Below are 71,776 nucleotides of genomic sequence, written 5' to 3' on the forward strand. Positions count from 1 at the left end.
TAGCTAAATCAATAAAACAAGGTAATTGATCTTTTTCAGAGCATCTATTTCTTTATACATGATTGAGATCACTCTGTGCCCTGCCCTGAGTTCCACCGAAACACTGGGTTTTCAGCCTGATCGCTCCCAAAGACTTGACTTTCCAAGTAGCTTTTGACTCCATTTTGAGAATGGAGTATGATGACTGTGCTCCTAAGTGAGCACAGGAAGTACACCATCTGGTAGACCTCAACCCCTCCCAAAGCCTTTATTTTCATTTCCTTTAGTTTTCCAGTTTTGCCTCTTAGGTCCCTAGAAATTCCTTGCCACTGCAACCTACATATATATTCATACACTCAACACCCAAATGCATCTACTGTGTGGTGTATAACATGGGATCACAGAGCTAAGCTCAGTAATTGGGATGGCAATCAACAACGCCTGTTCGCCTCAGTCAGTGCTTGATACCAAGGCAGTCAGCAACGTCTAGCAAACTGCTGTACCACGTGAGCATATTATTATTCCATACATTCTGACATTGTGGGAAGATGCAAACATGTTCACCCACATCTCCGACATAGCATGCTCACAATGCACATAAAGGAAAACGGAAAAAAAAAACCTATGACAATGATAACTATAATATTATTATGATAATTATTCTTGCTAGAAAAATGATATTATCAAGTGTTTGAAACATGAAGGTTTGTAGCATGGGGAAGGTAAATATAAATTCTAGAAGAAACTCTTACACACGATGCTACTCTGCACAATTAAAAAGATTAGGGCATGTGGGGTGTGTGTGTGTGTGTGTGTGTGTGTGTGTGTAGAAAAAGGTTTCTTAATCATACATATTCTAATGTTTAACAGTATTGTGAAACATTGTATATATTGTACTTATTAGTTTAACTTAGGATAGGCTGCTGTGAGGAACACAGCCTTGTGCTTGGTAGGCACGTATCACACTACTGAACTCTGTCTTCAGTCTGGGATTCTGAATCCCAGGCTGTGTATGTCTTGTAATATATCTGGTGTCTGGAAGCAGTTTGATGATTTTGTCAATATTCGATGAGTTTTAAAACTTTTTTTGTTTTTGTTGTGTTTTGGATTTTAGCCCTGGCTGTCCTACTGACTATGTAGACCAGGCTGGCCTCTAAGACTTAGAGAACTGCCTGCTTCTGTCTCCCAAGTGCTGGGATAAAAGGTGTACACCACCACACGTGGCTTCTGAGACCTTTGTTTTACCTCAGGGGAAGAATCAGAGTAGGAGTTAGGAAAGGAATTGGTACTATATTGTAAAGAATGGATCTGTCTTTACATAGAGACAGGCCCTTGTCTGATCCTGTAAGAGCTAATATGCAGGGCACCCACAGGTGATGTGCTTTTCCTTTCCAGCATGCCTGACACATAATGCCATCCCCCCAACTCACCTGAGACTTGGAGTCTGCTCACCTCTCTGAGGGCAGCCTAAGAAGACCTGACTATTTCTCCTTTTTCTCTCAGATGCTGGTTATAGCCTAACTGTGCTCTTACACTCCATAATTTAATGCATCAGGTTTCCCTGTTCTTTGTTCTAAAGCACTCCTCCTCAACTTGTGGCCATCTGTGCGTAGGAGGCTGACGTCCGTACTGCCTCAGCACAAGCAACATGACATCCTTCTCTTCTCCCTTCCATCTTGCCTGACCTGGGCTTTCCCCTTTAGGCTCTAATAAACTGTCTTCACACCGCCATCTGATTCCATTCTTTGTCCCCAAGCTTGTCTGTGATTGCTCTTGAATTCTTTTCATTAATAAAACTAAAAAACATGAAGAGGGACCCTGATTTCTCTGTTATCACATGGTGGCTTTGCTGGGGCTCCCCATGATTTCTGGGAACACCATTCTGCTGCCTATTAATGTTCCAATTGGCAGAGAAGCTGAACCTAATCCTGCACACCCACAAGGCGTCGGTATCCCGCCCAGGTACCCACCTGGCTTCACGGTAGTCACACCTTGACCAATACTCTCCACAATTCCAGCTCCCTCGTGGCCCAGGATGACAGGAAATGGCGTTTCCATTTTCCCTTCTAGGATATGATTATCAGTGCCACAGATCCCGGAGGATATGATCTGAAAGATGATTAAGTAACTGCATATAAATTGCCTGGTGACAGAAAAACAAAGTCACTGTGTTCTCACTCATACTCGGATGCTGGGATCAAATCTTCAGTTTTGTGTGCTTAACTTGGACCACGAGTAGAGTCAGGTGTACGGGTCGGTTTTTAATCAACTGCGTGCAACCCAGATATAACAGGGAGAACATCTTAATTTAAAAGATGCTTTTCAACAGATTGTTGTCTTAATTAATAATTGAGGTGGGAGGGCCCTGCTCACAGTGGGGGTGCAGTCCTGGGCTATTGGTCCTGGGTCGTATAAGGAAGCAGGATGAGCAAATCATTAGTGGGTAAGTGAATAAGTAGCCATTCTCTATGGCCTCTGCTTCCGTTCCTGCCTTTAATTCCTGCCCTGATTTCCTTCAGTGATGCAGTGTGATCTGAGGGTGGTGAGAGAAAATGAAGCCATTCCTTCCCAGATTGCTTTTGAGTCTGGTGTTTTATCACTGCAATAGGAACCCTAGCTAACACACCAGGAAGGAGCCACTAGAGGGAGAGGGAGGAAATGCTTTAAAGGGAGAAGGAATAGTAGAACAGAGGCGGAAATGAAAAGGGAAGGAGAGGGGTGTTTAAGTGTAGAGGGAGACTCAAAGGTAGGGTGGAGCAAGGATAGTTAACTCTAAGGTTATTTTAAAAAGCCATAGAGAAACATACTATTTTCAAAGCTTGCTAAAAGTGTGTGTGTGTGTGTGTGTGTGTGTGTGTGTGTGTGTGTGTGTGCGCGTGCGCGCGCTCCCAGAAGCCATAGGTTGACAATTAAAAAGTCCAGTGCCAGGTCTGGGACCCCCTCAACCCAGAGTTGTTGGTCATGGGTGCCTCGGGGCCTCCTCAAGCAACATAAGCTTGAGACAGCTCTCAGTTGTTGGGAAGATCTTATTACTGAAAAACCCACAGTTTTTCTGAAAAAACGAAGCTGGTACTGGCTGGGATGCTTTCTCCCTGACGGCTCACTCTCCTAGCACTCCAAGGGTCTGTGTGAGGTACTGGGAGGGAAAAGTCACCAATAGTTTTACCTCTGCAAGCTGCAATAATGACAAGACTGGTAGCATGTGCCCATGGGTGTAGTAGTAACCTGCTATGGGTCGACCAACCACTTTCTGATTGTATTTATGTGTCTGGTACTATAAATCTGGCCAAAAAGCCATAACTGGGAGCACATAGGCTCCAGAGGTAAGCGTGTTACGATTATTTTATTGCTAACTAGACATCATATCAAACTGTCCTCAAAAGACATGCATTTACTCATAGATTAGTGCAACTCTCACATCTCTTACTGCTGTGAGTGACAGCTAATGAAGAAAGTCACAACTGGTCAAGGTGCTGATCATGTGTGTCGCATGCCCTCCTGTAACTGGGACATCAGTGTCACACAGCTCCCCAGGGCTGGGGTGATATTGTGGAAAAGGGGTTGGAAAGATTGTGAGAACCCAGAGGTTGAGGAAGACCAGGGAGAAACAGTGACCTCTGGACACTGGAAACACTGTACTCACAGCAACTGTGGCTACGTGCACAAAATCAAACCATTTAGCTTTTTTTTTTTTTTTTTTTTTTTTTTTTACCCACCTGACTGTCTTAATATGGCAAAAATCATTAAGTTGTGTCTGGTGCTTTGCTACAAACAGTTAAACATTCTATGGGATGCTGGTAAAGTACACAACAGAAACTTGAGAGTCTTTTGATACAAAGCCTGGGTGATATCGCAATGCTCTCCCTGCCTCCCAGAGCAGGCGAACAGTCTCAACCCCAAGGCTGTTTGCACACGCTCCTCACGCTGCTTGCTGTTTCCTGACACAAAGGAACACGCGGAAGGGAAATGGAAAGACCTTCAAACGAATCTTCAAAGACTCCTCTACAGTGTACAATTTTCTTGCTTTTTCTTCGTGCCATTGTTTCTTTTTTCTAGCTATTCCAATTTCAAAAGGTCAGTTAGTTTTCTTCCAGGGTAGCGAGATTCCACAGCTGGATTGGGTTGGAGGCAAGTCAGATCAGTTTCAAATCGTGTATTTCACTTGGAACATGTTGCCAGCACCAACAAGTTTTATCTAGACATTCTGTTTATTTTCACTGGCTAGAAGAAATTGATCCGTGGAGCTGTCCAGATTCTTTGTCAAATTGCTCTTCTCTTTTGGCAATCTGACCGCTCGCATGGATGTCTATTTCCTTTATTCCTCTGGGCTCTTTGTGGGATGGGAGATATTTATCTGTTTTCTTGGTCCGTTTGTTCAGGCCTTTGGTTCAAATAGCTGACCTACAATCCCATTTCTCTGGATACTTTTGTTTATTTGTTTGCCGCTCTCGAATGCCCTCTCTGGCTGGTCTTCAGGGAAATCAGCCTAGTCTGGTTCACAGCATTTCCCGAGATTCAAGTGCTCTTAGCATGGACTATTGTTTCTTTGCTTGGTTCTCTGTGTCGAGCTTGCTGCTGCATTGCTCACGGAGTTTCCAGACCTCTCTTAATTGCTTATCCCCAAGTTCTCTGATATGGGTTTGGTGTGATTTGCCCCTCAAGAGATTCATATTCTAGACTCTTGGTCCCCAACAGTATTGACAGCTAGCAATGCTTTTGATTGATGGGGTCTAGTACAATACCCTCACGAATGGCTTAATGTCTTTCTCAAGAGGTTAGATGGAAAGGCTTGTTAGGATGGTCCATCAGTTAAGAATGCTTTATGCTCCGGTAGGGAACCTGCATTTCCTTCTTAGCACCCAAGTTAGGAAGCTCGCAACAGTCTACAATTCTAGCTTCAGTGTATCTGATGTCCTTTTGTGCTCTCTAGGGGCACACAAGTATACATAGATACATAGACACACAGAGACAGACAGATATGCACGTGTGTGTGCGTGCACACACACATACACACACACCCACTTTAAAAATGAAATACGTCTTTTAAAAAGAGACTAGAGGATTGAGGATTTGGCTCAGTGGTAGAGCACTTGCCTATCAAGCCCAAGGCCCTGGGTTCAGTCCTCAGCTCCGGGGGGCGGGGTGGGGGGCGGCGGTAGGGTGGGAAGAGACTAGATTAAGTTTTAGAAATAAATTAGTCTAGCAGGACTGGTTTAGTTACCAAGAGAGTTGAATACTCCTTCCCTGCCTCCTTGTAAGAGAACATGAGCGGCTTACTGAAAACTTGTTACAAATTAACAACACACTCTTAACAGAAAACAGACCGAAACCGGTCTTTTTTGGGTTACTTCTCAAGATATGACTCTTCCCACACTCTTTTCCAAATAAAGTTTGCCCAACTAACAGAGAGGTGCAATGCTGAGACCTCTAACTTGTCTCTTTCCATGGCTAGAACATTTATGTAGTATAGAGTTGTGGTGAAGACAAATATCTCCCTAAAGTAGCAAGTCTACTCCATGAGCAGGGAAATGGGACCATAGGCTTTTTCTAGATAGTGTACCTTTTACATATGAAGACCCCAACCAGCACCTAATATAATAGCATTTGGAGGTGGAGCCTAATTTCAAAGCTTCCTGGTGAGGTTGCTGTCTTTATGAAGAGAGAGACCCAGAGCTTCCTTCTTTCCTCTCTCTCTCTCTCTCTCTCTCTCTCTCTCTCTCTCTCTCTCTCTCTCTCTCTCTCTCTCATAAAGGCACAGCAAGAAGATGACATCTATCTAAACCAGGATGAGAGCTTTCACCAGAACTCAGCCCTGCTGGTGCCCTCATCTGGGAGACTTCCAGACTCTGGAACTGTGAGAAAACGAATCTTGTTTAAAGAACACGGATGAGAGGATTCTGATGGCTGCTGGAGCAGGCTCAGCCCTCATTTGGCCCTGACTGCTACAAACTTTTTCCAACGACTGAGAATGGGAAAGGAGAGTGGCCCATCCATCCCTGGTATCATCTATCTGTCCTACCCAGAGTGGACAGTCCCTCGGAGGACAGTGCAGGAGAGTGAGGCCAGACCTCTTAGGCCCCGTTCCCACGGGGAAGAGCATGTATTATGGTCTAGGCTGTTTCCTAGTGATGTAATGGAGTACCACGGATTGTGTCAGTCTTGCACTATCAGTTTCTTTGGCTCACAACTGGAATCTGGTGAATCTGAGAGCGTGCTGTCTCTCTCATCCAACAAGGGCCTCCCCGTTGTTACAGTAGGGCAAACTGCAGGTGAATGTGTGTGAGAGTCGGGCGGGTGCAGAATCGTGTTTTTATTAGGGGCCTATAAGTAATCTCTTCCTACAGTCGCAGCTTTAATCCATTTATGAGGGTGACGGCCCTTTAATCTACACACTCATTCTTCAGAGGCGCTGCTGTAGAACCACTGTGTTGGCAACTACACTTCAGCACAAGTTTTGGAGGACACCTATAGCTTTCAAGTGGCTACACGCCAGCATAGCTCTATAGCTATCAAATGGCTATACATCCAAATAGCTCAGGAACTGTGGGAGAAGGAGGTTTCAGAAGCAATAATTGTGTTGACTTTCACTAATTTTAATTTTATGTGGGTACATGTATACATGAGCTTTCGTGTGTGTGTGTGTGTGTGTGTGTGTGTGTGTGTGTGTGAGAGAGAGAGAGAGAGAGAGAGAGAGAGAGAGAGAGAACTTCCTGAGTGTGTATGTGTTTATGGTACCTTCGTGTGTGTGTGTGTGTGTGTGTGTGTGTGTGTGTGCGTGCATGCACTTGTATGTACACACACACACACACACACACACACACGCGCCAGAGGCAGAAGTCCAAATATCTTTTCTCATTTGTTTCTCTGGTTTTTGTTTTGTTCTGTTCTGTTTTTGAGACAAAACTTCCCACTGGAACAGAAGCTCATCAGTTTGGTTACCCTGGTTGGCCATGAAGTTCTGGGGATTCTCCTGTCGTGAGCTCCTGGCTACCAATGTGTACCTCATGCTTGCATGACGAGTACTGTACTCACAGAACCAACTCCCCAGTTTGATGTTTAAGTCCAAAAAGCAATAGAATTTTTAAAATATCACTGACTACCTGGTATTCACATATATCAAGTTTGTGACATTTCAACAAAATGCAGCCACCCACTTGACTATTACTATATGCTAGTATCAATCTATCAATAATGATAGGAAGTCTTAGCTCTAGTATAGACTACCATTTTTTCCTAAATTATAAAACCATTGCAATATACATATACACAGTCCACGCCTACTCCACACACTGTCGTTTGCACTCACCTTAACTCGAACCTCACAAGCCTTTGGTGGATCAACTGTAACCTCCTCGACAGACAGTGGGGCATTAGTGGTCCAGGCGACAGCTGCCCGGCATGTGATGACCTATATGCATACACGAATGAAGTCATAAGCTCACCTTACTGCTAATTAGCTACAAACAGGTGAGATGTGGCGTCAAATTCACATCCCCTGTCCAAGCAACCATCCTGCCTATGTCCTTTTGAGGTAAAATAACCTACTTACTCATCGGAGACAATTGCATGTATATTTTATGTCTAACTGGTTTAGATAAAAATTGAAATAAAATGTTATAGTGGGAGATATATATATATGTGTGTATGTATATTTTACTGTGCACATATACAGGGGTATTACACATTCTTTTAGCTCCAGAGAGCCGATCAGAATTCTTAGCTGGTTTCTCTATGTTTAAAATGTCACAACGTGTTAATGCTGGCTCATGAAATCCAAGTCTGCCCTGTGAATTAAGTTTCTGCATTTAATTAATACAATTTCTAATGTTAATCACTTACTTAGAGATTATAATCTGTCATGCAAAGGACGTTGTTAGAGACTGTAAGCACCACCTTGGAAGTAAAGCAAGAATCGTCATCCATTTCATTTTCCTAACCAAAGTCCGTCCTAGTGAGATACGACCTGGATCATTTACTTTGCCATCATAACTTACCTCCTCTGCCCTACAGCGTTTATCCATTTTAGCCTGAAACTCTCCACACAGTTCAGCTTTCTGGATTGATATTCCTTTATAGTACGCATTTCAAAGATACACATTGAAGCATTATATTTTATTTTTTTAACTTTTCAGAATTGTCTACGCTGTTTGTTTCTTCAGTGTTTTGACACAAAAATAAGGGGGGAGGTGGGAACACAGCCTTCCACTACCACCAATTATGCCGTTTTCCTAATTTAGGGCAATCATAAGGGTCAGCACATGTGGAGTGCAGTGGAGAAGCCTCACCCCAGGAAAAACACCTGGGTGAGGTGTTTGGGCAAGTTTTTATGTTATTTTTTTAATTAATAACAGCTATCTTATTATGATTTTGACAGAAATGCTCTAAAATTGATTTGTAAATTATAGGAGTTCTTCATCATGTAAAGTGTGTTCTCAGCACAGCCTTAAATAGTAAAGTGCATGTACATTACTAATTACGACCATTCAGGAATATATTCCAAGAACAAACCCTGACTTACATTGCCAGATGTTTTCGTGGTGAGGCTGTCTGGTTCCATCGTTGCTTCTGGAAGGTTCAGACCGGAGAGCGCTCTGTCTCTAGCTGTTTACCTGCTGAACCGAGCACAAATGTTCTCTTCTACTCCAGAGTGACTCAGAGGAAATTATACACTAATCCGGGAGAGAGTGGAAGGGGAAGAGAGAGATGGAAAATCCGAAGAGAGAAGGATAACGGGAGGAAGAAACCATCGAGGAATGGTGAGGAGGAAAGATGGGTGAAGCAGAAGCAAACAAGGAAAGGAAGTGGTTGTTTTAGAAGAAAAGAGATGAAGGAAAAGTAACAACTTATTCTGCACCGAATCATGTGCACATCCTGTCTTCTGATCCTGCACACCACTTCTAGATTACATGCTCCTTTCTGGAGGAACCCACCAAACTTCCTAAAGATCTATAGGTTTAATTTGTCCCAGAGTTCAAGTAAGAATTCCTGTTTCAGATGCTCTGAGATTGTGGATGGGCTGGGGGGATTATGAAGAGGGACAGACTAAACTGTGAGGAAAGAGAAAAAAATGAGAAAGAAAAGTACCGACTGATGAAGGGTGCTCGGGGAGGAGCGAGTGTAAGAAAGAGTGAAATTAAACAGGTTGTAGATCTACCTGCCTTGACCTGCCGAGTGCCGGGAGTACAGGAATGTGCTACCAAGCTTCGCAGATTTAACACTTTGAAAGAAAAACACATCAAGCATGAATACAAGCGGGAAAACAAGAATCATCGAAAACACATACATTACATTTTAAACTGCACAATCAATGGGAAGCAATTTTTCTTTGACAAATATTCCCTAGGGAAGTATAAAGCACACATCGACTCACCCCAGAAAGCGAATGCAGGGCAGACTGAAGTAACGATTGCACCAGAGTCCAACTTGTTGAACCACTGAGTTTTTATTGGGGTTACTAACAGGGGAGAAGCATCGTTTGCAGAAACAAGGATGGCTCAAAAGCAGTTGCATCAGCATCCCCAGGTTCCATCCCTGGAACTCTCTGCATGGCTGGCACAGGAGCTCCACAGTCGCAGAGACCGCTCTGCACCTTGCTGGTCAGTCTCTCTTGAGCAGTTGCTTACTGCTTTCCACGACCCTTGGGAAAGGTCATGGAGAACCCTGTAGGCTTCAGTTTCCCAGCCGTGTGAAGCTTCCTCCATCCTGACTTTAGCCAGCTCCTTCTCTGTCTCTCTCCCGCAGTGTTTCAGGTCACAGGAAGATGCTGTACCATGGAGACACGTCGCATTTCAATGCCTGTAATGCACTCGGAGTTTACTTTGGATATTTCCCGCAGCTGTCACGTCTTCGTCATCCTCGCTCCTTTCACGTCCTCTTTCTGATTAACCGTACGATGAATCTCATGTGGTCTCCATTAGTGTTGTTGGCCATTCTTCACCTTGGGCTTCCGAACCACTTATGTCCCTCCTTGAGAGTCTGTCTTTCTCTCCCCAACAAGTACCACTTTGACAGTAATCTTTTTCCTTCTCTCCTGGCACACGTGTGGCATTACCCATCCACATTTGAATCAATTTAACTTGAAAAGAAAAGCTAGTCTCCAAGAGCAGCAAGTGACCATTGCTTCCCGGAAGCATGGGTTTCAGCAGTGGTCAACACACTTGAGGTCTTACCTTACTCTGCCGACTGCTCCCGAACTTCTGTCTTGAGCTGCTACCTTCTGGCTAACATCTTGGAGCTGGTTTGCCATCTGAAGGCTGGCCTGCCTCTGGAACTAGGTGGCTTATGGTTGCATTTGCTGTGTCTTATGAAGCGTTTTTTACTGATTCTAGAAGCAAGAAATGCAACTCGGTATGAATACATAGATATGGTAGTTAAAATAAGGAATGCCTTCCAGGCTCATGAATTCGAACCTTTGCTCCCCAGCTGGCGGGGATATTTGGGGGAAGCAATGGAGCTTTTAGGAGGTTGATCCTTGCTGGAGGAAATACATCACCAGGATCTTCTTTTTTGAAGGTTTATAATCCCACTCTGCTTCTTATTCTCCTCTGAGTCTCTGTGTGTCTGTGTCTGTCTGTCTGTCTGTCTGTCTGTCTGTCTCTCAGCTTTCTGAATGTATCTGCCACCCTGACTTGTCTTCCTCACCATGATGAATCATGTACTAAAATAAACACTTTTTTCCTTAAACTGCTGTTGGTCCTGCATCTTCAAGTCATTAGTCTGATTCGTCTGTAGTGGAGGTTACCAAATATGAAACAGGAGAATGTGGTGTTTTTGCTTTAGCCGTCAAAACAGTTGCCTTGCATAAATTCCCCAGGACTTCAACCCTAAACTATCTCCTCTTTAGGTTAAAGGTTGAGCACATACAATTCCTTTTCAGTCTAGTTAAAGTGGTAAACATAGCACAATTAGAATTAAAACAATTCCTTTAATTATCCATTGTACAAAAGCTCCTTAGGGAGGGAATAGTTAGATGTATTGTTTCTCCTTCATTTCCTGACTGTGATTTTTGACACAGTAAAATGTACACATTCAGTTCTCTGTTTCTGGCTCCGGACATAGCACTCCTGACTTTCAGGAATTTTTTAATGAAGAACATGACTTGCATAGAACTCCTCAGGCCTTGAATATGCTAGGGTATAGGAGAATAGGGTATAGAAGAATAAGGTATAGGAGAATAGGGTATAGGAGAATAGAGTATAAAAGAATAGGGTATAGGAGGAAAATAGGGTATAGAAGAATAGGGTATAGGAAAAGAATAGGGTATAGGAGGAGAATAGGGTATGGGAGGAGAATAGGGTATAGGAGAATAGGGTATAGAAGAATAGGGTATAGGAGAATAGGGTATAGAAGAATAGGGTATAGGAGAATAGGAAATAGAAGAATAGGGTATAGGAGAATAGAGTATAGGAGAATAGGGTATAGGAGGAGAATAGGGTATGGGAGAATAGGGTATGGGAGAACTAGTCCTAACAAGGCAGCTCAGTAGGACTCCTCATAGTCTCAGCAGGACAACTGGTCACCAGAAACCATGCCATGACTAGGGACTTGAAATGCTCAGTTTCACCTACTATCTTTTAGGGAGACAAGAGGGCTGAAGAATCAGTTAATGTTCCCTTCATGCTTATGCCATGACGATTCCTGTTGGTCTGGACACCTTGCAGGTTGGTGAGCACACCCATGTGCTGGGAGGGTGCGCTTTAATTTAACAAGGTCAGGGTTCCCTGTTTCCAGGAGCTATTTGGACCTTGTTCTACATCTTTTAGTTTATTTTCATATCTTTTAAATATCCTTTCTAACTAACCTGAAGTTGTTCTCTGAGTCCTGTGAGCCAGTATGGCAAATTATTAGAACTGAGGAAAGGTCATTGAAACAGCTGATTTCACAATGTCAAGGACATGAGTAACTTGGCCATCCACCGCCCTTGATCGGCATCTGACATGGGAGGCAGTCTCAGGGAACTGAGCTGTGGACTTTGTGTTCAACTTTAGGTAGTTTGTATCAGAACTGAATTAGATTGTAAGAGTCCAAGGTGGAGTCTATGGGGAGTTGGAGAATTGTCCAGTATAGAAACCTGATGTGTTAGATGTGAGAAAAACTATGCTGACAGGGGATTACTATTTGCAAAATATAAAGGACTAAAAAATGAAATGCCCAAATAATCAATACATAAATGGGCAGATGAATTATGCAATTCTCAGAAGAAAAGTCATTCAAACAATCAATCAATACATGAGTAAGTGCTCACTATCTTTAGTTATCGAGGAATGCAAATCAAAATTCTATCAAGAGTCCATCTTACCTCAGTCAGAGTGGCTCTCACTGAGAAGACCACTCCCAAGCTAACTGCAGCAAGGACACTCTGGGTTAGAACCACCACACACGGTTGGTGGGGATGTAAATCGATGTACTCACTATGGAAATCATTATGAAGGGACTTAAAAAAAAAACAAAAACCAACTAGAACAAGAGCTGGCAAGTGATCTGGCTATTCTGCTCCTGGATGTATACTCGAGGGACTGCAAGTACAGCACACCATGTTTACAGAGACTCTGTGCACAGTACTCAAGCTTTGGAGCCAGCCAAGAGGCCCACCATAGATGGATGGACAAAGAAAATGTGACATCTATCCTCTATCTATGCTTCTGCCTCTCTGTCTGTCTGACTGACTGACTGTATCTATCTAGCTATCTGTCATAACCTACTTATCTAATATCTATTTATCCATCATCTGCTTGTCTATTATACTCATCTATTTACCTATTCTCTCTTATCTACGATATGCTATCTGTCATCTTCTATGTATCTATTATACCATCTAATCTATCTACTATCTGTCATCTAGTAAATACATATTCATTTACTATTTGTCTACTATCTATCTATTATCTATCATCTATCTATCTATCTATCTATCTATCTATCATTTACCTATCTTTTATTATGGGATTAAGAAGAATGAAATTGTCATTTGTAGGAAAATGTATAGAATTGGAGATCATCATATTAAGTGAAATAATCAAGACCCCGAAAGACAAGTGTTGTGTCCTTTCTCTCATTACAGAAGAATCTCGGCCACAAGAAAGAGTATTAAAAGCAAGTGGAAGAGGAAGACAGCCAGTAGGTGTGGGAAGGGGGTCAGGGGAGGGTAATGAGAGTGAATCATGTTAAAACATGTTATATATATGTGCCTGAGAATGTCACAGTGAAACTCATAATTGTATACAATGAACAACCCCTAATAAAAAGAAGCAACATTAAACTAAAGGGTTCTTAACGAAGCTTTTCCTGTACAGATTCACTACCTCATTTCCCTAGATATTCCGTGGCTATTCCCCCTTTATTTTCTGGTATAAAAAACATGCTTACTTGAAAGGACAATTCTCACCTTGATGTGGAGAAACAAAAAAGCCCAGGATTGCTGAAACAATCCTAAGCAATAAAATGACTGTTGGAAGTGTCACCATGCCTGATTTCAACTTGTACCACAGTGCAAATATAGTACTTGTATAGTATCAAAACCAGCATGGTATTGGCTATTGGCATAAAAAGAGATACCTTGATTAGTGGAATCAAACTGAAGACCCAGACATAAATCCACACACCTATAGATCTATATGTTTTTTTTATATAAAGAAGTCAGAAATACACACTGGAAAAAAAGACATCATCTTCAACAAATGGTGCTGGTCAAACTGGATCTCTGCATGTGCAAGAATATAAGTAGAACCATATTTAATACCCAAGTTAATCAAAGACCTCAACATAACACCAGATACTCCGAAGTTAATAGAAAAGAAAGTGAGAAACAGTCTTGAATTCTCTGGCACAGGAAAAGACTTTCTGAAGTGTCAGCACTAAGATCAAGAGTTAATGGCACCTCATGAAACTTGAAAAGCTTATGAAAGGCAAGGACACTGTCATTAGGACAAAGCAACACCCTTCAGAATGGGAAGAGATTTTTATCAATTCCACAGCTAGTAGATACATAAGAATTTATTATCAAGAAATTTGATCATCAAGTAATTTTTATCAAGAATTTAATACCAAGAAACTAGATATTAAAAACCCAATAATCCAATTTTAAAATGGGGTGCAGATCTAAACAGAATTCTCAATAAAGGGATCGCAAATGTCTGAGAAACACTTGAAGAAATATTCAGCACCGCAGCTATTAGGAAGATGCAAATTGAAACTATTTGAGATTCCTTCTTACACCCGTCAGAACGGCTGAGATTAATAATACAAGTGACAGCTCAGGCCGCCGAGAATGTGGAGGTAGGGAACACTCCTCCATTGCTGATAAGATTGCAAATCTGTACAGCCACTGTGGGAATCTATATGTCGCTTCTTCAGAAACTTGGGAATCTCTCTACCTCAAGACTCAGCTACAGCACTCTTGGGCATGTGCCAAAAGATATATCTATCCTACCACAAGGACACTGGCTCAATTGTGCTCACTGTGGATGTATTCATGATAACTAGAAACTGGAAACAGACAAAATGACATCATGGAATTTTCAGGCAAATGGTTGGAACTAGGGAAAAAAATTATCCCCAGTGAGGTAACCTGGAGCCATAAAGACAAATGTATGTATTCACTTATCCCTGGACATTAGCTATTAAGTGAGTGATGACCAAGCTATGGTCCACAGAGCCCTGAGATGTTAGGTAAAGAAGAGTGCTCTAGCTGGAGCACAGGGATCTCCTGGGGAAAGGGAAATAGAATAGGTTTTATGTGGGTGGACTGGGGGTGGGAGGATGGGTGCAGGGCGAACTAGGTAGTGGTGGGGGATGGGATAAAGAAGAGAGTGTGGGGAGAGAAGACTGGAACTGGGGCCATGTAGAGGGCAGTGTGGAAATCTAATGAAGTGGAAACTTCCTGGACTCTATGAGGATGACCCTGGTGAGGACTCCTAGTAGTGGGGGGTACGGTGCCTGAACTAGCCATCTCTTGTAACCAGACTCCTAGTGGCAGGACTGGGCTGCATTCAGTTTAGTTTGTTGGCAAGGGAGGGTCCCTTGGAGATCACTAGGCTGATGTGAGGACAGGGAGTTGCTCTCCACAAACTGACAGCAGGGCCCCACTGCTGAGGGCCACATCCACATAGCTCATTGAACATGGAGAGGTTGAACTGGTGTCTGACTGGAGCCTTCACCTGTATGCTCTAGTCTTTTGCTGGGAGAAGGCATTTTCCAGGCGACCAAAAGAGAAACGTTGACACCAGCCCAGACACAAAACCCTTGACCTTCGATCTGTTCTGCTTGCAAGATGTGCCCACTGGTGCAATGGTGGCACAGAACTTGTCAGAATGGCCGACCAATGTCTGACTTAACTTGAGGCCCACACCATGAGAGGGAGCCCATGCCCGACACTGATTGGATATCCAGGAACTGGAGACAGGGTAGCCGTAGCATAGAACCAAACATGACTGCTCTTAAAAAACGAAAAATCAATGAAATGATTCCTAATGATATTCTGCTAAACTTGTAGATCAGTTCCTTGTCCATTCACCATCAGGGAAGCTTTCTCTGGCAGCAGATTGGAGTCAAATGCAGAGACTCACAGACGCGTTATTTGGAGAGGAGAGTCTAAATTAGAGGTCTCTATTTGACCCTTCGCCTTGGAGCTCAGGAACCCCTCAGAAGGGTTGGAGAGATGGCTCAACGGTTAAGAGCACTGACTGCTCTTCCAGAGGTCCAGAGTTCAATTCCCAGCAACCACATGGTGGCTCACAGCCATCTGTAATGGGATCCGATGCCCTCTTCTGGTGTGTCAGCAAGAGTGTACCCAGATAAGTAAAATAATAAATAATTCTTAAAAATAAAAGGAACCCCTCAGAAGAGGGAGAGGAAAGACTGTAGGAGTCAGAGGGGATGGAAGATATCAGGAGAGCATGTCCACGGAGGAATCAATTAAACAGGACCCGTACGGGCTCCTGGGGACTGAAGTGGCACTCGTCCTCTGCGTTTGTGTTGTGGCTGTTACCTTGGTGTGGTGAGACTCCTAACTGTGGGAGTGGGTGTGTCTCTGACTCTTTTTCCTACTCTTCAGACTCTTTTTCTCCTGTTGGGAGAAATGGACTCTGCACGTTTTTCCACACAGTGCAGTGCTCCACAAGTTGCAAGCACCTGCAAACATGTTTCTTTTTTCCCCTTTTCCTCTTTTTATTGAAAATAGATTCTTCTCTCACAGGATACCTACAGACCTCAGTTTCGCCTCCGTCCACTCCTTCCAACTCCCCTTCACTCTGACCTTTCCTTCCCTTCGAAAAAAAGCAGTCCTCCAAGAGATGACAGCCAACACAACAAAGGAAAATCAACTAAGGCAAGGCTACAACTCTCACACTTCTCACGCAGTGATAATGGATTTCACCACAATTTTTATTGCAACTTTTATGAGCCAGTAAAATAATTATCTATTAATATTATAGGAAGTTGTGTCAAGAGAGGTTTCTCTTTGCAAGTTCAAAGTTTGGCCCTGAAGGAAGTTGGGGGTGGATTGTCACTTCACAGTCTAGTAATGAGAGGCTAAGAAGGATCCGATACCAGGCCCTGTGAGGACATTGCCTTTCCACAGACTGTCAGGTGATTCTGCGGGGTTTCCTCCTAATGGAGGGGCTAATTAGGAGTCACTTGTTCCTCACACTTGACCCAATTCCATTAGATAAGAAATTCCACCTTTCTTTTCTGCTTAAAAGCATGTAAATTCACTCTAATATGGTGCTAAATATGAACTTTGTAGTGCAATATATAAAATAGGATTTTAAAAAATTTAAATTGCATTTAGCAAAAAGAAAAAAAGAAACTTATATCTGCACATCCTTGAGATGTAAGGAAGGCCCCAGTGAGAGCAGTATCTATGCTTTCTGTGTGTTTATCCAGAGGCAAAGCTTGCTATTCAGACTCTCATCTTTCTCTGTTTAAGAGCTAAATGCCCAAGTGCTACCAGCTGAGATAACCTTAAAATTTTAATGCCCTTAACTAACCTGTTGAGAAATCGGGCAGGGTTTCTCTCCCTGTCTTGTGTAACCTCTTTGATCTTATCTCTGAAGGTGGCTCTCGATCAAGCACACTGTATCATTGGTTCCTATTGGGGTGTTGTAACCCCAAGCTCCTATTCTAAAAGGGTCTGTGCTCTCAGCAAATTATGGGGTTCTGAATAAATTATCCATTTGCACGTCTCCTAGCTTCTTCCCATAGCCCGAGTTTCCTTAGGGTAATGAGTAGGTGAGACCAAATATTGGTTCTTCCATCCTTTGACCAAACTCTCACCTCCCAGGCTCCTGGCAGGATGGAGTCACAGTATCACCACTCTCTTCTCAGGGATGGAACATAGTCTACTTCTTGAGGTTACACTGTAGCAGAGAGCCAGGGGTTGAATTTCCTTGGGGATTGACAAGAACCTGTGGGCTGCTGGAGTGCAGAAGACGGCCCTCTCATCTATGTACAGAGGCCCCAGAAGACCTGGTGTGTTGGGACAACCCCCAAATCCATCACATCACAAATGTCTCTGAAGAACTGAGTGCACCCGACAGGAGGGTGGGACATACTGGTCGTTTCTCTAGGCACTATGTCCCGTGATAACATTTTGAGACTGAGAAACAAATCCGTGCTGTGGGCATCTTCTGAGACCATTTCCTAGTCATCTCAGAAGAGCCTCCCATGAGACTCAAAAAAATAAATAAATAAAACAACCCCCCACAAACAAACAAACAAACAAACAAAAAACTGTCGTGAATGAATGGGGCTCTGTTCATTTCCCAGCTGCCCCAAAGAACAAATTAGAAGAACAAGTGAACAAGTGATCGGGTTATTTTATTTTTCTTGAACCTCATGTTGGAAGGAATGTCTTGCTAACTGCTAGACTGATGATATTCCCAGGAATGGACCGTCTACGAAATGAGCAGTAATGATAGCGACGAGACACAAAACGGTGAGGGAGTCGCCAGCAAAGTCAAGGAGGCGGGCTGAGAACGCGCAGCCGTGAGTGAATCTCCACAGTCAGGGGAGCCCTGGGTGAAGGCAGTGCTTGGCCAAGCCAGCAGACGCAACTGCCCTAGATAGGGGACCACTGCTGAGACCCGGTCATCCCGATCACCTCTTGGCACCCGGTTCTCCTGGCACTGTGCCACCCATAGGCTGATTGAACCCTGACAGCTCCCTTCCTTCTTTGTGCCCAAGCCTGCCATGGGTAAAAGAGGAAAAGGAAAAAAGGGAAGGGAGGGGCTGCGAGGAAGGCATGCGCATTAGGACAGAGAGCGCAAAAGAAAGCATTCCTTGCTGTTTTGAGGTTGGTAGTCTTTGAGGACTGCTGGCATGTGGGCAGGTGTGATTTTACAGTGTGCTTTTGTATGCATAAGTGTTTTCTGTATCTGGGGCATCACTTGATCTTGACTCACGCCCAGATTTGTCACCAGAGTCCTCAAGGGCCGTCCCACTAACAGTGTATAGTCTGACCTTGTTCACAATTTGGAGTGGCTACTCCCAAGTACCCCAGAATGAACTGAAAGTTTAAGAGATGAGAAAACAAAAACCTAACCTCCTGTCTGGTTCACCAACTGACATGGGCGGCTCTCGGGGTTCTTCTGTGGGCACCTCGGAAGGGGTTTCACGATCTTGTGTTCCAGGGTAAGGAAGTGAGCAGAGACCTGTGGATACAAGTAGAAAAGGAAACTTATTAGGAAAACATACATTTCCAGTGGATTAAGAGTGAAAAACGGCACCCACACAATGCTACACAAATGTAGGGGCTTTCCCGTCTGACTCGCAGCTCGGACTTTCAGCTTGTTAGCATAAATGAAGTTTCATCAGCATGTCCTACGTGTTGTAGCTGTCATGTCTACTTAGTTCTATATGTGATGTCTTGTTCCTCATTAGCATTTTAAATCTCCTCCCAAATATGGATTTTAATGTAACAAGCCAGGTCAACACAATGGAGCGCTTTTGCACCTGCCCCGGTGGCTCCAGCCAAGTCCTGTCAGCCTTAGCTTGCGATTTCCAGCCTTCCTCTTTGCAAAGAAGCATTTCTCCTGGGCTAATTTCGCAGCCCTTGTGTGCAAGGCTTTCTGGACCTCACTCTCTGCCCCGTTCTCTTCCTTTAATTACTCCCTCCCTTAATTTTATGCAATTAATTATTATCATCCACTGAGTACTGAATTCATGCTCATTACTTGCATTTGAATGGCAAATAAGATAGGTGAATTTACTAATCACGAAAGTGACTTCAGTAGGTTTTTGGTTGCAGGCTGAAGGCAGAGGAACAGACTTAGAAAAGACAGCAACACTTTCAGTGTAATTATTTGGAAGCGAAAACAAAACAAAACCAAGGAGAGATGGCAGTACCCGCAGACTGAAGTAAGATAAAGAATGTGGGTTATTCTACAACTCTCTTTTTGAGTCAGAAGGCATTAGAAGTGTACATAAAACACCATATTTTAGCATCTCAGTTACATTGTGCAAAACAGGCTTTTGTGAATTAAGTTCCTTTCCCCCTTATAATGTTTTCTAGTGACTACTAGTTAATTCTGAAGTTCAGATGATGAGAAAGACAACCATACAATCTGCATAGCTTCAAATATCCTAACAGCAGCCTAGGAGACATTTGTACTGTCCTCAAACTGGAATGTTGGTTTTACACACACACACACACACACACACACACACACACACACACCTGGTAATTTTGCTAATGTCTTATCTGCTTTACAAGATCCATGGAACCTTTCTGTCCATGGCAGACACCATGCTAGTGGTGAGCAGCTCTGGGAATAAGCTGGGTCTTTGTGGTGGAAGGGGGTCTATTATAATCTTAATAATCTGTTAATCTTTGGACCTTGCGTACTTGCTTAACTGCTGTTTTAACTTCATCTCCTCTTATTCACGGTCAGTCCATAATCAGATGGACCTGTCACCTTCTGACTCCTCCTCTGTGGATTTCCTTAGTCATCCCCTAATTCCTAAAAATCTAAAAGAGTGGGGACCATAAGAACCACTCAGCATCCTCACACTCACTCAGTGTCCCCACACTCAGCATCCTCATGCTCCAAGCACTATATTGTTTTTCCCAACATCTATCCAGGAGCCAAAGACTTTCTGCATCCTTTTCCTGACAGTTATACAAATGACACTGTGGAAGCATTCTGGGGACTTTCAGAGAGGCCCACCAGAGAGGTGGGCTGACACACACACCCAACAACCCCACCTGACTTGTAGAAACCAATTTGATTTTCTCCTAATTTCCTAATAGCAGTTAGGATCATCTCTTCAGTGTGGGAGCTGATGAAAGCAGGAGACAGATAGAAATTGGACAGGCAGTTTTAGGGTAATAGAAATAGAAATACCAAATCAGGGTAATAGAAAAAAGTGGACCATTTTCTTTCCTGGCTAATTCGAAAATGTTCCAGGATGTAGCATCTGGTCCTTGGAAGAAAGCAGAGATGTTTCATCCCGAATGTCTCTGGTTCTGCCATGGCTAGGAGCTGGGGATGTCAGAAAGAGGTGTTCTGTTTGTTCCATATCTCTTTCCCCTGAAGCACCATTTCATGGAAATCACAGTGAAGACAGAGCTGAAACTGAGGCAACCGGACCCCTTGAATCAGCTCCCCCACCCCCCATATTCCATCCTCCATCCAGAAAAGCCTCATTAATTTCAAGGCCATGGCCGTCAATGGTGTCCCACTCCCAGGAAGCCCCTGCCCACCATGTTCAGGAGCTCTGCTTGCTTTCAACTTTCTGTAATGAAATACCTTCTTCCTCTAAAACTTACCTTCCGCCATCCATTGATTTTATTCTTTGTATTGGAGAGACAAGAATCTAAAAGCCACCAGGTTGGGGTGGCTTTGGTGGTCATTGACTTTTCAGGGTCCCTAGACCTTCCAAGCAAAGCACAGGAATAGAGAAAGGCTCCCTTGCTCTCAAAGACACCCCAATGTTTTTGTGTCACTGTCTGGAGGTATCTTCTGGATATTAAGATACTTGAGAGGTTGGGATCCACCCAATGAGAACCTCTAGGGAGTGAGAAGATATACACCTGGCTTGCAGAGTGTTGTTGGGTAGAAAATTGGCAGAGATCGCATGGGAAAACTGGCACAGGACTCCACGGCAAAGCTTGTAGCTCTCCTGGAGAGTTCATCAGATGAGGCTGGTTTCAAAGGCAGAATGTTCTCACTGACCTCTTAGCTAACTGCCAGCTGATTGGTTTGCCCCCTCCCACCAATGTGCAAATCCTTTTCATTGTTCCCAAATTTTATTCTCTTCAGATTTTTTTCTCTTCCCTTTCTCATTTTTTAAAACGTTTTTTTAACCTCTGACCAACTAAGTCTCATAAGAAATGAAATGTTCTGTTTATAAAATCACCCGATGTGTCAGAGTCAGTCCTTAACAGTTTTTGTCTGGATGGTCTAAGGTGTATTGATAAGGGGTCAGTGTGACAAAGGTATAACTGGAATGGACCAGCATCTGTAACTATTCCAATGAAGGTGTCTGAAAACACCTCAAGGGGTGTGAAGATACCCTTTGTCACGAACATAATCTTACCACTCAGGATTATTCATTTCAACACAAAGAAGTCTAGATTTATTTGCTTGTTTACTTATGTACACCAGAACAAAAGAGGCATGCTCATCTTCAAACTACCTTGGTACTCTGGTTTGTTTTTAAACTTAGTAATATATTTCAGCCTTTGGAAAAGTTGTATAATACACCATGATTTAGGGGAAAATATTATTCCATCAGTAACAATTACTGGACACTTGGTTGTTTCCAATGTTAACTGTGACAGTGTGGGCTTATACAAGTCTCCTTGAAGAAAAGTACCTGAAGGCCATCCTATCTGCTTCCTTATTTCTCTGGTCTCATCAACAGACACTCTACGTGTTCTCAGCGTGCTGCGGTGAGTTTGAACACACTGTTTCCTGTCCCATAGCATTTGCAAATGTCATTCCACTCCTACAGAATGCTCTCAGCGACTCATTGCTAGGCCAGTTTCTGCTCTCCTCAGAGCTTGTGGAGTTTTTAGGCTACATCATGGTGTGGTGGCATGGTCCATGAGCATCTTGACCTACCCAGCTCTATTGTGACTGTGTGCTTAGCTCAGTCGCTCCTGACCTGCCCTCCATGAGAGCTGAGGTGGGAGAGCGTGACATTTTGCTCACTGCTAAGCCCTCACACACACCAGGCTCGAAACAGTAATGAACTAAATTACTTGGGTGTATGTCTAGGATAAGTTACCAGAAGAAAAATTGCTGGGTTGGAGGACGCTTAAGACTTTTGTTATATTATGCTAACTTGTTTCTCAATAAAGATACAAGTGTTCTCATACTTTTCTACACTTTGACATATACAAGTGTTATTTGTTTGGTGTTTTGCCAACCTGATGATTCAAATAATCATGTCTTTATTTTCTTGAGTATTCCTTTTTCTTCTATAAAATGATTGTTTTTGTGCATGTGTGTAGGAGCACTCATGATGTGTGCTGTCACGATGTGTGTTCATGCATTTGCTATTGCATGGGACAACTTGATGGACTCAGATATCTTCTACCTTTACATGGATCCCAGAGACTGAACTCAGGTCACCAGACTTTTAGAAACCACATTTACCCACTGAGCCATATCATTGGCCCATTACTTAGTATTTTTTTTATTTGCAAGATACTTGTTTCTGACATAGTTAATTTTCTACTGAGGTATTTATCATGTATTTATTAATTTATACACATTTTATACATTAAGGTATTTACCTAGCACCACCTTATAGATGATATGAATGTCTTCTCTATATATTTTATATTACCAATATTTCCCCCCACTGTTTTTATATCATATTTGTTACCAACTTTAAAAAAAATTGGTTACAGAAACACAGACACAAAGTTAGGGATACATTTAGATGTCTCTTTTAAAAGAACTTTTTAGTATTTTTAAAACTGAATTTAAAGACATAAAAAGTGCAATTTGGAAACACTTTTTTGAAAACTTAAAGGTGCAACCCTACACATAGTTCCCTTTATCTACAAAATGGTGGAGTCCAATCGAAAACTATCAGGATTACAGCAGAGTGAAGGAAAAATGTGAGAGGATTTTTCCTCATGGTCTTGTGTTTCAAAATCCAAAGGACTGGATGACTGACTGCTAATGAGTGAAGATAAAGGTCGACAATATGAGGGGAAAGTCATGAATAAGAAGAGTAAGCACCCGCTGGGGCAGCATAGTGGAGCTGGCCCTGGTGGAGAGAGCATGGGTGAGCGGCTGAGGGCATGAGCATGGGAGAGCTAGTCCCACCACTTGTCTGCTGTGAGCTAGAGTTGGTGCAGGGATGATGCATTCCTTACCTGCCCCTCGACACCATGGCCCTAAGGTCGTGAGAGCAGGAGAGCTAGCCCTGCCCCTCACTGGTTATATCACCTGGGAGAGCAGGACCTGCAACTCGCTGGAGCAACACAGTGGAACTGGTCCTCACGGCAGAGGCATGAGTGAGCCAGTCCTGAGGGTGTGGGAGCTGGAGAATTGTCCGAGCCTCTCCACAGAGGCAGCACCTGGGAGAGTGGCTTTAAACCTTATACCTTGACTGGGCAGCACAGTGAAGCTGCCTCTGGAGGCATGGGTGTCATGGGTGTAGGTGAGCAGGTCCCCAGGGCATGAGAGCAGGAGAGCTGACCCTGCGTCCTGCCCAATGGTGGCTTTGGGTGACCTAGCCAGAGAAGTGTTGGAGAATTTGCCCTGGTGGTGCAAGTAAGGAGAGCTGTCGCATTGAGCAGCTCAGCTCCCACCCAGGCCCAGGTCTAGGGCTCTGGGTTGGCTCACCCCAAAAAGCCATATTATCTGTAAATGGCTGGGATTCTTAAAAGGGGCAGTCTTGCTGATCTAAAGTTGCAGGACCTCCATGTCACAGTCCTGGATCCAATATTGATGGTGTCATAGAAGCCAGACCAATGACTCACTGCAGTGAACATTTGCAAGTAAAGACGTGTGGACAGAGGGATAGACTGTGGGGTACACTGTGACTACAACTTCCACAATGAGATGTGAGATATTTTTTTATGCTGTGTGTGTGTGTGTGTGTGTGTGTTATTTTCTTTTGCAGGGGAGGTTGCAAAGGCAGCAGGTGAATTTGAGGGGACAGGGAGATGAGTAGGACTGGGGTACATGATGGGAAAGTCATAGATTATTAATAAAAAGTTAAAAAAAAAAAAAGATCTAGCGCTTGCCTAGCAAGCGAAGACCCTGGGTTCGGGTCCCCAGCTCGAAAAAAAAAAAAAAAGAAGAAGAAAAAAAAAGATCTAAGTCTCATTCTCTTTCTTCTGAATCTCTCAATTCCAAATGAGACAACTACACTGGATTTGGTGAGGAGAAAAGGCTTGGTAGAAATGGGGGGTTATGGGGAGGCGCTAGAGATGGGGCTGTGTTCCTCTGAGAAGATCCTATACCTTCTCTCTAAATCGCAAGTTTTGAAATTTCCCAAACTGGCAGCTGGGAGCTATGCTTTTCTACTTCGTGAGTAAAAGCAGTGGTTGACGCAAACACTGAAGGACAGAGGACGGCTCACTGCATCTGAGAGTGCCTCTCACTAATGATGGCTCCAGAGCACATTGGAAAATCTGCAACATCATCATGTTCACTCAAGAATGGGGTGAAGGATGCTGGGAAGTTTGTATGTATGCAGGTGCCTAGAAGACGGGACACGGGGACAGCTTTCATGTACTTATGGCAGAGATCAGTTGGGTGGTGGACATGATCAATACTATCATGAGTAAAATGCCATCATTTCTCTTTTGAAGGTCATAGTGTGAGTTACACAACACCCGTTCTTCCAACGTATTTTATTATCCATAGTCTAGAAGTCCTTGTTTCAGGAGAACAGCTGCCCTCGATTTCTGTCTCTTCCCGATGCTCAGAAACTATCGGGGAGGTGAAACCGGAAGGAAGGAAAGCCCTTCCGGTGGCTCTTGGTCTCGGAAAGCACTTCAGGCTGTTTCTGAACTCTTTATCACTGAGATCTCAGAAGAGCAGAACACAACGGATGCTGAAATATAAAAGCATGATCATGAGATGCCTGGAAAGCACGGATGTCAGCAAAGCGACTAAGGACTCTCAATGCCCACAGTTCCCATTTTGATTCCACCATTGCCCCAATTCACCCAGGCAAAACCTTAGCATCTGAATGCGGTCTGGATTGGAATCCAACAACATATATAAAAGTAAGGCACCCTCTTCTAGCACCTTTCTTTGTGGTTGCACAACCACAGAAGAGCCCAGAACCTCATTGCAGATTCTCATCAACATCCTACTGCTGTAGCCTCTTGTCTAAAGGTCTGGACCAGAAAGAAAAAGATGGCTTTCTTTGGTTCCTTTCCTCTTGCAATATGCCTACGGCCTGCTAGATGCCTTTCCCCATACACAATAATAATTTAAAAATTTCAGGTGAGTTTTCCCGGAGCTTTGTTCTTGATTTAAACGGGTTGACATACATACTCAGTGAAATTTTGACAAAGAAAAATAGGGCAAAAACTGTGAAGGTTTTCAAAAAACATTAGGCAAATGAAGTATGCAGGCAGTGTTGGGGAAAGAGGGTGATGAACTGGAGATCTGCTTCAAAGTGGAACCAGAAAAGCACACTCTCGGCAGCTTTGATTGGTTCTTCACTGTTCCTTACTTGATCTATTCTGACACTGCAACACTTGTAGCACTCCCTCCAAATTGAAACATCTGCTCCCAGAAGGAGAAAAAAAAGACTCAGGAAAGACAGGAGGTAAGCAAGCTACACGAGGTCCAGGGAAAACGTAAGTTTGTGTGATTCTGTAGCTCTGCCCAGGCTCATAGAAACAGTAAGCAATTGCTCGAGTAGAGTCTAACCAGCCCAGCTACAGACTCTGGGACGGTAGAGCTGTTTGTAAGTGGTGCAGAAAACTGCAGGGATGCAGTCCTTGTGAACCCATGTTGAGGAGCTTCTCTGTGAGGCAGCTGCTTTAGCGTTACCCCTGTTCCCCTGAATAACCCTGTGCCCCTGTTAGTAGCCCCAATAAGAGCACAGCTGGTCTCTGGTGCAGCTGTTACTTTGGCTTGTTGTAGGTTCCCTTTCTGGGGTGTGTGTGTGTGTGTGTGTGTGTGTGTGTGTGTGTGTGTGTGTGTGTGTGTGTGTGTGTGTGTGTAATACAAGTCCCCAGGAAATCTCTCTCACACAACAGTCTGCCATCCCTTCTTGAGCATTAAAAAAACATGTAAACAAATTAGTACTGGGGGGAGTAAATGAAGCAGACCTACAGTTGTGCTAGCACGTGGGTTGAGCATCATTCAGAAAAGATGTATAAGAACTTGTGCCCGTATCAGGAGTCTCAAGACGTTTCTTAGACTTCTTGCTAGGTTCCTGACTCCAATTAATTAATTTGTTTTAGGTAATTTCTCTAACCAGAAAAATAAAGACCATTCACCAGTGTGGAAAAATACATTTTCTTTAGTATCTTTCTGAAATTCAGAAATTGATTGTGTAGATGTTTCCTAAGAGGCCTATAGGTAAGCCTTTTCCTGTGTTGATGACATCAGGAAACAAGGAGATGTGTGTAAAAGATATTAAGGGTTCAAGTAGACCTCTCTCTCGCTCTTGACAAAACCACAATGAAATATCTGACTGGTCATTTCCTCAGGATATAGGACATCATCAAACAAACTCACGTTTTTCCTGAATGGTACAGCTCCAGGGCTTTGTGGAGTTGGCTAAAAGGCAGCTGGTGAGTCACTAAGGGATCTATATTAATCTTGTTTTGGAGATAATCAGTCACTATTTGGGGAATGCAGTCTCTGGTTTTATAATCTGCAAAACAAAAAGTTTATTATTTTTCACATATTATTAATATGTTATAAATAATATGACCTGAGACCAACCAGGCTGGTGTGATGGTTCAGTGGGCAGTGGCACTTGTGTTGAAACATGACAACCTGAATTAGATCTTTGGGACCCACCTGCTAGAAGGGGAGAAGAACCAACTCCAGCAAGTCATCCTCTGACCTCCTTGTGTATGTCCTGGCATACACACAAACACACACACACACACACACACACACACACACACACACACACATTCAAACACACAAGTAATAATAAAATTAATGTAATAAAAAATAAGAAGTATCTACCAAGCAAAAGAGTAAGAAAAAAATCAGTGAATCATGATGGATGGGTAAGATACCCAGTTTTATCATTGAACATGAAAGAGAAATCGTTTGTGCCAAGAAGTCATTGAGTGACAGCTGTTGTTTAAATGTGGCTACTACAGACAGTTACTTAGTCATCTTTTAAATAAAATCTGGTCAATGTTCATATTCCTGAGTTGAAAAGCAATCTTTTAACCTTATAGATCCACCCTGGGATTGCCATTAAAAGACCATTTCCTCTCACAGGCATAGGGATGGCACGGGAAGGTTCTTTATATGCATACATAGAACTGACATGGAAACCGTCTGGTGTGAGAACCCTCTTCATGTGCATGGAGATGCCTACAAATTCTACTACATCCACATGCTGGGAATGACAGGTAGACTTTGTCTACATACATGGGGATTGCACGAGAACACTTTCCGTCCACATGCATAGCAATGGCTTGGACACTCACCACTAGATACATGGATAGAAATGCAAGTGTTAATTCTTCAAATCAGCTAATCAGTATGGATCATAAATAAGGATCTTTCTGGAACTATAGAAGCACCTGTTCAAAAATACCAGTGTAGTGCATACAGTGACGCTTAAGACACTACAAGACATTACTATTCAAGTTGCATAACAAACTTTGAAGCCATCAACACAGAAGCAAAGTTGATTAAATTATTTTGATTGTCAGAAAACTATTTCTCTAGGAGAATAATTATAATCCTCAATGCCTCCACTATCTTATTAGCTAATTAAAATTAGTTTGATGGTTTGGGAAAATGCCTTGGTAAAGTACTTTCCATGAATTCATGGCCCGAGCACCTAGAGTAAATAGTCTATAGTAATAATAAATAATAATAGTAAATAGTTAGCATGAGGGACACTGTGTCAAAAAATGAAGCAAGACAGAAGAAGACATCTGATATCAAACCCTGGTCTTCATATGGCTCATACAGTCATGCTTGCACACCCTTACTCATGCACGGTCATATACACACATAAATACATACACATACCTATATCATACTATACCCTCCCCAAAACTTAAAAAAAAAAACAAGTAATTTGAAGAATGTTGCACTCATTTCAGGAGTCGTCTTTGGATTTACCCCAGATGTCTGGTTCCCTAAGGGGAGGAGCTAAGTGACCACACCCTTCTACTCATCCACCTACCTCCCAGACACACGCCCTTCAGAGTTTTCCCAGACAAAATCTTGGAGGCTTCAAGGGATACGTGTGTGTCCGATGGAGCCAGCCCAACGATCAGACAGACGCCATAGCTGTTGTTGCAGGAGTTCCAAGCAGCAGCCTGAGAAGACATCGATGACCGCCAGCACACCCCGTGATCGCACCAGCTACCCACGAAGGGAAAGGATCCTGCATACACTACACTTTGAACTTCCCTTGGATAGATGCTACTTCAAATTCAACTCCATTCACCACTGGGGTCGTGGGCGTCTCCTCAGAGAATCAATGCAGCATAGAAAGAAAAGGTGCAAACTCTGCAACTTGTGGGGCTCAGGCCATGTCTTTAACTTCCTGCTCACTGTTTCCTTGCAGGGTTTCTCTGAGTAATGAATGCTTTGTCGCCCTTAAGACCTCCAGAGCCACACCAGTGTACAAGAGTTAAGTGGTAACCAGACTGCCGTAAAGGCCGTGCGTCCGTTTGTCTGACTTTTTACTTCCTATGCTTTCCTGCTCATTTAATTTCTGCTAAAACAAAGCAGAACAGAACACAGTGAACATAGATGAAATTTGGGGAAGCCTCATTTTTTTTAAAAAAAAAATGAATTTTCCATTGATCCATAGGCGCACATTTTTAAAATTTATTTTGTCTTCTTAACTCTGTTTCCTTTCTCTTCCCCTCAAATTTCACTGTACTGGTCTCTTTTTCTGTCACCTACATCCCTACACTAACGTTCTTCAGTCTTTGGCCAAGGAATTAGCCACACATTTCAATGTAACGAGTGTGTGTATTCTCTTCTTTAACCTGTATGACTCGGGTGTTGGCACCTAGTTCGTTAATTCCTGTAGCCATAGAACTTGACACATGGAGGAACAGGGATTTGACAGTTTCTCAAATTCTGTTAGAAAACGCAGATAAATAAATGTGAATCCAATAATGTTCTTATTAGGCATAAATAACCAGAATTGAGAAAAGTGAATTCCTGATGTCATGGCTCTTCACCTGTTTAAAAATGTTGTATACAGTAACTCTATCTCTTCATACATATTGCTTTTGTGTAATGAAATGAGGCCGGGGGGTGAATTTATATTCCATTTTCCATCTGGGGCACACAGGCTCAGAGAATTTATAATTATGCATGCTCCCCACCCCCACCGCGCCTGGCAAACACACCATGGTATCAACCTGTCCGATGGCCTCAAAGGCAAAGTCAACACCAACACCGGTCATTTCCTTCACCACCTCCTGGACAGGTTTCTCGAGCTTTTTAGGGTTGAGACAGTCGGTGACCCCCAAGGCTCTTGCCCGAGGAAACTTCTGCTCGTTGATGTCAACCCCGATGATTCTGGATGCACCGGAGGCTTTGCAGCCCATGACGATGGCTGAACCGACTCCTCCGAGTCCAAAAACCACACAGGTAGACCCAGGGGTGACCTGCAGACTCAGAAAGTGTTAAAACTGGGCATAGGCAGTTAAGAAAATAACAGCGAGTTTAAAAAAAAAACAAAACTACGAAGCTTTCTGAAACTTAGGTATATGACTTTGGTCATTCGGACAGGTTCAGCATAGTCCCCTCCCCCCAAAGCCGAGAGCAAATAACTGCAATACATGGATAACACAAATTTAAATGAGGTGCAGTCAAACCTCTGAACTAAGACCACTCCATGGGTAGAGAGAGGTTTATTGGGGTGGGAGTGAGGAGGACAAACTGCTGGGCTGCGGTCTTGGGGAGGAAGCCTTGTGAGTTTCATTGGGGCAGGTTTCCAGAAGAGGTAGGTGGAGGGCCAGAACAGCTAGGGAGTTAGTGTGGGGGACTTTAAAATAATCCAAGCTGTTTGGGTTAATCAGGAACTAGATACGCCTTGCTATTGAGGACCGGGAAGGGAGGTAGTTGCTTTCCCAGTGAACAGAAACCTGCATTACGAGGTTTCTGAGGGATGCCACGTTTAGGTTTCTGTTTACAGATAAGAATCCTGTTTACTCGGTAAGAATCCAGGCCTCATTCTTAGGACACAGTCAGCAGCAATGCTGGTCGAGCCCGCTTTGTGAACGAACAGCAAACACCTTGCTCACCTTGGCTGAGTTAACCGCAGCCCCATAGCCTGTAGGGAAGCCACAGCTTATGAGGCAAACTTTATCCATAGGAGCGGCGTCATCAATCTTCACCACGGCAATCTCAGGCACGACAGTGTACTCTGTGAAGGAACTTGTGCGGAAAGAGTGATAAATCTTCCGCCCTCGGCAGGAAAAGCGGGAGGTCCCGTCCAGCATCACCCCAGAACAAGGAAGAACACTGTGGGGCGGTATTGCAGATAGACACACGTACAGGCACAGACATGAGAGAAAAGAAAGAAGTGGTCACCATTGGGCACATTCATTCCATGTGGGCCATCTGATTAAAGGGCTGGGGACAAATGTACTGACTCTTGTTTCTCACAGAAGTTTCCTTTGAGGTGCAAGCAGGAGTCACATTCTCGACACTGTGGGATAATGAGGGTGAGGACTTTATCACCTGTATGGGAGGGGGGAGGAGATAAATCAATAAATTTGAAATTATTCATGGGATAAAAATATAATAAAATCTTACCCATCCTCTTGAAAACATGCTCTGGACAGATGACGGCAGCCAGGGTGACATCTGGCATTACTTTAAAGAATAGGTCATTTTTACCTGGTTTCAGATCCTTATCAATTATTAAAGATGAGGAAACAATGCCTGCTGGCTAGATAGCTTTTCCCTACTTAGAAAATAGAACAACAGAACCGGGAAGGAGTCTCAGAGTCATCTGGTTCAATTCTTTTGCTTTCCATTTAAAAACTTCAGCCCCTTGCTGGTCATAGCCTGTTTACTGGAGCCTGTCAGAGCTCCTTCCGGAGTCATTCCACTGACTCTGGCTCCTACACTGACATTCAGCAGGCCTCTGGCACTGGTTTACTTGTGATGAATTCGGAGCTGCTTCAACTTCAGGGAAAAAAAGTTCTGCCTCTCATACTTTCTTTCTGGAACAATGACTATAAAAGGTAGCTTTAAAGCCACTGAGCTCGGGGGGAAGATGAGGAGAAAGAGGAACATTCATCCATTGTTGGTGGGATTGCAGACTGGTACAACCATTCTGGAAATCAGTCTGGAGGTTCCTCAGAAAATTGGACATTGAACTGCCTGAGGATCCAGCTATACCTCTCTTGGGCATATACCCAAAAGATGCCCCAACATATAAAAAAGACACGTGCTCCACTATGTTCATAGCAGCCTTATTTATAATTGCCAGAAGCTGGAAAGAACCCAGATGCCCTTCAACAGAGGAATGGATACAGAAAATGTGGTACATCTACACAATGGAATATTACTCAGCTACCAAAAACAACGACTTCATGAAATTCTTAGGCAAATGGTTGGAACTGGAAAATATCATCCTGAGTGAGGTAACCCAATCACAGAAAGACATACATGGTATGCACTCATTGATAAGTGGCTATTAGCCCAAATGCTTGAATTACCCTAGATGCCTAGAACACATGAAACTCAAGATGGATGATCAAAATGTGAATGCTTCACTCCTTCTTTAAAAGGGGAACAAGAATACCCTTGGCAGGGAATAGGGAGGCAAAGATTGAAACAGAGACAGAAGGAACACCCATTCAGAGCCAGCCCCACATGTGGCCCATACATATACAGCCACCCAATTAGACAAGATGGATGAAGCAAAGAAGTGCAGGCCGACAGGAGCCGGATGTAGATCGCTCCTGAGAGACACAGCCAGAATACGGCAAATACAGAGGCGTATGCCAGCAGCAAACCACTGAACTGAGAATAGGACCCCCGTTGAAGGAATCAGAGAAAGAACTGGAAGAGCTTGAAGGGACTCGAGACCCCATATGAACAACAATGCCAAGCAACCAGAGCTTCCAGGGACTAAGCCACTACCTAAAGACTATACATGGACTGACCCTGGACTCTAACCTCATAGGTAGCAATGAATATCCTAGTAAGAGCACCAGTGGAAGGGGAAGCCCTGGGTCCTGCTAAGACTGAACCCCCAGTGAACTAGATTGTTGTGGGGAGGGCGGCAATGGAGGGAGGAGGGGGAGGGGAACACCCATAAAGAAGGGGAAGGGGTTAGGGGGATGTTGGCCCGTAAACCGGGAAAGGGAATAACACTCGAAATGTAAATAAGAAATACTCAAGTTAATTAAAAAAAAAAAAAAGGATAGAGCTCGGGGTTCTTCTCAACACCTAAAAGAACCTACGCAAAAATTGAAAAAATCATTAACCACAAAACAAGCCACAACAGAAAAAAAAAGAAAGAAAAAAAAAAGCCACCGAGCTCTGGAGAGGATTTTGATAAAGTTGGAGTCCTGGATCAGTTCACACCCCCTGAGGTACATAGTGTAGGACTGAGTGGGGCTGGGAAGAAGGTTAGCCCACTTGGTCATCACAGACTCCAGAGGACTCAGACAGGGTCTACAGTGTTGTCTCTGTACTGGCCTGACCCATGCGTATTGTATAGGAAAATTCCTTAAGATGGCATTAAAAATCTCCTTACGTTTAGATAAAGCACATTTTACCTTTATTGACTCTACAAGTTTCTAGATACTAGATCTCATAACTAGAAGAAGTTCTAACCATTTCCTTCAAATGCCCATGATTGGTTCCTACAAAATTCCCCACAGAATCTGTCTAGCTAAAGAGGAGGTAGGCTGCAATCGGTCCTATTTATACTGCATTCTGGGAGATGCATATTTAGCCCTTCACCGTCACGCTTTTTCTTTGGTGCACAGTAGGCGTCTCATAATTGCTATACATTTTGCGAATAGACTGATGGCCACCAATGGCCTTGCTGTGCACTTTCTTAAGTTCTCTTTCCCAAGCCATGATGTTTCTAAATCACCACAATCTACGAGCGATTGCCCATGCGCCGTGATCGTTTTAGGCATGTGCCAAGATCCTTTAGGAGGCAACTGGGAAAGATTCCTTGACATGGAACCATCATCCTGTCCTGTAACCTTCAAGCAGTTCCGTTCTAGTTGATTAAAACATTCATTCACTTGTCAAACGCTCCAACTTTGAAATGGGCACTATTCTAAAACATTCTGGAGGAGCAAAACATAGGTCTTACCCTTAAGGATCTTTCAACCTGTTTAGAGGTTCTCTACCCTCATTTCAATCTTTATCTGGCTTTGGGTAGAGATCCAGGAACTGTTCTCCACACTGTCTATTTGCCAGGAAAGAGGTGACAGCAATGTGGGGCTCTGGATCACTGGCCTAATTTGATGACAGGATACCTCATCAACTGGAAGAATCTAGAGGCAAACCCTACTGAATGCACCAACAGTGCAGGCAGAGTGCCTCCTCCACCGATCAGGAGTTCCCCAGGCAAGCTGCTCTGAAGAGAATCCCATTTCCCATTTTCTACCTGGTTTCACAGAGCAAACTCCATCACCAACGCTCTCCACAATTCCTGCTCCTTCATGGCCCGGGATTAAAGGGAAGTTTGCCAAGAGTTCTCCTTTCAGCATGTGGTCATCAGAACCACAGATCCCTGAAGAGATCATCTGTATAGAAATTAAATGATCAAAGATACTTGGTTTATGACTTTTTTTCCCCCTCCTGCCTTTGTGGTTGAGTGTTCAGATTTGCTTTGTTTGATACAAATTACCTCACTTGCCTCTGAAACAACGCTCAGGTATTCGAACAAAACCTGCCCTTAAAAGAGAGATCCCTTTCAAAAGGCCAGACCCTACTGCCTGCAGAGACCCTACCTCCCTGCAACTCTCTCTGTGACAGAGGTAAGAGGCAGCCTTTGCTGTGACTCTGAGAGTAGAGACCGGGGCCCTTCTGTGTTCTCTGTCTTGCCCACCATGTTGAACCAAATCATGTGATATAAAATTTCCCAACAGCCCCCATGCCCCAAGACTTATAGAAGCCAGATTTCCCCTTTGTTCTGGGGATTGACGCAGAGATTTCTTAGGGGTATTTGCTTGGGAGTAAAGATGGCTCCTTATGAGGCGACTCTGGCCTCCCCACCATTCCTCTCGTGGTTGGTCTTTGTTTCTCTTCCGATCTCCCATTTTCACTTTTGAGGAAGTGTCCTTCAGGCTTTAAAGAGAAATCTCTCTCCTTTACGACACAATGTTTCCATTCATTGTATCGTTTCTGTCTAAAGGCTTCCCCTTTCTGTCTCTATTAGACTGTGTCTCTGTTTGACGTTCCTCCTCTGCAGCCTTGGGGCCTGAGCGTGGCCCTGAAGCCCTTTCTCCCAAGAAACTCCATCCTTGGACTGCCCACTGCTGATTTATTATTGCTTCTTTTATTATAGCTGACAAGAAGAGCATAGAATGTAGGTATGGAGGAAGGGAGACCCAGAGACTTAGAATGACTTATCTAACGTCACATGGCCTCATGCTCAGACCTTGTATTAACTTAAGCCTTTATAAAAATCTAGTCTATATTACCCATCTGGTGAAGATTTGCTGAAACAAAAAGGTTTCGTTTTCGTTTTTGGAAATATTAATAATAGCTACCACTATCAAGAAACACAAAAGTTTAGGTGCCATATTGTGAAGTTTAATGTTTTGGGTAAATCCATTTTCAGAACTTCAAGCCTATACATTGAAATTTTTCTTTGAGGCTGTTTTTGGGCAGAGTGGCATACAGCTGTAATCTCAGTACTTGGGAGGGAGAGGCAGGTGGATTTCTGAATTTGAGGCAAGCCTGGTCTACATAGTGAATTCCAATATAGCCAGGGTATTTTTAGCATTTGGGAGGCAGACACGGGCATTTTATGAGTGCAAGGCCAGCCTGGACTACTACATAAAGAGCTCTAGGCCAGCCAGGGATACATAGTGGGAAGGGGAGATAAGATTATAGAACAAGGTTAAGTTAAATGAACTAATACTGCAATATTTAACTGTCTTTGGGAAGTTCAAAATCCTCTTAGATAATTACTTAAGATTTCTTGTCTATGGTTGCCTGACCCCTCTACATTAGACCTTCCCAAATGAAGCATCATATCCACAAAAGCCTATGTCTTCTAGGTCCTGGAAGAATGCAGAAAAGCAGTCAATGGGTCTACACCATCTGTGCTGGAAGTGGTGACTAGGACACCAGACAAAGCCATGTCTGCATTCAGCAAGTGGGAGAAAAGATGTAACAGAGAGAAATACCCAGGTTTTGGGTCCTCGCTGTGTAAAAATGGCTTCCAGATGCTACCAAAGGCGAGAAATGCTTTTATATATGGAGGAGGCCCCACGTCCCTGTGAGCTTGCTGTGTATAGCAAATGAGAGTATGTGATTGTCTGGGGCCTTGGTTCCTAGAAGAAGCTAGAAAGGTATACTGGGCATATCCAGTCTCTAGCTTAGATTTTCATCAAGGGTTCAATGTCATAATGCTTCCTTCTTGATGCTGAAGTCTCTGACCTGGTGGGATAGTCTGCATGTCTGATCTAGTTTATAGCCACTATGGGTTAGGAGCACAGCAGCCTAAGAGCGGCGACCAGTTAACTAGGAAACATTGTAGACTCAATCGTGTGGCTCAACACAGAATATGTACCGAGTGCTGTCCAGGTTTGTGAGGAATAAGGGGACATGACCCTGTGCCCTGCTTAAACCCTGTGCTCTGCCACACCCGTCACGCTCATTTTGCCCTCAGTGTCTCTCTCGCACAGACTGGCCAAGGTGTTGGTAATTTACTGAGTGGGAGCTCCTTAGTTTTCTGTTTTGCCTTCCATCCCTGTTCTCTCTCTCTCTCTCTCTCTCTCTCTCTCTCTCTCTCTCTCTCTCTCTCTCTCTCCCTCCCTCCAAGATTTACTTTTTAGTATTTAAAAATTCCTAGTTTTATATTTATCCATGTGTATGCATGCATATCTAGGGATATGTGCACACAAATGCCGCTGCCTGTGAAGGACAGAAGACGGAGTGGAATCCCCTGGAACTGGAGTTATGGGCTGTTATGAGACAAAATACACTTGGGTGCTGGGAACTGAACTCAGGTCCTCTGGACCAGCAATAAGTACTCACTGCCTTCTTCCCAGCCTGTCCTTGGTTTTCCTTCCTTCCTTCCTTCCTTCCTTCCTTCCTTCCTTCCTTCCTTCCTTCTTTCCTTCCTTCCTTCCCTTCATGGCATCTTGCAAACACCTATCATTTGTTTTTTATTTTTTCTTTCTCCCTTCCTCTTGTAACCCCTGACCCCCATCCTGAATCTTACCCTACGTTGCTGAGCAGGAGTTATGGGCCTATGTAGTTGTTGTATGTGGTGTGTCTAGTGTTGGATTTCCTTGGTAAACCTAAAACAGACAGGTGAATTTAATGTGTGCTACAGTGTGGATAAACCTATGGGTCTGGTGGCCCATGTGGTAAAGGACTGGCCCCAGATACTCTGAGAGGTGCTGGGGCTTTTAGGCAGGGGGCCTAGCTGGGGACTGTTGGATCACTGGGTGAATACCTCTGAAGAGAATTGTCCCTTCACCCTCTGGCTGTAACATGCTGATATGAGCTGAGACGTTCTCCTCATCGTAGATTAAACATAATGAGGATAAATGGATCCTGGGCTGAACGCTTTCAAACCTTACCCCAGAATGAGCCTTTTGTCTTTCTAAGTTAATTATCTTAGGTATCTAGTGATGGTGAGAGAAAACTAGTACCACAGGCTGTTAAAGTCTAGTCAATACATCCTTGATCCTTAAGACTAAATGGCCTTGTGAAATTCAAGGTGCTGGGTTGAGCATTTGACTGGGAAGTGGTGAGGGAGATAGCGTGAGTCTGTGCTTTTCTAGACGTTGTCTGAGCTCTGTGCGGTATCTGTTGCATTTTGGAAACCATGCGTCTTGCAGTCCCTGTTGTTGTTTCTGGAAGATGAAGTTGCCTCTTAGTGTCTCTTTCCGGATGGGTTTTCAGAGGCCAATACAGTGTGTAGGCTTAAATCACGAGAGGGGAGTAAGGAGTCTCTTAGTCACAGCGTGCGCATTGCCCTAATCTTTTGTATCATACGGTGTGGGTACACGCATGCCAGTCTCTCAAAACAAAACAAAAAACACCATGAGACTGAGAAAAAGCCCTTTGGATAACACTGAAAAATACATAGGCGTGTAACAGTACATGGTTTAAGGTAGAGTTACTGTAATTCAAGCACAATGATCATAGGCAACGAGTTTGCCAATGCTTACAGTTATAAAGAATATGCACACATACCCACATACAGGCATAAATACATATGCATATTTTAAAACTAATAAGTAAGTAATAAACTCAAAAACGAATCTTAAAAAACAAAAAAGGAATATGTAGCATATGCTTACAGTCTCCACACTCAGGAGGTTGAAGCAGGAGGGTTGTCAGTTTGAAGACATACATACATATATATATATATATATATATATATATATATATATAGATAGAGAGAGAGAGAGAGAGAGAGAGATTCTGTCTCAAACAAACGACTAGCTCTAAATATTCAATAATATCACTTATTTACTTTAAAATCTTTTATCAAGAAAAGTGGGGAGAGTGATATGCAAAAATGCTTAGGTCATTGTACGTGTCTATGCCTATGAATGTTTTTAAACAGATTTGTTTATTTTAAGTGTGTATGTGTTTCGCCTGTACTGTTGCCCGTGCACCATATGCATACAGTGTCTGTGGGGGCCAGAGTGGGCACTGGATCCCTTGAAGCTGGAGTTACAAATGGCTGGCATCGTAGGTGCTGGGAACAGAACCTAGGTCCTCTGAAATGCTCCTAGCTGCCGAGCTGTCTCTCTAGCCCTTACATCTATTTTTAGAGTGTAGCGTTATTTTCTTTTGTCTTCAAAAGTGAAGGCTGGCCAACGTCAACTTACCTTAATACGAACTTCTCCAGACTTTGGTGGTTCAACTTGCACTTCCTCAATTGAAAGAGGAGAATTTTCTGCCCAGGCAATGGCTGCCCGGCATGTGATCGTCTAACAGACATGAAATGAGATAGCGATCATAAAGTAAACCTCATTTTCTCTTCTGATCACATTTGCTATTATTGTCAAAGTATGAAAGTCACAGGGAGAAAGCCAAAAATAGATAAATATAAGTAAGACTTGCATTTCAAAAGTAAACCACTGAGAATTTAATACATTTCTCTCAAATCTTTCAAAATACATTTTACCTAAAAATTTTAATAACTTAAAAATAGTTTGACATCGTTATATGGACATTTGCTTCCTCCTTTTCCTCCTCATCTTCCTCCTCCTCTTCCTCCTCCTCCCCCTCTTCCTTTTCCTTTTCCTTCTCCTTCTCCTCCTCCTCCTTCTTCCTTGTCTCCTTTCTAAAACAGTCAGTATTTACTGAACCATTACCTACACCGACATGTTTTTAAGTATTTCTCCTGACTTTGAAGAACTTGTTAGTCACAGTTTACAACAACCACTTTATTTGAGTATATCCTAATTTCCTTAATAATTACCTAGACATGGCAGTGTTTCTATTGCTTTTATCTTACAAAGGGTATTGCAGTGAACATATTTGTTCATGTTTTTGTTCTGTTTTGTTGTTGTGTTTGTCTTTTCTTTTGTTTGTTTTGTTTGGGGGAGGTGTTAGTTTGTTTCCTTAAGTGAAAATTTCTTTGGGAGGATGGAGTCATTACTAGTGCTATGCTGATTTCCAAATCTCTTTCCAGAAAGATTAAATCACTTGACACACTCCCCGGAATAACAAGTAGTCTATGCTATCATGTATTTCATTTTAATTAGCATTAGCTATATCATTAAACAAAATATTGGACAGGCAGAAAAAGCATAGTATCTTCGTTAGTATCTTTCAGTGTATCGGTGTGGGTATTCAGTATGGTTAGGAGATCTGTAGAAGGCTTGGTCCTGTGTTTACAGCTCTATCGGCATCTTGTTTCTTTTGTTGATGCAAATGTTTCTTTAAACATCACAGGAGAAACTTGTTGCCTGTCAGCTCCTCCTACACGTTTTTTTCCTCTGCTGTTTTGCTTATATGAATTTTGGTTGAAATTATGCATATATTTTGTCATGTTTGTTTATAGAAGTCTCTTCCTTTGCTATTTATTCCTTTTCTACAGACAGAAATGTCTCTGTGTAGTAACGAATGTTTCTTATTCTCTCTTTGAAGTTTTGTTAGTTTGATTTTTAAACACTTAACTCTTATGCTTAACTGGAGATTATTTCGTTGTATAATGTGAAGCTAGAATTTAATGAGTTGACCCAGGATAGCATGGGTTACCATTCTTTTCTACCCTTTCTCCTCACATTAGCACTGCTGCTGCAGAACGAATTCTTATTTTTCCAGACTTCTCTTTGGAGACTGTTTCTATTGCCCCGGATGTGTATTCTCACAACAGTTTCTTCTTTAATGAGTAGACTAGCTTAACTTTTAGATTTAATACCCGGTGATACTAGTTTGTATAACTTGAAATGTGTACCACATGTAGGTATAACTTTTGCATTGGTAATTGTAAGTCAAGTAAATCTGTTGTGCCTTCAAGAAATTTAGGCTCCAGTGGAAAAGATCATACAGGAGTTTATCATATAAAGAAAAGAGAAAGATGTCACAAGAGTGTCCAAGTAAAGGCATAGAAAATACTACTGTTGTCTGAGCACACCATTAGAGTAATTTTGCTTTCACTCAAAAGTTTCATTAAAAGATAACTTTCAGGGGAAAAATTCCTTATTTCAAAAGCAATACACACATAACTCAAACACTAAGTTACACAGATAAATGTGAGGGGAGGAAACAAGGGAAACTTGGCATCCAGATGTCACCACTGCTAACAATATCGGGTAAGTTCTTCAATGGGAATTCTGTGTGCACTGTGTGTTTCTATGACCACACTGAGTGAGCTGGGCACAGGCTGATGTTCCATGTAATGTGACGAGTAATTTTCAGGTGCTCTTTCTTTACTGACCACTTACGACTCACTGACTAATACATTGTAACCGCAGCTTCCTAATATTTAATACACTGTAACCGCAGCTTCCTAATATTTAATACCCTGTAACTGCAGCTTCCTAATATTTAACACACTGTAACTGCAGCTTCCTAATATTTAACACACTGTAACTGCAGCTTCCTAATATTTAATACCCTGTAACCGCAGCTTCCTAAGAGTCCACAGATGCTGCTTCCATCCATGCTTTGTCATGATGTCTGACCATGATGCTGTCAACCTGTTCCTAGGAACATACAAGAGGGACACTTTCCCTGGTGTCCATTTCCAGATCAAGGTCCCTCCAGAGTACATGCAGGTCGCATGTCAGCCTCCTAAGTTTCCAGACAAAACGGTAGACAAATCTTAAAGATTTTCCTACAGTATTAGTAAATGGTCCCTTGTAAACTTGTCAGAAGTCCATTCTCCAAGCAGTGGAGAAAGACTTTCCACGTCTTGGAAAAATTTGAGTATTGTTGTCATTAAAACATGATAACTGGGGTTGGGAATTTAGCTCAGTGGTAGAGCGCTTGCCTAGCAAGCACAAAGCCCTGGGTTCGGTCCCCAGCTCCAAAAAACAAAAAACAAAAAACAAAAAAACAAAAAAACAAAAAAACAAAAAACATGACAACTATCTGCTCTGAGAGCACAGAATCTGAACTGATGGCTGGGAAGGTGACTTGGGGCCCTCACAGAGAAGTTCACTCACCTTTCCCAGGGTATCCATGGTGACTTTTCTGGTTTCGTGTGTGTCCTTTGGGTACATCTGAAGAGGCTTTGATTCTGAAGCTTGGAAACCCAGGCCAAGCATTTATAGAGTTCATGAAACCGAAAGCCATTAAAAGTAATTAGCCTATCAAGATGGAGACTACCAGAAGGAGGAGTGGAGGGCTTGAAAGAGTATGAAAGACCAGGAAAGGACAATGAGGGAGGAGATAGATTGACAACCGTGGTATGAGGGGGAAGGGTAATAAGAGAGGATATTAGCAGCCAAGGTGGTGGGTGGGACAGAGTCAACTTGAAGAGGAGGCAGTGGCAAGGGGCTACGAGACACTGCAGAAAAATGTGCAGAGAAAGAACAAGCCAGACAGCACCTGCTAATTAGCAAACAGGAGGAGCAATTATATAGATGCTATTGCCAAATAAACAATAAAGACTGGGTTAAGCCTGGGTTGCTGTAATCAGAGGAGTGAAAAGGTATAAGCAGTCCCATGAATTATAACTTAAAATCTTGAGAAATACATCATGCAAATGAGGAATGCTAAAGATGAAGTAAGGCATTATGAAAGAGTCTCTCACAGGTCAGAGGATGGAGCTTCCCTGAAAGCAGGAAATGGGTGTGGCTCCAAAATAGGGGACTGTGTCAATCAAGGTGAAGTGAAATAAGCAGGCCATGTTGATGATGGGGTGGGGGCAGGGGGTCCGGGGGGGTGAGATGTTCAAAGTTTGTGACTTTGGCCTGACCCAATAGGCATCTGCTTTCGCAAATGAGTGAACAGAAAAACAGGAGAGCAGGCAGCCGTACCCCCACAGTGGGCGAGCTCCGGCCGCTGCTGTGTTTGCCTCTAATTCACATCTGGTAGTCCTATATGCCAGCATGCTCTGGGAACTTCTATAATGACGCCCCATTGTCATTTCTCTGTTAATACTCAGGGCCTATCATTCTTGGGGTGTACTGCTGCTATCCAGTGAGTGTCATTTGCTGGAAGCAGGGATGAGAAAGTCACTGGGACAAAGGTCTGTAGGTGTGGCCATGTACTGGCAACAGATCAATCTTAACATTCCAGTCAGATGATCTGGGGACCTGCCTTTTCCTCCTGGACCAGAACTGGGATTAGGTCAGAGAGACCCAGTTTACCTACCATAAAACCTGATCAAAAGGATGCTTTTAGACGGGCATCCTGATGACTGCGGTCTAAAGGGAAAAGCATCGTCTTAATGTACCCAGAAATGGTTCAAGAAAGAATTTTCAGGAATGAGGGACTGAAAGCTATTCAGTAAAGAGCCTTTTGCAACTGTCTCCATTCTCATAGTTTCTGCATCCTTGTTCCTCCTCTTTGATTATTGACACATTGACCCTGTTCAGTAAAGTTTCATGTGATTGGCAGCAGCCTAGTACGAAAGGCCACACCTTGAGGCAATGTCCAGAGGTGAACTTTCCACCCTCTAGGGGACTTACTGGGTCTTGTGACATCTCCTGGAACCTTAAAAGAATCTGTCTACCTATTGATGTATGACTGTTTTGCCTGTGTGGCTTTGTATCACGTGAGTGGTTGGTACACTTGGAGGCCAGAAGAGGGCACCAGATCCCATTAACTGTAGTTATAGAGGATCGTGAGTGATCATGTGGGGGCTAGAATAGAACATGGGTCCTCTGGAAGAACAACCAGGGCTCTTAACCATGGAGCCCCCTCCCCAGTTCTACCTGGAAAACTTTTAGTCTTTGTTTTTTTTCTACCAAATTTTCTAACTTTAGAACGAGACTGGGCACAAGATTAGAATCCTAAGAGATGATGCCAGGTGCTGTGGTGTTCACAATGGACTCTTGACAGCTCCCACCCACCCCACCCAGCCAATGTGATTTCTGGGACTCAGTTTCTGTGTTAGTCAAGTTGTTCCCAGAGGCAATAAGCTTAGGGAAAAGGCAAATAATTTGGCTCACAGAAACCTTGGAAGGAATGCACGTTGAAAGGAAAGGTCACAAGTGTAGCTGGGAGTTGATCCTGAAAGGATCTTCCCCTCGCTGATGTGAGAGGAAGGTAGACATGGAAGGAGTGCCATGCCAACACTAACAGACCTGGATCCAAGTCTTACTTTCTTCTCCAACTTACTAAGGCTTAAGAACTACAACACCAGGTTTCCTCTCAATGAAGGGATGATGTTATCTTAACTAATATAATAGTAATCTCACCTTCTAGGTTTCCTCCCAAGCACTAAATCAGTTATCATATACAGATACTCAGTACAGCCTTGTACATAGTAGGTCTCTGTGTGTTTATCGTCATTGTCACTGTCACCGTCACCGTCACCATCACCACCATCACCATCAGTGTCACCATCACCACCGTCACCACCATCACCACCGTCACCACCATCACCACCGTCACCACCATCACCACCACCACCGTCACCACCACCATCACCAGGATCACTGCCACGTTTCTCAGAGCATTCATTCCATTTTTCCTCAGCACTGACTTGCTTTTTGCCCTGTGGTAGGGAATATGGCCATGGAGAAACCACCTGGTTCTTAAATCTAACAACTTCAATTCCAAAGTTCTTATCTCTCTCCTCTTAAGCCCACAAAATGCAAGGAAGGCTCTCTTCTCTTCACAAAGATCAGGTGTTCGCTTGCTCCAGTGAAGTCTAGAAAAATCTGTGGGGTTGGGTAAGAACTTGGCAAATGTCATGGCAGCTATGCAGATGCCTCCGAGGAGGTGAGAATGTGTGGGGAAAGCTCAGGGCCGATAACCTCACCACCAATCTCATTCACTGGAGACAACCAAAGCCCAAACCTTACTTTGAAAGCCTGCCTTTTCCTGTAGATGAGGCCAAGCCAGATTACTTTTCATCTCACACTCTGCACTGTATACATGTGTCCTCTCAAGAAGATAATGTGCCAAGATGTAGAGAGGGCCATGGGAGGAGACATGTTTGCAGAGGCAACTTTGGCACAACTCTTGGAAAGTAATACAATGTTTACTTGATATGAGGCAAAATAACCACTGGCTTGTATAATCAGTGGAGTATTTTAGTAAAAAAAAAAAAAAAAAAAGAAGCAATTAAAAGGTGCCCAGTTAAAACATAACAAAATACTGAGATTAAGTTGAGTTTGAAGCTATTTTAATTTTATTCGAAGATGTACATTTCTAATGTTTTCTGATGCTGTCCTAGGAGTTGTTACCTATGTAGTTTGGTCAGTACAGCTCTAGCTTCCTTATGTGTCGATAAAACATACAGTGTGTGCTTATACAATCTAAGTTTGTTCTTGCTTTACCTAACTTTCCATTACTATAATAAAAGTCACGAGACAAGCTTGTTTAGAGAGAAAAGGTTTGTTTATTTTTGCCGTGATCTGCATGGGAAAGTCCTATGCCACGGGCTCCTATCACCGTCCTACCTGTTGAGTCATCTGTGTCACATCAAAGAAGGGGCAGATGTGTACTTGATGTCCCTGTGTCTCCTTCTCCTCGTGAGGTCACGAGAATTCAAGCATGGAAACTCCACCCTGATGAGGTCTCACCTCCGGCTGTTGCAGTTGGGTTATGTTTCCACCCAGGCTTCCATCGCCATAAAATGTAACGTCAGTGGGGACTGAACCGGCTTATCTCTGGAGGAGAGGCTGTATTCAAACCATGGCCCTGCTGGCTTGTTTGGCTTCAACCAAACCAATGTGTGCTCAGTCCCGCATAGTTTATAGTTTCTCTGCCCAATTGGAGGATTCTTCTCTCTCCGAGTCTGTCACCCTTGGTTCACTCCCGAGATGGTTCAGGGGCAGGTCTTGTTTTGTTCCTGCAGCTCACCCAACCTGGCATGCACACCGAGTCCCTGACGGAAACACTGTCCTCTGGGTTAAATTTGAGTCAAGAGACCCAAAAGTCAAAAACCAAAGAGCACCATGCTCTTTCTCCCTCTTCCTCTTCCTCTCTGTATGAGGTTTGAATCCCTCCTGTGGGGACTTTGATGGTGACTACGTTTTGACTTGGGTGATTTGAGCATCGGTGAAATGTCAACTCATGTTACTTCCTGCTTCAGCTGAAGCATTCCCGTAGCAGAGCTGAGGTGCACTCAGGGTGCCAAGAAGTGTCTGAAGGATTTGATTGTCTTTTGCCAATTTATTCATAGCACAACCCCCAAAGAGCTCTTTCTGCCATGTTTTGAAGCTAATAAAAACCATCCTAGGCCTTACATATAGAAAGACTGGGGTTCAGAGTGGAGGAGTGGTCCCATATGACGAAACACGAATCTGGACTATATCTTACAAAGGCTTACTCCTTTTATCCGAAGGTGCCCTTTAAGTGGCACATTAAAGGTACAGAATAGCTACATGCTAACAGCCCATGCATGATGCCCAGTCTTCTCTATGTGCCTGTGTAGTTCAGTGAGGAGAATAGTTTGATCCTCATGCCGCTGCCCTGGGTTAGGGGTATCCTTTGAAGAGAAATGGATGTGTAGATGTTAGCTCTATGTGCAGCCATGCCTGCTGTAGCTGGTAGACAGGAGTGAGCGAGCTCTGATGTCATCACCTCCTGTCCATATACACACACCTTGACGTCATCACCTAGACACACACACACACACACACACACACACACACACACACACACACACACACACACACTGCCTACTGCCTTATTCCCTGTCCTTATGAATTCTTAGGCCATGTCTTTTCAGACAAGATTTGAGGCCTTTGATATTCCTTTATGCCACTCACTTTTCTACCTTACCCAGAATTCCCTATAGTGTTTATGTATGGAGAGTTGGGCAACTGAGGACAACTCACAGTTTGTCTGCTCTTACGGGCACGCTGCTGTGCCTTTGGACCTTATCAGGGCCCCTAGGAACTCTGACTTGAATTGTCCTTGTTATGAAATCAACTTCTAACAAAACAGGTAGGAGAAGCTGTGCGGCCTTCTGAGTGCAGCGGAAAACATTTTTGTGCTTTGAGCTTATGCGTGCAAATACTTTGCTCATAAGTATGTCTTTACGTAAAGTCAAAGTACAATATATGTTCTTAGTACAGGTCTCAGAGTTACCCTTGGGTATACAGATTGCAAGCACTCCCTCGGGATGGGGAACTCCCTATGGCATTGTAATGTGTGCGATTTCACATGTTACACATACACAGAATTTCATAGCTTATGGTATTTAACTTGTGCACTTATGGCCTTTCTAATATTCTACCCAGTGTGCATTTGACGGCTTTGCAAGAAACTTAAGAATCTATTCAATGTCATTAGAGACTAAATGCTCACGTAAAACCATTTGTCAATGTGCACTTTCAAGACTTCAAAGAGTGGTCCTTATATATCTGAACTTCTTCCCATAAAGATAACTTCAGGATTAGATACTCTTAACAAGACATCTGTTAACCCAATCACATTGATTTTGGAATAAAACCTCCATGAAAATGATTTTCACAGATAGATATGCTGCATATTTTTAACCATTTCTGCCACAAGTCAGTGTAGGCATAATGTTTCTGTGCATTGTGCAAAGATTCTTGTGCTATTTAAGGCTAGTTTCTCTGCTCTCGTATCTTGTTTTAATATGGACACGGGATTATAATGCTTATGTCTAGAATCTGCTGTCTGAAATCTGTGTAAACAGTTCTTACCATTTATTCTCTGCCTTGTCGATAAATACTGATCACCCAATGGCTGGGTGGAAACTTCCTCCTGCCAGGGGAAAGAGAAAGAGAAGGAGAGAGATTCAGTTGGCCATGAGGAGAGGATCTGAGAAGACATCATGGAAAAAATCGGAAGCCCAAAGAGCCAGATCAATAATAATAAGCAAGAATCATGGTATGGTGACTGGGAGATAACTAGCTTAGGAGGTTAATATAAATCAATATTGCCCAGAAATTGAGGTGAAGCATGAAATAAATCTTGGTTTCTCTGTGTGGTTATTGGGGACTAGCAAAGGTAAAGAAATACATCTGCTGACTGAATTCACTGTTTTCATCTATATTAACAACAATTCCTTCTACAAGTCAGCACGTCTTTACCATTGCTCACTTAAACACAGCAAGCTGTTCTGGAACTCTGTGTTCTTTATGTGATCTACGTGCACTCTACTGCTGCTGAGCCTGCATGTGGTTTCTGCCCTCTCTGCATTCCTGGAGGTTACACAGAGGAAAGATAGCCCAGTCTGCAGCCTGCAATCTGGAGCCCTTAACCCACAGCAGCGCGTGCCAGTAACTGTGGTGTCTCCTTCCAAAGCACGTTAGTCACAACTCCTTTCCTCGCAAAGCGTGCTCACTTGGACGTTGAGACCTTGGCATTGTTCACGGCAGCCAGTTTTAGGTCACATATTGCTTACATTAGGTTAAATATTTCCCAGCATAAAAATCCTCATTTCCTTCCTCGTGGACTTCACGTTCCCCTTCCCAATCAGTCAGTTCAGAGTTGTTTTCTTCTTGTTTGTATTACTTGCCAACCTTCGATCCACACCATACATATCAAAGGCAGCTGGGCGGATCGGGCACACTGGGTTCCTAACTGGGAACAGAGATTTCTTATGTAACTGCTCTTGGCTTTAGTTCCTTTACCTGTAAGATGGGGGATGGATAAACTGCCTGTCCTGCAAGGGTTTGAATCTCAATGTCATTGAAACAAAAGCTTCCACTGCAAAGGGAGGATGAGTGTTTATTCGAGAGCCGATTTGAGTGAGCCAGACCCAGTATCACAAAGCTAGGTTAACCCCAGTTGCAGGTTCCTGCATGGAAGGTGTTCCCTGAGGTTTTACAGGAGTAGAACAAATAAAGTCACAGATCGACCAAGGCAACTTGAAAATATTTTGGTGATTGTTGCAGACATGCAGGTCAGATACAGCCAGGTAGACGGGTCTCAGGTGTCCTTTGACAGCATTCTTAACCGCCCACTGATAGGACAATAGGGCTTCACTAGCACATTCCAAAGCCTTTTTTCTGTCGATGCTAGGTCTGACACACTGTGGCAAGGAAAGGCTATTTGGCTGGCTAAGGATCCCTGTAATAAACTTTAAACGAGACCTTGAACTGGCAACATTCTAACCCCTCTACACTCACTGAGTCAGACGTGGCATGTGGCACGTGCAGGTTCTTTCCAGGAATTTTCCCTCCTTCTGGAATGGTCTGTGATGGACCGCATGGTGCTTGCTTAGTCCCTACTTTGATTCCACTGGAAGGTGGTAAAAATAGTAACAGGCAGGGTCTAGCTTCTGGGGCTGTGTGTGCCTTCCTGGGGTTCTGGGGGATCTCGGGCTTAGCCTATCCTTTCATTCTGGGTGATGAATGGCTTGAGCCTTGTTATGTCGTCCCACCGCATGCCCAAGCAATGGAGCCTGTTTATTTTGGTGTAAACCATCCAAAGCCATGGGCTGATAGCCACCTTTGCTCTTTATCAGTTGTTTTGGCGACTTGTTACAGTTGCGTGGGGGTGGGGGGGGAGCTCCAACCCATAACTCGGTGAATTTGAGCCACAGAGTACGGGCGCCATCCCAGAGGACCCCTCAATACATTTAGCCACAATCGCTATCTTTAAAATAAACCTGGGGCCAGAGAGATGGCTTTCCCAGAAAAGTGCTTGCTGTGCAAGGACTGGGACCTGAATTTGGTCCCCCAAACCCAGGTTTTTAAAAAGCCAGGCATGGTACCTTATCCTTGTAATCCCAGGGCTGGAAACAAGACAGTGGCTAGTCAGCCAAGCTTAGCTGATGAGTTCCAGATCAGTAAGAGATCCTACCTCAAAAACCAGGGGGACAGCTCCAGGAGGACTGACGCAGGAGACACTGGAAGAAGTAGACTTGATGGTACACAGGATTTACTTCTGCTTAAGCCATTAGTTCAGAAAGATAAATTTAGCTAAGAGAGCCCTGCCTCCAAAATACCCCAGAAATGAGTAATGTGCTAACCAGGCCTGTTAGAGAAAGGAAAAATTTAGGATGGCAGGAAGCTAGTGTTTGTTCTCCAGAATTTACCTCCAGCTAGGTTCCATCCCCAGAACAAAAGGAGACAACCCTGAATTCCAACCCCCTCTTAGGCCTGTCCCTACGGAAAGAAGCATCCTTCCAAGGAAGGGCAGCTCACGGGGTTAGCTCAGGGTTACAACAGCCATTAAGTCCTGGTCTGCCACTAGTCGTCCTGTGCTCATATCAGAGAAAGTTTAATTCTGCCCAGTGGGCAGGATGTACCCTGGTAACAACTCATTGAAAAGGACACAGTGCTATACTTAAGAAACAAGTCTGGCAGTCTCTCTGCTGTGTCAATCTCTCATCTGCCCAAGTAGCCAGGACTGAAATTTCCTTTCCCTATTCAAATGGTTCAAAGTGTAACCTGGGGCCATGACGTGAAAGAGATTTAAGGACGACAATGTTTGTGAAATGCATGAGCCTAAGGTATATAAGTAATGTCTTCTCCTCTTGGGGAGATGGGTGTGTGCTATGTGAAAGAGCTTTTGCCTTTATTAATCTCTAAGGGTACAGGGTGATTTTCTCACATTAATCCTAGAACAGAATGACATTTGAGGTTGTCCTCCAGTCTCGACATACAGTGTACATTCACACACTCACACAAGCATGCATGCACACATCCTTGTCCCAAGTGAAGCTGGTGGTTTTGGAGAAAAGGTGCTTACACACACACACACACACACACACACACACACACACACACACACACAATCTGTGAATGTCAGCACATCTGGAAAGTGCCCTGTCAAGTGTGAGTGCTTTGGGAACACAGAGGGAGAGGCTGTTCTGAATGAAGGACCCGGGGGAGATGGAAGTCAAATGCTCTTAAAAATAAGAACCTCTCTGTGTCTTTTCTATTATCTTTGTTCAGTGTAGGTTTATGTGCGACTCTCAGCGGAAGGAGTTCGGTTTTTCTTTATCCATACCTAGCAGCTTCAGAAAGCACACTCGTAACGCCAGCAACTTGATCTGGATGTAGCCTAACACAATGGGCTCATTTGTCTAGAATTAGCAAAGACGTAATTTGATGATCAGTTCAGAACTGCCCCAGTGCTTCTCGGCTGGGTAGTCACGGAGCGCCACAGTGGTGCCACCCAGCAGGTTTGCAGCACCTGCCTGGGCTTCGTCTTTGGAAGGTGGGAAGGTATGCGGCCCAGCCCTGAGGGCTCACCCTGATCTCAGTTTATTTAGCCTTCCCATTTGCTTCCCCCCCACCCCCACCCCTGTCTTCAATGCAGTGCCTGCGTTTGTTAATTGCTTTCTAGTCCTTTGTCCCCATTCCCCAAGTCCATTTCTTGCTCAACCCCTTGTTTATCATGTTGTTTCTCCTCTTCTCTATTTCCTGGCTTATTTAAATCCACCCAAGTTCTGATGTCCAAGTCAGGAACTTCTCCTTGGGGTTGTTAGACGATCCATTTTTAAAGTCATTCTTCCTTTCCCCAAAGTTTCTCTGCCATCGTGTGCTTCTGACCCAAAGTCTCAGGGCTAACCCATCATGGGCCTTTCAAATTGTTTATCAGCCGACTGTCTCAGGTATTTGTCATAGCAACAGAAATCTGATGCAATAATGAGATCAATGGCCAGGGACTGACCTGACGGGGGACAGAGGGAAGGAGGAGATGACACACGAACACATAGTCAGTCGAGAAGCTGGGATGGGGTGCAGTGGGCTCTGTTATGGAGAAGTGGTAGCCACCCAGGGGTTTGGCGTGTGTGTTCCATATGGTTGAAGAAGGGTGCAGAATTGGTACCTGTGTATAAACAAGGAGGTGGGCTTAGCAATCTGGGTAGAAGTCTTTGTATGGAGAAGTCGTCATGTTATTACATATTTATTACATAACATATTTGTTAGCATCCAGGCAGAGAACGCCGTGCTGGGCTCTTGCTGTACACGCGCTGAGAACATTCACAGCTGGGCCAGAGGAAGGCTTTGTCGTCCCTCTGAGGCTCACCCCAGGGGGAAGGTTTGTCATTTTCCTCTGGATCCGAGGGTGTGGTCCAGTCCTTGATATGGCTGTGCTAGTGTCAAACACTACACACTGACTCTCGGCTTTACTCACTGAGGGCTGCCCACCATGAGTAATGAGAGCTGCTGGCCGACCCCACCAGCAAGTACTCTCAGTACGTCATGCCATGAAACTGTTCTACTGTTGTTTCCTTTTCTCAGAAATTTAACTTTTACCAATGTCTTTGCTAGGTTTTAAACCATTTTTTTCCCTTGAAGCTTTGTGGCACATTTCCCTCAAAGTAAGAGAAGTTAATTGTCGACTGGCTCTTTAGGATACAGTACATAGTCAGGCAACAGTTGCAATGGCTACTGGCAGTTTTACGGGCCCTTCTTTCTTATTTGCTTTGTGCTTTATCCTTCCTCACCTTGTGTGGTCTTCGGTTGGAAAGCTCTGAACACGGGGGCGGTGTTTGTGGCCCGCTAGATTTGTGTGTCATCCGGTGAGTAGGATAACTTCTAGAAAAATCCAAGTACTGGTACTTGTTTTCTTGGGCTGACCCAGCATTATTACAAAGACTTTTAAAGGCTTTTTGTTTGTTTGCTGTTTTTGTTTTTGTTTTTGTTTTGTTTTATTTTGTTTTGTTTTGTTTTTGTGAAAAGATACCTTTCCCCACTGCTGGCATTTGGTGGCTCAAGGGAGCAGTTGAAAATCCCAATATAAAACAACCTGGAGAAAATGACAGACTCTAGGACTATCCTGGTGACTCCAGAAAGTCTATTTGTATGAATCCTGTAAAACTACAACCCAAAAATCTACTTGACTGATACAATATCATGTTTTCTCTTAAGGTCTGTGTGAAAATGTTCAATATGTGACCTACATAGGTACCACGTGACATACACGCTTTATATAACCCTGGGTTCCTAAATGATCCTGTGAGAAGAACAGTTTCACGATTTGGAGTAACCTGACACACAGACGAAATATTTCTGGCAATTTCCCCTGAGGTTTTAGACATCTGGAGGGGGAGTAAATATTATTTTGACAATTATTTGGCCAGAAGATTAAAAAAACAAACAAACAAAAAACCACTCCCCACCTCCCACCCCCCACCCCAAACAGCAGTTACACTGTATCAAAGCTATTTCACAATGTTAGCATTTGAAACTTTTGCTTTTTTCCTCTTCACTTTCTTTATTTAAGTTAAGTTATATTGTTAAGTGATGGCCTCGGGTGTGTCATTGTGGAGGTGACACAAAGCAGCTGCACTAGGAAGTTCCCTTCAGTCTTTTCGCTCTTTCCAAACCCATGGGACCTGGCCAGCTCTGTTCATCTCTGTAATCTTTCTCCATAGGGCATGAGGCTACATGGGAATAAATTGGAATTTTTATTTGCACTTCTGACTTTCACAAAAATTGGATCATTCGAAGAATCATTCTGAACCTGGTCATGTGGTTGGGAGAGCACCATACCTACCCGAGCTCCCAACATAGGATGTTCTGTCTGAAGACTCCCCGACCTTTCCAGACAGGAAGTTAGGATTCCTTGTTCTTCCAGTTACAGTGTTCAAGGACCACTCTTACTTTACAAATAAGGCTGAGGTGAATGGCCTCATGCTTTTACCTGTTTCCACAGATACCTTTATTTCTATAGAGTTATTTCTCACGTGTAACATTGCAGGGAAGTGGACACGCATGTTTTTACATTTTAGTAACTATTGCTAAGTGGTTGCCAGGAACATACACCGAGTCACATGTCTGTGGAACACAGGCCAGCAGGCCAGTAGGGATGTGGTCCTTCCGGTTTTATTTTGTAGTCTGATCACTTCCAAGACTCAGCCCTATTTTGCATGTTCCTTAGACACGGATTTCTCTTCTGCAAGAAGTTTCTGTTCTATTTAGTTTTCTGTCCTAAATGAAAAAGCACGTAGATGTTAGAGATAGAGATCCTTTGCCAATCAGATGTTACAAATAATTTTCTTTGCACATTGCTTTTTTCATTTCCCTTCCTTTTTTTCCCTCTATCTCTGCCCCACCCCTCCACCCCTGCCCTGTCTCCTTCCCTGCCTCCTCTCTCTTTTTAATTAGATTTTTAAAATTTACATTTCAAATGCTATCCCCCTTTCCCAGTTTCCCATCCATAAACCCCCTATCTCATCCCCCCCTTCTATGAGGGTTATTCTCAACTCACCCACCCTTCCCCCCATCCATGCCCTGAACATTCCCTTATACTGAGGCATCAAACTTTGGCAGGACCAAGGGCTATTTCTCCCATTGTCGTCCAACAAGCCCATCCTCTGCTACATATGCAGCTGGAACTATGGATCTGTCCATGTGTACTCTTTAGACGGCGGTTTAGTCCCTGGGAGCTCTGGTTGGTTGGTATTGTTGTTCTTATGGGCTTGCTTAATCCTTTCTCCAACTCCACCATTGGGTTCCCCGTTCTCAGTTCAATGGTTGACTGTGAGCATTGACCTCTGTATTTGTCAGACTCTGGCAGAGCCTCTCAGGAGACAGCTATATCAGGCTCCTGTCAGCATGCACTTCTTGGCATCTGCAATGGTCTTTGGCTGTGGTGTCTGTATATGGACTGGATCCTCAGGTGGGACAGACTTTGGATGGCATTTCCTTGTCTCCACATTTCCACCTGTGAATGTTTTTGTTCCCCCTTCTAAGAAGGACTGAAACATCCACACGTTGGTCATCCTTCTTTTTTTTTTTTTTTTTTTTTTGGTTCTTTTTTTTAGAGCTGGGAATCGAACCCAGGGCCTTGCCCTTGGTAGGCAAGCGCTCTCCCCCTGAGCTAAATCCCCAACCCCGGTCATCCTTCTTCTTGAGCTTCATGTGGTCTGTGGATTGTATCTTGACTAATCCAAGCTTTTTGGGCTAATATCCACTTATCAGTGAGTGCATACATGTGTACTTTTTTTGTGTTTGGGTTACGCCGCTCAGGATGATATTTTCCAGTTCCCTCCATTTGCCTATGAATTTCATGAAGTCATTGTTTCTGATAGCTGAGTAGTACTCCATTGTGTAGATGTACCACATTTTCTGTATCCATTCCTCTGTTGAAGGGCATCTGGGTTCTTTCCAGATTCTGGCTATTATAAATAAGGCTGCTATGAACATAGTGGAGCATGTGTCCCTGTTATATGTTGGAGCATCTTTTGGGTATATGCCCAGGAGTGGTATAGCTGGGTCCTCAAGTAGTGCAATGTCCAATTTTCTGAGGAACCTCAAGACTGATTTCAAGAGTGGATTCCAGCTTGCAATCCCACAAGAAATGGAGAAGCGTTCCTCTTTCTCAACATTCTTGCCAGCATCTGCTGTCACCTGAGGTTTTGATCTTAGCCATTCTGATTGGTGTGAGGTGGAATCTCAGGGTTGTTTTGATTTGCATTTTCCTGATGACTAAGGATGTTGAACATTTCTTAGATGCTTCTCAGCCATTCAAGATTCCTGAGTTGAGAATTCTTTGTTTAGCTCTGTTCCCCATTTTTAATAGGGTTATTTTGTTCTCTGGAGTCTAACTTCTTGAGTTTTTTGTATATATTGAATATTAGCCCTCTATCAGATGTAGGATTGGTAAAGATTTTTTCCCCAGTGTATTGGTTGCCATTTTATCCTAATGACAGTGTCCTTTGCCTTACAGAAGCTTTGCAATTTTATGAGGTCCCATTTGTCAATTCTTGATCTTAGAGCATAAGCCATTGGTGTTTTGTTCAGGAAAATTTCCCCTGTGCCCATGTGTTTGAGGCTCTTCTCCACTTTTTCTTCTATTAGTTTGAGTGATCTGGTTTGATGTGGATGTTCTTGATCCACTTGGACTTGAGCTTTGTACAAGGCAATAAGAATGGATCGATTTGCATTTTTTATATGCTAGTCTCCAGTTGAACCAGCATCATTTGTTGAAAATGTTTTCCTCCCACTGGGTAGTTTTAGCTTCTTTCTCAAAGATCAAATTACCATAAGTGTATGGATTCATTTCTGGGTCTTCAATTCTATTCCATTGATCTACCTGCCTGTCTCTGTACCAATACCATACCATACAATTTTTATCACTATTGCTCTGTAATATGCTTGAGGTCAGGATTGATGATTCCCACAGAACTTCTTTTATTGTTGAGGATAGTTTTTACTGTCCTGGGCTTTTTGTTATTCCAAGTGAATTTGCAAATTGCTCTTTCTAACTCCATGAAGAATTGAGTAGGGATTTTGATGAGGATTGCATTGAATCTGTAGAATGCTTTTGGCAAGATGGCCATTTTTACTATATTAATCCTGTTAATCCATGAGCATGGGAGGTCCTTCCATCTTCTGAGATCTTGAATTTCTTTCTTCAGAGACTTGAAGTTCTTGTCATACAGATCTTTCACTTGCTTGGGTAGAGTCACACTGAGGTATTTTATGTTATGTGGGACTATTGTGAAGGATGTCATTTCCCTAATTTCTTTCTCAGCCTGTTTGTCCTTTGAGCAGAGGAAGGCTACTGATTTTTTTGAGTTAATTTTGTACCCAGCCACTTTGCTGAAGTTGTTTATTAGGCTTGGTAATTCTCTGATGGATCTTTTGGGGTCATTAAGTATACTATCATATCATCTGCAAATAGTGATATTTTGGTCTCTTCCTTTCCAATTGACCTCCTTTCCTTTTCTGATTCCCTGGCTAGAACTTTGAATACTATATTGAATAAATAAGAAAGAGTGAACAGTCTTGTCTAGCCCCTGATTTTAATGGGATTGCTTCAAGTTTCTCTCCATTTAGTTTGATGTTGGCTACTGGTTTGCTGTATATTGCTTTTACTATGTTTAGGTAAGGGCCTTGAATTTCTGATCTTTCCAAGACTTTTAACATGAAGGGGTGTTGAATTTTGTCAAATGCTTTCTCAGCATCTAACGAGACAATCATGTATTTTTTTCCTTTGAGTTTGTTTATATTAGTGGATTACGTTAATGGGTTTCTGTATATTGAACCATCACTGCATCCCTGGGATGAAACCTATTTGATCATGGTAGATGATTGTTTTGATATGTTCTTTGATTTGGTTTATGAGAATTTTATTGAGTAATTTTGCATCGATATTCATAAGGGAAATTGGTCTGAAGTTCTCTTTCTTTTTTGAGTCGTTGTGTGGTTTGGGTATAAGTGTAATTGTGACTTCATAAAAGGAATTGGGTAGTATTCCTTCTGTTTCTATTTTGTGGAATGTTGGGACACTATTGGTATTAGGTCTTCTATGAAGGTCTGATAGAATTCTGCACTAAAGCCATCTGGTCCTGGGCTTTTATTGTTGGGAAACTTTCAATGATGGTATCTATTTCTTTAGGCATTAATGGACAGTTTAGGTGGTTTATCTGATCCTGATTTAACTTTGGTACTGGTAACTGTCTAGAAAATTGTCCATTTCCTAGTCCATAAAAGTATAGGCTTTTATATTAGGATCTGATTTTTTTTAATTTCTTCAGTTTCTGTTGTTATGTCTGCCTTTTCATTTCTGATTTTGTTAATTTGGACACACTCTCAGTGACCTCTGGTTAGTCTGGCTAAGGGTTTATCTATCTTGTTGATTTTCTCTAAGAACCAGCTCCTGGTTTTGTTGATTTTTTTATATAGTTCATTTGGTTTCTACTTGGTTGATTTCAGCCCTGAGTTTGATTATTTTTTGCGGTTTACATATACCTCTTGGGTGTATTTGTTTCTTTTTGTTCTAGAGCTTTTAGGTGTGCTGTCAAGCTGCTAGTGTATGCTCTCTCTAGTTTCTTTTTGGAGGTATTCAGAGCTATGAGTTTTCCTCTTAGCACTGCTTTCATTGTGTCCCATAAGTTTGGGTATGTTGTGACTTCATTTTCATTAAATTCTAAAAAGTCTTTGATTTCTTTCTTTATTTCTTCCTTGACCAGGTTATCATTGAATAAAGCATTGTTCAGCTTCCATGTATATATGGACTTTCTGTCATTATTGTTGTTATTGAAGACCAGCCTTAGTCTGTAGTGATCTGATAGGATGAATGGGATTATCTCAATCTTTTTGTATCTGTTGAGGCCTGTTGTGTGACCTATTATATGGTCAATTTTGGAGAAGGTAGCATGAGGTGCTGAGAAGAAGGTATATTCTTTTGTTTTAGGATGAAATGTTCTATAGAGATCTGTTAAGTTCATTTGGTTCATAACTTCTGTTAGTTTCTCTATGTCTCTGTTTAATTTCTGTTTCCATGATCTGTCCATTGATGAGAGTGGAGTGTTGAAGTCTCCCACTATTATTGTGTGAGGTGCAATGTGTGCTTTAAGCTTTAGTAAGGTTTCTTTTATGAATGTAGGTGCCCTTGCATTTGGATTGAGAGTTCATCTTGGTGGATTTTTCTTTGATGAATATGAAGTGTCCTTCCTTATCTTTTGGATAACAGTTGGTTGAAAGTCAATTTCATTCAATATTTGAATGACTACTCCAGTTTGTTTCTTGGGACCATTTTATTGGAAAATTGTTTTCCAGCTTTTTACTCTGAGATAGTGTCTGTTTTTTTCACTGAGGTATGTTTCCTGTATGCAGCAAAATGCTGGGTCCTGTTTACATATCCAATCTGTTAGTCGATGTCTTTTTGTTGGGGAATTGAGTCCGTTGATATTGAGAGATATTAGGGGCCAATGATTGTTGTTTCCTGTTATTTTTGTTGTTAGAGGTAGAATTATGTTTGTGTAGCTATATTCTTTTGGGTGAGTTAAAAGACTATTTTCTTGCTTTTTCTAGGGTGCAGTTTCCCTCCTTGTGTTGGAGTTTTATATCTATTATCCTCTGTAGGGCTGGATTTGTGGAAAGATATTTGTAAATTTGGCTTTGTCTTGGAATATCTTGGTTTCTCCGTCTATGGTAATTGAGAGCTTTGCTGGATATAGTAACCTGGGCTGGCATTTGTGTTCTGTCCAACCTCTTCTAGCTTTCACAGTCTTTGTTGAGAAGTCTGGTGTAATTCTGATAGGTCTGCCTTCATATGTTTTCCCTTACTGCTTTTAATATTCTTTCTTTGTTTTGTGCATTTGGAGTTTTGACTATTATGTGACAGGAGGAATTTATTTTCTGGTCCAACCTATTTGGAGTTCTGTAGCCTTCTTGTATGTTTATGGGTATTTCTTTCTTTAGGTTAGGGAAGTTTTCTTCTATAATTTTGTTGAATATATTTACTGGCCCTTTAAGTTGGGAGTCTTCACTCTGTCCTGTACCTATTTTTAGCTTTGATCTTCTCATGTGTCCTGGATTTTCTGGATGTTTTGGGTTAGGAGCTTTTTGCATTTTACATTTTTTTTTTGATGGTTGTGTCAATGTTTTCTATGGCCTCTTCTACCCCTGAGATTCTCTCTCCTATCTCTTGTATTCTGTTTGTAGTACTTGTGTCTATGGCTCCTGGTCTCTTTCCTAGGTTTTCTATCTCCAGGGTTGTCTCCCTTTGTGATGTCTTTATTGTTTTTACTTCCACTTTTAGAATCTGGGTGGTTTTGTTCAATTCCTTCACTTGTTTCGTTGATGTTTGTGCTTCCTCTTTAAGGGCTTCTACCTGTTTACCTGTGTTGTCATGTATTTCTTTCAGGGAGTTACTTATGTCTTTCTTAAAGTCCTCTAACATCATTATGAGGTGTGATTTTTAAATCAAAATCTTGATTTTTCTGGTGCGTTGGGGTATCCAGGGCTTGCTGTGGTGGGAAAACTGGGTTCTGATGATGCCAAGTGCCCTTGGTTTCTGTTGCTTAGGTTCTTGCGCTTGTCTCTGGCCATCTGGTTATCTCTGGTGTTAGCTGGTCTTGCGGTCTCTGACAGGGGCTTGACCCTCCTGTAAGCCTTTGTGTCAGCACTACTGGGAGAACAGCTCTCTCCCCAAGGGATCTGGGTACAGAGAGCTGTGGTACAGGGTCAGCTCCAGGTGCAGGCCCATCCTCTCTTTTTTTTAAGACAAGACCTTGCTATATAGTCCAGCTTTGCCCTAAATTTCGGATTCTCTTACCTGTACCTTCTGAGTCCTGGAATTACATGTTTATGTTATATCATTTGGCTGGTTTTAATCCTTTATAGCAAAATTTGTGTTTCTCTCAGAATTTGACTAGTGGTGTTAAACAAGGGCAAGTTTGTAAATCACTCTCCAACTTTGAGTTAAGTCACAAATTGCAAAAGAATTGAGGCAATACTTTCTGAAGTTCTCAAACCACTGACAGCTTCTTGTGGTTTGCGCCCCTATGTCTGTTACTCCTACAATTGTGTTTTACCACCCACAAAGTCACCAGTGTTTCAACCACACAGCGCACTTCTGTGAAATTAGTCAACTGAGAACTAACCAGTAATTTCCAGGTTGGAATACATGTGCTTATAAATACAGTTGTTTAAACTTTTTCAACCATTCTCCCCATTGGAAGAACAACATTACATCATCATCCCATGAATGGCACTCAAAGTAAGGCACCCAAGCCACTGTTAACCATAGGCTGTAATTGCCTGTGAGAATTTGATGGTAAAGATGCCTCCTCACGCATTCTCTTATCGTGAGGGGTTATTCCTCTGCTGGTGAAATCAGCCACTTCAAACCAAATTAGATTATATTAAAGGCAGGTTTATTGGGAAGCTGCTCTTGTGCGGGAGTTCACTGATTCCCAGAACCAAGACCAGGAAAGTTGTCGTAGGGAAAGCGGGGAGAGGAAGGAGAGAGAAAGAGCACATGCACAGAGAGACGGAGGAGGAGGAGGAGGAGGAGGTGGAGGAGGAGGAGGAGGAGGAGGTGCAGTGAGAGGAGTAGAAGGAGGAGGGGAGGGGTAAGGGAGGGAGAGGAGGGGGAGGGAAGGGAGAAACTCTGTGGGGAGGGAAGAACCTCTGCGGGGGAGGGCAGCCCAGCCCCTGGGCTGGAAAGTTCAAGGTTAGGGGCAGGGTATGCCAGGTAGAGACGGAGGGATGCTGGGAGAACCTGAAGGCCAGGTCTGCTTTGATATATAAAATGTGCACCTCAGTCCCTTGTCCCCAGGGTCTGAAACCAAAAAGTAATATGTGGTTGTGTCTTGCCCAAATTCTTATGTTGATGCCTAATTGCCAGTGTTTGAGATCTTGAGAGGACCTCCAACCTTTGGCTAAGAAAGGAAGAAGAGACAACATTTATTTGTAGGCCAGGAAGGTGGCCCTTAGTGGGTGGACATTGGCTCTGATATCACCTTGAACCTGTGTCCAGAATGGTGAGAAATAAATGTCTTCCTTTAACACACACAGCATATGCTGTTTACATTATAGCAACCTGGGCTAAGACATAGTGTTAGATAGAATTCTAAGATGATGTCCGGGATTCCAACCCCTGTGCACACGTCCCTGTGGCATCTCTCACACTTAAGTCAGAATGGGGCCTTAGCCTGTGTTATGGGACCAATAGTGTTAAGACACCCACAACCATGATCATATTACGTGATATAAGACTGTGTCCCCGCAGGCTGGATGAACACTGGAACCAGGGGATGGCCGTGTAAGAGGATGCAACGCAGCAGGGACGTTGAGATATTTCTCATGGTTGACAGCTATTGAGAGAAGGGGAGTTTCCGTGCTACACAGACATGGTGAACAAAGTCTGCTTTTGATAAGTCTACACCCACAGTTTCCAGTATTTAAATTGAATTATCGAGTGTCGGTGTGCTGAAGGAGACCCCCGGGCTCTAGAAGGCAATGCAGGCCACATCAGGGTACATCTTGAGACCATAGAGAAAACAGTTCTACCATGAACTAACCTAAAAAAGCCAATAAACGGGCATTCTCTGTAACCTTCAACTGAACGGTGCATTTTTTCACTTGGAGACAGAAAATTATCTCTACCTTGAATACTCACATAAAGAAGTTTTAAAGACAGGATTCAACCCAACAATTTTTACTTACCAAAATGTAGTCAAAGCGACTCCATTTTCAAGTGAGGCTAGAGATTTACTCTCCACAAGGATGATCGAGAATATACCTCAGACAACCTGCCTCAGGCAGTAATAACCTGGTAATTGACAGTCTCTCTGACTCTTCTGCTTTTAGTAAAGAGAATTCCACTTGAAAAGTCTATATTTATTTAAATGTAAATTTTTGGAGCCTTCAGAAGAAAACTTTATTTTCAAAGTTATTTCCCAGCATCCTCTTCTTACCTTCTCTACAGTGTGGCATCACCTGCAGACATTTGCTATTTATACTACAACCAGCTAAAGATCTCTTTGTTTCAAAGATCTGTTTGTTTTTATATTACCCTAAGGCAGCTAGATATCTGTTAATTACTGGCATCTGGGTAAGAAGTATTTTTTTATTTTTTATTGGTTATTTTATTTATTTACATTTTAAATGTTATACCCCTTCCCCCTTTCCTCTCTGCAAACCCCCAATCTCCTATTCTCTCTCCCCTCCCCCCTGCTTCTATGAGGATGCTTCTCCACCCATCTACTCCCACCTTGGTGCCCTAGCATTCCCCTATGCTGGGTCTGAGCCTCCACAGAACCAAGGGCCACTCCTCCTATTGATGCCCAACAAGCCATCCTCTGTTACATATGCAGCTGGAGCCATGGGTCCCTCCATGTGTACTCTTTGGTTGGTGGTTTATTCCCCGGGAGCTCTGGGGGGTCTGCTTGGTTGATATTGTTGTTTTTCCTATGGGGTTGCAAACCCCTTCAGCTCCTTCAGTCTTTCCCCTACCTCCTCCAATGGGGTCCCCATGCTCAGTCTGATAGTTGGCTGTGTGCATCCGCATCTGTATTAGGCTCTGACACAACCTCTCATGGGATAGCTATACTAGGCTCCTGCCAGCAAGTGCTTCTTGGCATCAGCAATAGTGTCTGGGTTTGGTGTTTGCAGATGGGATGGATCCCCAGGTAGGGCAGTCTCTGAGATAAATATAACAAATGAAGGGCTATGGAGACAACTCAGTTGGTAATGTGTTGACTGTGCATGAAGACTTGAGTTTAGATCCCCAGCACCAGGGTAAAAGTTTCATAGGGGCTGGGGTGATGGAAACAGGTCCCTGACTCACATTCTTTCTCCCTCTCCCTCTTCCTCCTTCTCCCCTCTGTGTGTGTGTACATGCACATAAACATGCATGTGTTGGCTAGTTTGTATCAACGAGACAGAAGCTAGAGTCATTCAGGAAGAGGGACTTTGGATTGAGAAAATGCCTTCATTAGACTAACCTAAAGGCAAGTATACAGGGAATTTTCTGGATTAGCAATGGATGTAGGAAATATAAGCTCATCATGGGTGATGCTATCTCTAGGCTGGCGGTCCTGGGTTCTATTAGAAATCCTTCTGGGAAGCCACTGGGGAAAGCCAGGAAGCTCCAGTCCCTCCTGGTCTCCCCTTCAGTCTGGCTCCGGGCTCCTGCTCTGTTTGAGCCCTGGCTTCCTTCAGCGATGGACTGTGAGGTGAAACTGTAGGCTGGAACTAACCCTTTCCTCACCAAGTTGCTTTTGGTTATGGTGTTTGATCACAATAGAAAGCCTAACTGCGATATTAACCTGTGTATGTGTAGCAACAATAATTAAGGGGGGGATTGTGATTTTAGGAGAAGGGGAGAAGGGAAGAATTAGAGGGTGAGAGGTTTGTGGGGGTGACATAGATGTGGGGATCATGGATCTGTGAATGAAGATTTCAGTGTTGACCTCTGACTTCACATGCACACACACACACACACACACACACACACACACACACACACACACACACGGATGGATTGTCTGGTGATCTGTCTGACCTGCTTTGCTGGTTATGAAGTTACTATATTTCTTAATGCCATGCTGGATAATTGAAGGAGCAGGCTGAGGAGCAGAAACCAGTTCTTTCTCTCTAATTAAGTGTGCTCTGACTCAGTCTTGTGAGATATTGAGAAACCTCTGGGCTCTCTTCATAATTATAACAGGGCCATGAAGACTTTTCTGATACTGAGTCTCGGGTGAATGAAGTGAGCAAGCCAAGTTTACATACCTGTTCATACATGTACACATGTATCTCCTCAGTCCACATACCTGTTCATACATGTGCACATATGACTCAAGTCCGCATACCTGTTCAGGCAGGTGCACATGTGTCTCCTCAAGTCCACATACGTGTTCATACAAGTACACATGCATGTCCAAAGGTTCACATACTTGTTCATACAAGTGCACAGACATCTTCTCGGAAAAGTATTTAACCCTAGTTAAACTTCCCCCATTTTACTATTATACTTAACTCACCATTTTCTCTCTTCTTTCTAATGCAATGATACACTTCTTGACTATTGTTAGATATTTGGCAAACAGTGTTTAACATGTCTGGATAATGTTGTTCCTTTAACATTTAAAGGGAATTCTCAGTAATGGTTATATCAGCACGGAGGGAACAGAATAACTGTTCAGTGGAAGTAAGAAATTATCAAATGTCAAATTTGGAGTAATGTCCTCACAGCTGTGGCCTGACTCTCTTCTCCAGCTGCCTGTTAAACACCGTGAGCAAAACTCCCAGCCCATTGCTCTTTGCCCCTCCCCCCAAACACTGTACTATTTCTGAAGGTGTTGGGTCAGTCATTATTTCAGGTTTTTATTGAAGGAAACAACTCCATATTCATTGTCCACCAAAGGGCATAGAAGCAGAGCGGCCGTGTGTGGTGCTGCCTTTTAGTTGTTACAACAGACATTCTCCAGCTTCCAGCCCAGCTCTGTCCCCTGACCTGCTGTGGGTTCCTGGCACACTCACGCCTTTCATAAAGAAGGAAGTACAAACAGTAGAACGGGAGGGGTTGGGAGAATGAGCACATGGGGTATTCTGTGTGCACGGGGAGAGAAAGGTCTGTCTGCGCCCCTGAGTGTCAGCGACTGAGATTCCAAAGAGAAAAGAATGCAAGATGTCAACAAGACACACCGTCCCCAGGAGGAGAGATGATCTAAGTCAATCGAAAAAGAAGGAAGGTTTAGTACCCTACAGTTCCCCAGCTGAGGTGCGATAGCCATAGACAGGATTGTAAACAGGTTCCATAGAAAACTCAGTTTCTCGTGGAAAGCTTGCACAAGTGCTTTATTGGCTGTGTGTCTCTGAAGAGCAAGGTTAAGGTTGTGATGTGGCTGGCGCTTGATTCGGTGGGCGGAGGAGTCAGAAACCGGGAAGGCATTCATGTGTTCTCAGAACGTCAGGACCGTACGGATACTGAAAGTCAAAATAGAAGATACCGTTTTCACACTCCACAACCCACACTCCCCATATGTGTGAGTAAAACATGTGTTACGAGTCTCTGAGACAATCTATCGAGGTTCCCAACCATTCCATGTCCAAGGTCAGGTCAGTAGATGAGCCTTTCTGATCTCTCTTGCATTCTCTCCAGCTCTAAACTCACTCGTGACATCCTAATGGGACCGCCATTTTGATTCTGGTTCTAGTTGAGCTTTTTTTTTTTTCTATTCTTTTTTTTCGGAGCTGGGGACTGAACCCAGGGCCTTGCGCTTGCTAGGCAAGCGCTCTACCACTAAGCCAAATCCCCAACCCCTAGTTGAGCATTCTTAAGCAACACTCAAAGCCTGGATCCCTGGAGTAAGGAGTTTAACAACGGGAAATAACAGGCATTTCCTCCTTGCCATGCACTTTACAGTAGCTTTTTAGGCACCATTATCTCATTTAAACTTCATCCTAAACAACAACAATGCGACCGGGTGGATTATCACAGTTTGTCGGTTTTAGGAACTGTGAAAACTAAAGCTTAGGTTTGCAAACTGCCCTAGGTCCTATACGCATGTGCAGAGCCAAACTGGCGACAGAAGCCTGGCACCCCATTTACGTTCTTGTCCCATCTCTCCTTCATTTTCTGTTAGCCAATTCCTCTGCCATAAAAAAAAAAAATACTCTCAAAGCTTACCTCTTTCCAGCACGGAGCAGGTCAAATGCTTCATTTATCTTTTCAAAAGGTAAAACATGAGTAATCAGCGGCTCCAACGGAAACTTCTTAGCCATGAAGTCAGCCACAAGTTTGGGGACCGCATCTTTACTCTTAAACCCTGAAGGGAAAGCAGGATCTCCATGAGATCCAGAGATCCAGGCGGGGAGGGGGAGAGGGTGGGGCAAGCAAGACAGGGTCCTTTCCAGGGAAACTAAAGCTCTCAAAAGTACAGAGGTGTACAGGCTGTCTCGAGGCCCAAAAACAATGTGCATTTCATTAACATTTTTATAGTGTGCCACCCGGACAAACCATGGTCTCTGGCTAAGGAAGGTGGCTTATTAGCTCGTTCCTAGAGAAATTCTATCTCGGATGTTTATACTCGAAGTAAGGGAGCTGTTCAAACTTAGGTAATGAGTGTAGGCATGAACTACTACCGCCTTGGATTTCCTGTGTCCTACAAGGCATTTTGGGGGTCTCACAACCACACAAGTAGAAGGAGCCCCGGCTAGTTTATGGGGACACAGAGATGCTTGTCCTACGATTTCCTGCATTAGTTCTTGCTTAGAGAGAACGGTCATTTTCACGTTTTTAAATTGCTCTGTCTTCTAAAAACCTGACCTTCTCTGTTGGCAAAAAGGAAGAAATTCTGAAATAAGTAAAGAATTTGGTCCTCAAAGCCAAGGAGATGGCTCGGTCAATAAAGTCCTTGCACTTGAATTGGTCCTCAGAATCACCAAAGAAAACAACAGCGGCCAACCACACAGCTGACGTGGTTGTGGAAGTGCAGCCCTGGAGGAAGGAGACCAGTGAGTTCCAGCCAGCAAGGCTAGTCTGTCAGTGAGCTGTAGGCCACTGTGACCCCCTGTCTCAAAGAACCAGGCAGGTGGCTCCCGTGGAAGGACAGCAAAGTTCTCTGGCATCCACACACATGTACGCACGCCCGCTTGACATGCATGAACAGATGCGGACTTTGATCTCTCGCCGTAAATACGTACCGCCGAATATTGCTCCTTTCCAGGTGCGTCCCAGCAGCAGCGACATGGGGTTAATGGAGAGGTTTTCGGCTTTGGGAGGCACCCCGACAATGACGCTTACACCGCATGCTGAATGGCAGCTTAACAGGGCAGAAGTCTGGAATAAACATTAATAGTTAAAGTAGATTCTTTTGTGGTCTCTCCTCCCTATGCAGCTTCAGGCAATGCAAAGAAATATACTGAAGTTTGTTTTGTTTTGTTTTTTTAATGAAAGAATGAATGAATTAGTTTATCTATATTTAATTCTTCCTTGAAGGAGCAAGTCTCATCATGAGACGTAAAGTCTGGTTCTCAAGGGAGAATATTGTTTCCCCACTGCATAACTATGAAGTGGTTAATTCATTTTTCATTTGCCCACTAAGGTCAACTTAAAAACCAGTACTCTGAGCAGACATTTCATGGTGAGGAAGATATAATGATATCACCAAAAGTTGTCTCTTGACCCTTTGTCAAATTCTCTTTTAAGGAGTCCATCCTCTGATGCTCTCACATGGAGAACGGGCATGTTTCAAGTGGTCATGCAATAGTTGTACATTATTCTATAGCTGTGGACATCCGGGAAGTTTTTGCCTTCTGGTAGGTGGTTTCGTTTAGGTTGGTTTTTTTGTTTTGTTTTGTTGTTGTTTTTGTGTGCTTGTTTAAAACACACTCTATAATAAAGAATCATTCGGAATCCTCGAAGTTACATGATTGGCCTTTTGATTTCTCAATATGTTTAGAAACCAGACGTGCTCAGGACCTGTGGTTATCAGACTGCAGGATCTCCAAGTCAGCTGACAACCCTGCTTAAGATCCAGCAAACCGGGAAAACTGCCAGTGAGCCACAGAGATGCTGCGGCCCTGGGGAGAGCTGGAAGCTGGGGTTGGAAGGATTCTCCATGCAGAGAGGAGGTGCTATGCTCTTGGCTCTTCTACCGTGTGTGGCCTCTTGTCACGGTTCAAGGATAACAAAAAAAAATCACGCTCAGGGTACCATATCTATTCCCTGTCACCAACTCTGCCAAGACTTAAGGATGACTTTTAAGGTCTCTGGTGACAGGTCTCAGTAGAGTTCTAGAGGTCTTTGGTTAGGGGAGACGTAACCGGAGACCTGTCCTTTAGCCAAGGATGACATTCGCAACTACTTGAGTGTGATATCGTTTGTATTCCAAAACCACACGCGCTCTCAGCTTGACCTTAGTAGCATTCTCACAGCTGGCCTTCACTGAGCACTTACCACGCATGCGCGCACGTCACGTGGTGGGGGTGCGGCTCTGTGGTCCGTATTTCATATGCACTATCTTGTGTAGATCATAAGCAACCCTATGAAATGCACTTTTTAAATTTAGGGGGGCTGCAGGAATCTGTTAATTCTTTTCTAAAAGGTATTTACGACAACACCCAGCACTCAGCTGTCTCCACGAGGAGAACAAAACCACTTCCCTGGACCTGCTGTATGTTAATAAAATGATCCTTGGCCCAGATTGTTCATTATTCCTCTTGGCCATATGATGATACTTAAAAATTCTTTTCAGAATATTTAATTCTAAATATTAAATAATATTAAGAATAGGGAAGAAAATCATATCCGTCTGTTTAGGACCAGAATTTGTATTTAAATCTGCTCGATGAACTGATTTTTACAGAAAATCAGTAAGCTAATTTACAGTGTCCCAATTATAAGCTCTCCTGCATTAAAGGGAGATTATTACTTGAGACATGTTTGCAGAACTGACACGAAAGGTTGATCCTGACAGTGAATTAAGCAATCTGAGCAGGAAACAGGAAATGGAAAATTACCACTACAAAAATAGGTTTCTGCGGGGTTGGGGATTTAGCTCAGTGGTAGAGCACTTGCCTAGCAAGTGCAAGGCCCTGGGTTCGGTCCCCAGCTCCGGAAAAAAAAAACAAAAAACAAAAAAACAAAAACAAAAAAAAAAATAGGTTTCTGCGTGAGATTTCTAATTGGCTACCTAGAGCATTCTAGATGGCAGGACAGATCTTAAGGTGTGCCACAGTACATACCATGGTGTCAAGACGGCCAATGACTTCAAACGAAAAGTCCACCCCTCCATCAGTCATCTCCTGGAGAACTTCCTGGATGGGTTTGCTGTAGTCTTGAGGGTTGATACAGTCAGTGGCACCCAACTCTTTGGCCTTAGCAAACTTGTCTTTGTTGATGTCCACGGCAATGATCCTGGCTGCTCCTGCTGTTTTACAGCCAATGACGACAGACAGACCGACACCTCCCAGGCCAAACACGGCACAGGTGGAGCCTGGGGTCACCTGTATTTTCAGAAAACGCAAGAGTGGACTGAATGGTGATTGTTCGAAAGTGTTCAACACTGCACAAACTGCCTTGCTATGTCCTTTATCATGGCTACTTCATTCCATCAGTTGGCAAACCCTCTTCTGGTTACGGTTGCCCAAAACATACATCATCGGTTTTCAAAATTTGCTCTATTAGATATATCTGGGGATTTCTTTGTTTAATCTCAGGGTTCAGTAGCAGCTTCTACAGTTACATTGGAAACACTGCAGATGGAACCTCACTCCTACCCCAATGGGGGAACTCGAGTTGATGGTCTTTGAGTTCTAAATAGAAATGACTTTCATCTTTGAGAGCTTGACAGTAACATCTTAAACATGCACGTAAGCAATTTGGACAAATGGAACAAGTGGTCAAGGTTACTCCAGGAGACTAAAAAGTAACCCAACTGCCCTTCGATCATGAACTCTTTTCTTGGTTCACTAACTATCAGTAGTCACAACCAGGGTACTGGGAGCAGAAGTCGTCTGAAAAGCATCCAGAAATCATGCCTGGCTCAAGGCAACCACAACGTGGACAGGAAACTTTAAGACATTGTATCATGAGACCAGTGTAATCTCTGTGGGGCTTTATGCCTGAATTTTTTAAAGAAGCAAGTGAAAACTACTTCAACAAAAGCTGGTCTGTATTTCAATAGTGATTAATTAAAATCCACGATTACAAGTACCCTTCCTTGGCTGGCAAATAGACCCACTAGGGCCGAGACAGTCAAACAACGCCACAGCACTGACTGCATTCAGGTCCGAAGCCACAGGAATTGGAAAAGGCAGGGGCTTCATTACTGTGGTTGGTTTAGGTCTGTTTAATAGAAGCAACCATCTGCCCTCATTTCCCCACCATCACATCCCCCTAGCGGTGTCTATCTTATCATTCGTCCATCACAGGTTCTTAAACACTCTGGGACACATCGTCACTCTCCACCAGGGCTAGAGCAATGCAAGGCCTGTTACTGTGACTGAAGTGATGGCCAGTGGGTACTCCAGTTTCAGATGTGGCGGATAGTTCCAGAGAAGTTCTAGTCTTCCTTTCCCTAGTAGCTCACGGTAAAAATGCAGACGAATAGCTTTACCTTTCTGGGTCTTAGTTTGCATGAAATGAGAGGTAATTGCTGGATTGTTTTCAACCGTTTGGGAAGGAAATGATTTTTAAAATTACTGCCTAAAATATCTCACTTCTAGCACATGTGTGTGTGTCTGTGTGTGTGTGTGTGTATGTGTGTGTGTGTATGTGTGTGTGTGTGTGTGTGTGTGTGTGTGTGGTGTTCATGTGTTTTGGTTGCAAGGGAGAAGATGCAGTGAAGAGGTCTCCAATGGAACCAACGCTTTGCTTAAGTTCTTTTGCATCTTCTAGGATCAGTGCGCGGCCATGCTGTGGATAAATAAAGTACGGGAGGAGACAAACCGATTGCTTTGGCTACTTCAGAACCTAACATCACCGCGACTGATGAACGAAGTTTCTTTTCGGCTCTAGAGTAAGTGACTACATGAGTTCCCAGCTTTAAAATTTTTTTTTTAAAAGATTTATTTATTATATATAAGTACACTGTTGCTGTCTTCAGACACACCAGAAGAGGGCATCAGATCTCATTATAGATGGCTATGAGCCACCATGTGGTTGCTGTTGGGATTTGAACTCAGAACCTCTGGAAGAGCAGTCAGTGCTCTTAACCACTAAGCCATCTCTCCAGCCCCCCAGCTTTAAAATTTGGTAGTCATATAGAACATATGGAATACAATGTCTTCCGTATGTATACATAATGTATAAAATATTCACTTTTTTCTTAATTCAGAATCAGCACCATTTTCATCTTTAAAAACTTTTATTTCCAATTCCTTCTGGGGATGTTTTTCTGTTAATAATTTAACACCATAAATCTATGAAATGACGTAGGAGAAACCTGGAGTAACAAATATCCCCACTGTGGCTTGATTTAGAAATAGCAGTGAGGGCATCTCCACTTTAAAAAACCTCCCATTTGTCCCAAATAGTCAAGCTTGTCGGTTTCTGCCTCCTTAAAATACAGAGCTTTTCCCTGCTTCTTACGGGGGCTGGAGAGGCTCATTTTTCTTCTACAAAAATACCCCTATGCTCAGGAACAATGTCTCCCCTTTTGGTACCAAGAATATGTACTTAGCTTGTTCCAGGGGCCATTGTCCATCCTACCTTGGCGACTTGGACGGCAGAGCCATAGCCAGTTGAGAAGCCACAGCCGATGAGGCAGACTTTGTCCAGCGGTGCAGCCGCATCGATTTTGGCCACCGCTATGTCATCTACCACAGTGTACTGGGAGAAGGTGCTGGTGCTGATGAAGTGGTGAATGGGCTTTCCCCTGCAGGAGAACCTGCTGGTGCCGTCGAGCAAAGCTCCCTTAGGCGCTGTCAGATTCCTTGGTGAAACACAGGAATACAAACATGTGAGACAGAATGAAAACAGAGTGCCACCCAATTGTGCAAGAGACAATACGAAACACACTCACCTGGGTTGGCAACAGAGGTTGCTTTCCGGGTGCTTGCAGATCCTGCATTTTCCACACTGGGGAGAGAACAGCGGGATGACTTTATCACCTGGATGAAGAGAAACAGAATGGCAAGTGGTTGTGAATGACCCAGTTGGGGCCTCCAGAAGAGCATGATGTTCCCAAAGCCACTAAATCATTTCTCCATGGTCCAGTTTTTGGCTTTTCAAGGTGACTGTGCGTCTCCTATTATGAAATAATGCTCTAAAAATAAATCTGTTATTTTTTTTAAAGAAGCATAATAAAAATGTGACAAGCTGCAAATTGCTTTGGAAATCTCAGTTCTTAACAATGAATTAGATATTTTTCTCTAGGAAATAAAAAAGAAATAAAAACTTCACTCAAACCAGACTAGTTCTTTACTTTTTTTTTTTTTTTGCTTACAGTTTATTAATTCAGAAGTCTGACTCTATTGACTAAAGCAATCTTTTTGAAGATGAACATAATTTTTGTTTCTAAATCATGTATGCTACCTATGTTATTGGACCAAAAAAAAAAAAAAAGGTTGGCCGTTATATCTTACAGATAAAATTAATGTGGGATGAGATCACAGAAATTTTATTTCTTTTCACCCTTTACCTCTGAAAACACACAAAGTTTTCATGCAGAAATCAATAAGTACTGGGCAAGCCTACCACTTACAGCCACGATTAATGGTAATAAGAAAGTCTTTGTGTGGCTAAACCTATGGCGGGTGTCTGGCAAGTAAGGCAAGCCATCACTTTTCTGCCCTCAGCACAGAACAGCTTCCGTGAGTCTAGACACTCAGAACCTGGACCTGCCTTTTTTGCCCTGGGTATATTTGTAGGTGTGTCTGGGTCTTGAAAGTCCACAGAGCTCAGGGTCATTATAGCAGATTATCAACTCCACCCTTATCCCTTATGGGCACCATGCTTCCTGATCGTCATAGACGCTGACTTGATGCCTGATATCTAGGAGACAAACAGATGTTGGAGGTAACACGTCTCAGGCTTGCGGGGGAGGAATGGGCGGAGGAAGCTTTCTGTTGCCTGGCCAATTGAGACCTTATGCGAGCTTTTCCATCTCCCACTCCCTCGACTTCCTCTCTGAGGGCGTTGGGGGAAGTGCTCTTGAGATCAGAACCAAAACACAGGCCCTGAGGGTGAATTCTGTACCTGGTTTCACACAAGTCACCCCTTCTCCAATGCTCTCAACAATGCCAGCTCCCTCGTGGCCTAGAACTGCA

At 43.2% G+C, this 71,776-nt stretch overlaps 3 protein-coding genes across 3 annotated transcripts in view; all 3 read right to left on the minus strand.

Moving 5' to 3' along the window:
* The window catches only part of LOC116895299 (alcohol dehydrogenase 1-like), a 17,538-nt gene extending 9,002 nt beyond the window's left edge, over nt 1-8,536 (minus strand). Inside the window, exons 1-3 of the mRNA XM_032896611.1 lie at nt 8,498-8,536; nt 7,286-7,387; nt 1,950-2,088 (exon numbers count right to left, since the gene is read on the minus strand). Of these exons, the coding sequence (XP_032752502.1) occupies nt 1,950-2,088; nt 7,286-7,387; nt 8,498-8,536 (280 nt within the window). The remainder of the gene's footprint in view (nt 1-1,949; nt 2,089-7,285; nt 7,388-8,497) is intronic.
* A 16,245-nt stretch (nt 8,537-24,781) lies between these two features.
* Nucleotides 24,782-40,945, minus strand: LOC116895300 (alcohol dehydrogenase 1-like). Its single transcript, XM_032896612.1, has 9 exons — nt 40,928-40,945; nt 38,138-38,239; nt 33,721-33,859; nt 30,731-30,818; nt 30,380-30,599; nt 29,480-29,740; nt 28,294-28,429; nt 26,646-26,784; nt 24,782-24,999 (listed from the first exon to the last, which is right to left on the minus strand). Exons 1-9 carry the CDS (start codon nt 40,943-40,945, stop codon nt 24,975-24,977), a joined length of 1,128 nt encoding a protein of 375 aa, XP_032752503.1. The 3' UTR covers nt 24,782-24,974.
* Nucleotides 40,946-63,372: 22,427 nt separating this feature from the next.
* Adh1c (alcohol dehydrogenase 1C (class I), gamma polypeptide) overlaps nt 63,373-71,776 on the minus strand; it is an 11,436-nt gene continuing 3,032 nt past the window's right edge. The window contains exons 3-9 of the mRNA XM_032897260.1: nt 71,706-71,776; nt 70,531-70,618; nt 70,218-70,440; nt 67,751-68,011; nt 65,708-65,843; nt 64,692-64,830; nt 63,373-63,988 (exon numbers count right to left, since the gene is read on the minus strand). The exon at nt 71,706-71,776 is cut by the window's right edge and continues 68 nt beyond it. Coding sequence (XP_032753151.1) covers nt 63,964-63,988; nt 64,692-64,830; nt 65,708-65,843; nt 67,751-68,011; nt 70,218-70,440; nt 70,531-70,618; nt 71,706-71,776 — 943 coding nt within the window. The 3' untranslated portion in view covers nt 63,373-63,963. The remainder of the gene's footprint in view (nt 63,989-64,691; nt 64,831-65,707; nt 65,844-67,750; nt 68,012-70,217; nt 70,441-70,530; nt 70,619-71,705) is intronic.

The sequence above is a fragment of the Rattus rattus genome, chromosome 3, assembly GCF_011064425.1.
Source record: "Rattus rattus isolate New Zealand chromosome 3, Rrattus_CSIRO_v1, whole genome shotgun sequence".
Classification (NCBI taxonomy): Eukaryota; Metazoa; Chordata; class Mammalia; order Rodentia; family Muridae; genus Rattus; species Rattus rattus.

Coding starts and splice junctions, on each gene's coding strand:
- LOC116895300 (XM_032896612.1), bottom strand. Junction 33,860..38,137: donor CTGGAGAAGTTCGTATTAAG/GTAAGTTGACGT, acceptor ATTTCTATACAG/ATGATCTCTTCAGGGATCTG. Junction 28,430..29,479: donor TCGGACAGGTTGATACCATG/GTGTGTTTGCCA, acceptor ATGTCTTCTCAG/GCTGCTGCTTGGAACTCCTG.